This window comes from Acipenser ruthenus, chromosome 4 (genome assembly GCF_902713425.1).
Source record: "Acipenser ruthenus chromosome 4, fAciRut3.2 maternal haplotype, whole genome shotgun sequence".
Lineage (NCBI taxonomy): Eukaryota > Metazoa > Chordata > Actinopteri > Acipenseriformes > Acipenseridae > Acipenser > Acipenser ruthenus.
In genome coordinates this window covers 80471023-80543111 of record NC_081192.1, presented here as the reverse complement: position 1 = coordinate 80543111, position 72089 = coordinate 80471023, and the positions used below count along the sequence as shown (strand labels likewise).

The 72089-nt window shown below is 36.5% G+C and overlaps 1 protein-coding gene across 1 annotated transcript; it reads left to right on the top strand.

Annotated features, from left to right (window-relative positions):
- Nucleotides 1–17380: 17380 nt before the first annotated feature.
- Nucleotides 17381–58727, top strand: LOC117400227 (septin-7; the record flags this gene model as incomplete). Its single annotated transcript, XM_033999839.3, has 13 exons — nt 17381–17489; nt 31062–31168; nt 36813–36913; nt 37631–37765; nt 45066–45183; nt 45725–45817; nt 46311–46407; nt 51234–51285; nt 52238–52363; nt 53370–53390; nt 56210–56345; nt 56448–56593; nt 57760–58727. Coding segments are annotated over 13 exons (1281 nt in total), but the record flags the coding sequence as incomplete, so codon positions are not given.
- Nucleotides 58728–72089: the final 13362 nt, after the last annotated feature.

The window sequence follows — 72089 nt, the reverse complement described above, 5'->3', positions numbered from 1 at the left end:
AAAGCTACAAGTGAGAGATCCAAAAACGTACTTGTTTTGTATCAATATCATTATTGTTTGTGTTTGTCTTACTTTGGCCAATGTGCCCTTTTCTTTTTTGTGTTTTGTTTAAATTTTGTTTAATTAATAAAAAATACTGTGCGCCGTATTTTTTTCATTCCCCTGGTCTGATGACACCCAAACACACCCCTGCAGCCATCTCTGCCACACTTATGTGTTTTGTTGGAAACCTTATAGTCTGTTCAGCATCACAAGGCAATTCTAGCTATAACAATATGCATACCAAATAAGGATGACTAAAGGCATCTTTTTATATGTTTTCATCACCCATAATAGCAGGTCTTCAGAATGTCTGCTTTAGTGTTTGTATGAGATATGTGGACAGTATTCAGTCCCTACAGTTAGCTGCGGTTATCAATTGAAAAAATACTTTATTTGAATTCTAAATACAAAATGCCCACCTGCTTGCAGTAACAGTATGTTCTCCCGGATCTCTTGAGGACTTGGCTCTTCCGATATGTGCTGCTGCTGAATTCTTCCAGAAGCGTTTGCACTGGATAAAACTTCTAATGGAGGACCGATCAGATACAAATTCTCTGTAGGAAAAGTCCATAAAAACAAGTCTCACATTTTTATCATGCTATTTTGGAAGTACCTTCTGGGTAATCTGGGTTTCAGCTGAGTTTTCTTTTAGGGAGAGAAATTCTCCTTCCAAATTCAAATTACCCAATTAAAATTAAAATACTGGAGGGTATATTTAAATGTTTCTGTCCTCATTCCAATTTAGCCTTGCATGACTACTGATATTGTGCAGCTTTCTTAAACTGGGTTTCCACAAAGTTTTTAGGCCGTGTTGATGAACTGCAAGTGCAGCCTGCCTCATTTAGCCACCAAAAAATATAATACAAAAAGCGAAGGAAAGAAAACAAGGGAAACAAAACCCAGAAGTAGCATTATACAAATACAAAAAACAAAACAAACAAATGCAAACATCCTATATGAAAGCTCCCTATACTATCCATGTATGAGTTGCTAAACATTTGACTACATATATATTTATTATAAACCTTTTATAATTGTACGTACATATATATATATATATATATATATAGTTAGAGCCAAAAGAGCAGCCAGCGGTACACTGTTTACCCTGGCTGCAAGGAGTTTGACTGCAGTCTACAAAGAAAGATTATTGTGTTAAAACAATTACAAGAAGAATTCTACAGTGCTTTGAAAAAAAAAATATCTAATTTAAAAATGATTAAAAAAAGACCCTCTATTGTCCCTGGTCACAAGCCTTTTATATTTGTTTTAGCTGAGCAAGTGAGATCTTGTTTTACTGTATTAGCACTGGCCAACAAGGCATTGGAAAGGGTCCTTCAGACTGAAAGCCTACCTTGTGAGCTCCAGATGCAACAATCCATTCTCCAGTATGAGTTTTAGAACCAAGTTTAACAAGTGTAGTCTCATAATTAAATTAAAACATGTTTTCTCTCATTCTCAATACTATTTTAAAGTAGAACCTGATATAATTGCCTAGTACAGTAATAATTATCACTGAAGATATGGGTATGGGTTGTGGGTTTAGATGTATAAATGCATGAATGTTAAAGTTATATATCTGAGGATATGTTTGTATTATAAGATTCGAAGATATGTTTGTATTATAAGATTTGAAGATATGCATGTATTATAAGATTGTATGTATGCTATTAAGAATTTTTTATAGAAATATTTAAATAAAAAAAAAAAACCTCACCATCAAAGTTAACATTAAAATTGTACAGTAGGAAATCTTGCCTATTATTGCTTGGGAACGGGAGAATACATATTTCCCATGTCAGCCCCTGATTTCTTACATGAAAAATGTACTGTGGTGCACCCTTAAAGTCCACACTAGGCTCAGCACCTCTACAATAGATTTAAGTAAATGCTTAAATAGATAAAGTATTCCCATGTTCATCAGTATGCATCAGCATTTTCATTATATAGGATCAACAATAAGATGCAATGAAAACTACAGATTTAGAGGGAATATATCAGAAAAGTAAATTGGATGGGACAATATGTATTCCAGTGTTTAACCCTTGTAGTAAATGTGCACTTCAGTTTTGCAGTTTTAAGATTCTTTTCCATTCTTACACTATGCGTTTACCATAGTTTACCATGGTTTGCCATCATTGATACTTTGTACTTTGATATTTTGTAACAACTATAAGAGAAGGGACTGCTAAGAAATAAATGATAATACAGTAACAGTATGAGCACAATACTGTAACACCAGAATATTCCACATGGGGGCACACAGGCGTGAGAAGAGTATGCATAGGGAACTGGGAGTTATTTGGTGCTTGTATTTTTTATTTATTTTGTATCATATTTTTGTTCTATTAAATACTTTCCTTTTATTAAGACACCCCCTCACCATATCATTTTTAAATGCCTTGTAAATACAGAAACCCTCTCACCACGACTTAATGATTTCAGAGGGCAATCTCGAGACGAACCTAACTAATTCTGAGCTACGAACAGACCTAACCCCAAAATGATCATTTGTGTGGCCGCCAAAAAACCTCGCGAGACGTCTTAGATGTTCTGATTCACCAAACGTTCTTACTCAAATTCCACTGCGTAACTACGTGAAAGAGTTCTGAGGCTACCCTATAAAAATTTCGTACTTGTGTTGCAGAATCGAGGGGCTGCCGTAAATCCGAGAAAGGAAGGGGAAAATCGTCAATGAAAGATTGTCTATTGAGGCGGTTGGGAACGTCAACATCATGGGTGAGTCTATTTCGTGATTATATTGTCTTTTAATGTACACAAATGTTGTTTCAACACTACCCATTCAAGGGCCGTGGGAGTATGAAACGTATTAGAATGTAATACACACACACACACACACACGCACAACCTATTTTACCAGTACTGTATAGCTCGAGCAAGGCATTTCCTGTTCTTTTTGTATAGGCGCTGCTGAAAAACAATACAGTTTTGCAACCGAAAGGTCATAATGCTTTAAAAAAAAACAAAAAAAAACGGTTGTTTATGTACCCCCGGTTTGTATTTTTTTATGACAAGCTACGTAGTTTTTTGTATCTAAAATACTGAGTGTGTGTGTGTGTGTGTGTGTGTGTGTGTGTGTGTTTATATATATATATATATATATATATATATATATATATATATATATATATATATATATATGTGTGTGTGTTTGTTTGTGTGTAGGCGTATGCTCACTTGTGTCAAACAATCATACGTTAATGCTTCCTTGATACTGTAGTCAGGGGATTGTCAGTTATTGGTACAATACATAAATAAACCTAAAGAAACGTGGATATGTATATTATTTATGTTTTTGTTACCCTTTGAGGCTTGATATATACTTAATTTGAGGTAAACGCATGAATTAAAACTGGAAACTGCAAAAAAAAAGTTTCGCTGACATTTTTTGTTGTTGAACAATTCAGAATACAGACATCACGCCACGAGATACTTAACTGAGACGTGCCTTTTAATAAGCCAATCTTAATTATGTAGTATTTGTTTTATTTTCATATTTAAAACATCGATGTTGCCTATATCCCAAATCCTATTTAAATTTAAACGTACGTGAATCACTACAGAGATTAATAATTTAAAATGGTCACAATAGTTCTGTAAATACAATAAAAAATATATGTGAAGTAACCCACTAGTTTCACTATTGATTAAGTCGTGTGTGTTGGGAGGAGGGGATAGTGTGAAACCATGGCAGGATGGCACTGTAAAATAATCTCAGTTTAATCAATTATATGTGTATATATTTTCCCATTACCAACTGAGAAGGAATAGCCAGTGATGCTGTGGAACTATTTATTTAATTCTTGCTGCATTCAGCTTTTGTACAAAATAATTGTTTTAGTTGCATAAAGTATATCAATAGGTACTGTAAACTACTTATTATCCTTGTTCACACTGGCATAGAAGCAGGTTGTGTTATTATGGCTTTCTTAACCAGCTGATCTAAGAGCATCTTGCCTGTATATGAAGCTGTTTGCAAATGTAATGTGCAAGGACATCAAAAATGACTCTGAATATGATGGAACAAAAAAAGTTATATTTCTTTCAGGCTAGATACCACCCCTGCCTCTTTACCTGTTGGAGGGGGGCTAAGTAACAAAAAAAGGAAGCTATGCTCAGAAAAAAAGTACTTCGATAAAATAATGCATACATGTTTTAAAGTATTAAAGACAATGTGGAAGAAAGAGTTCAATAGGTGCATTTTCTAGCTACTTGAAACTAACATCAATCCAGAAACTTTCTACAGGATTTCTGTATGCCACTTTAAGTGCATTGTGACCATCCTCGGGAAGCTTTGGTTCCACACAACTATTCACTACAGTTTGCTTTTGGGCCCAGTGATAATAATAATAATAATAATAATAATAATAATAATAATAATAATAATAATAATAATAATAATAAAATAATAATAAAAAAAAAAAAAAAATTAATTAAATAATAAATAAATAAATAAATAAATAAATAAATAAATAAATAAATAAATGTTCTCTGATGGAAACCCCAGGGAGCATACTTCTAAGCTTAAATGTGGAATGATACCAAGTTTCAGCTCTCTTGATGAAATGAAGGAAGTAGCCTTCATCCATGTGCCAGGAATGATGCAGACATTGGGAGCTTGAATTGAATTGCAGATTTATCGAAACGCGCTGCCAGTTTCAAACAAAAAAATGTACCAGTACAGCAGTATTTGAGTTTGAGCAGGGTTTCTTTGGTACAGAAATTGGATTTTTTGGTTAAGACAGAGTTCAAATACTATTACCAGTATACAGGAAATTCAACCACTTCTATCAATTTCAAGTGCCATTATGTTCAGTAGTTTGCTTATTCAAATGCAGTAGTCAAAGCAGATTAGGTTACTTAGGGCTGGTTTCACAGAACTATATAAGCAGTACCTCATGTTACTTTAGGTAAAGTAATCGAAGATTACTATTAATCGGCATCTGTGAAACCAGCCGTTGAAGTTCAACATTTTAGAAGCTCAGTTACTGAATAAGAAAGTAAGCAGATTGAAGGTCTAATGTCTGTTCCTAAAAAAATTACATTTGATGCAAGTTAGTTACTGATAAATTAACTAAAGATATGCTATACAGTCAAATGTTTACATACCCCAATGGAAACAAATAATAATAGGAAAAGTCTTTTGTAGCAAAAGCTTCTTTTGTGGATAAGGAAAAAGTTACAAGAAATAGATGTCTACAATTATTTATTTCAGCAGTTGTTTTACAAAACTCCAACAATGCTAATTAAAATGTATTCATACCATTTGATGCTATGATATTATTGTCTACAAGGTGCTAGAAATTTCAATATGATAATGCAGAACCTAGTTCTAGAAAATGCTGGATTGTAGGTGAACATTCTTAGAGAGTATAAAAGGGTTAGGCATAGGATGATTGCTGTCATTACCAATAAATCAATATGGGAAAAAGAAAAGAGCTATCTGAAGACATTAGGCAGAAAAGTATTTATTGTCATAAAGCTGGAGAAGGATACAAGAATATTTCCAAGCATTTGAGTATCCCAATTTCAACTATGTTTGTAATATCAAGTACAAGTCTCAGTGGTCGCAGGGCAAGGAAAAAGCACTGTTAGGAAAACATCACAAGGACGACCGCTTAAAGTTTGCAAAACATGATGGCAATGAGTTCTGGTCAAAGGTTTTGTGGAGCGATGAAACAAAAATCGAGCTATTTGGTCACGCTGATAGTTGTTACGTTTGGAGAAAGTCTGGTGAGGCGTACAAAGAAAAGAACACCATACCTACTGTCAAGAGTGGAGGTGGTAATATGCTTCTATGGGGCTGTTTTTCCTCTAATGGCACAGGAAATTTAGTTCCAATACATTGTAAAATAGATTCCGTAGCATACCAAGAGATATTGGCCAATCATCTGAAACCCTCCGTTACAAAACTTTAAAGCACAACTGGACATTCCAACACATCAAAATCTATTTCAGAATGGTTAAAGAAGAATAAAATCAAGGTGCTGGAATGGCCTAGTCAAAGTCCCGATCTAAATCTGATTGAGAATCTTTGGTATGAGTTGAAGAAGGCTGTGCACAAGAGAAGTCCTCGGAATTTGAATGAACTGGAACAATTTTGCGTTGAAGAATGGTCGAAAATCACTAAAGAAGCATGCCAAAAGCTCACTGACTAATCGTTTAAAAGAGGCTATTATTGCTAAAGGTGCCTCAACTAGCTATTAATTTCATTTTCTTCGTCAGTATGAATAAGTTTGAATTGTGGTTTTTGGAGAATTGCAAAAAAATTGCAGAAATTAAAATTGCTGAAATCCACAAAAGTAAAACTTTTAGTACAAAAGATTTTTTTTTTTATTTGTTTTTGAGAAATTTCTAGAAATTATAAATCTCCATTGGGGTATGTAAACTTTTGACTACAACTGTACATTTTATATTATGCTTTTGAAAGCTATCAAAGAGGTGAATGCTATAAAAAAAACTATTTTTGGTATTGTAATTATCAGTCTTGGCAGATACTGGGACAGTCAGTAGATTTATGAACATAGTTCTTGCATCTATCTGTTCAAGAATCATGTAACAGTGTTTTGGACCTTAGAGAAGGATGCCATCTCACTTATGATAAGAAGAATGTAGTCCTACTGTAGCTGTTGTCCCAAGTTTCCTAGATACTTTCTTTGGCAAGGTTCAGACTTGTACATAGGTTACACATTGTGGATGTGTACCGCGTCAGATTATGTAAGCAGTAATACTGTACAAAATGGCTGAGTGAGTACAGTATAATTTTTTTTTTAGCTCAGTGTCACTTGTGTGAATACGTCGCAACATTTCACAGGAAAACTGAACTGCTCCATGTCACTGAAATTGTGTCTCATGTTACAGAAGATACAGGACATTTAACATTAAAATAAGTACAAGTAATCCATCTAACTGCTGGTTGCTTGCCTATCTATTATACTGTTCAAACATATAAATAGTTGTATACATTTTTTGTTTTAAATTAATGAATGTCTCATTTACAACAAAGTCAAAGTCATTTTTGCCATTGTTTATTCATAGCGTTCAAAAGGGTCAGACCTTTAAGTTCTTACTTCAAGTTCATTGTAACTTTTCACCTCACAGTTGTTTAATAATGTAGCCAGCAACTAAGTCACTGTATGACACTAGGAGCTACTGCATTGGTTTCTACTTTTCATCTATGAATGAGCCCTCTAATTTGACAACCTTATAAAGGAACTCTCTGAGATAATGTCTGATGTGTTTTTTTTTGTGTGTGTGATTTAAATTTTTGTTGTTGCATTACTGTGGAAAGTTGACACGCAACATGTGATCTGTTGCAGGTTATATCAGGAAAGAAATCCTGCAAAGAGGTTTAGCAGACTGTCTGTCTGAATACCCCAGCTTCTATTTGTTCAGGTGCTGTAGAAACAGGAGATTTGAGAAAGCACAGGGTAACCGCAAGTCGGAAAGAGGAAGTAGCAGCAGTTTGTTTTCAGAACCTAAAATCTAAAATGACGCAAGTGAGCATCCTGTCTGCACGAGGTTAAAACTAGTAGGCTAATTCAATTAACTGTGAAATCTATATTGCAAGGGGTAATCTAGGTTATGAAGTACAAAATATTGGCGTATTCTAAGCCCCTTCAATCTTTTTTTCTTTCACTGTAAAGCAGGATCTTTTTTTCTTCCAGTAGTAGAGTACATGAGGGCTGTAGTATTTTCTGGGGGTGTGAAAGTGTGTTGCTCTGATACTTCAAGCCTGCATATCTAGACAACGACACACCGCAGCACTTCCGTCAGTTTGCCCACTAACAGAAAAACAAGTTCTATACACATTATGATTAGTCTGATCTTTTAAATGGCGATTTACCATATAAGCAGCTATAATTGTCAGTTTGCTTTTTGCTTCATGTAAAACTCCCTTTCCATACAATATAATTGGCAGCTCTTTGTTAAAGTGATGTTGCTGTTAATCAACAATAATTATTCTGCCTATACTCCTTTTTACTTTATTTCCATACCGTATTTGATGCTTGGCTGACGACTAGGGTTGCTACTTTTCGATATTAATCGGTAAAGCTGGTTAAACGTCGAATTCCCCAAAAAATGAGTTTGACTGCAATAAATTTATATACGATAAACATTGGTAAAACCACTCTTTTTATTTTCTTACCAAAAATAATCCTTAAGAAATCATCTCTAGTTTGTGTAGTTTTTATAATTGCTGTCTGTCCCGTCTCCATTCCGCTCTGAATGCCTGTGGGTCACTGTTAGTCATCTCAGTGGTCCGTTAGTACTGTAGTTTCACCCTGTTCTGACAGATCTCGTTGACTGAAGCAGTGCTAGAATATTCTCATTTGCCAGCTACAGTGCCTGTCATTCAAAGCTTTGAAATTAGCGGGTTAAGGTGTGCGCAAGCTTTTGCTTTAGGTATACGGTGACAGTTACTAGATTGATTTGAAAATGGGGCGCAAGAGAAAAACACTTAATGAATATTGTGCACAATACCCTGACTGATGGCTGAAGTCTCCGCGGCAGGACAAAGCGGGCCTGTCTGCCCTGCCTTCCAGTGACTCTGAGTCCAGCTGTGCTGAAGCAGAAGAGAGGGAGCTCAGACTCCGAATAATAAGTACAAGTTAGTTCTGTTCAGCTATCTAATGTTTTGTCTGTGCATATTATTTTTACTCGTAAATGTGTGCTATAAAGGTCTGTGTAATAAATGTTGCATTTACTACTGTTTATTTGAGACATTTTTTAAATGTATAAATCAGCTGTGACCAAACGTTATTTCAATTAGAATGTTGGTAACTGGTTTTGTTGCATGTTGAGTATGATAAAGGGGTTTCGCTAAAAGAGATGTTTTCAATGGCATAAAGGTCGATTTCACCCATTCTCTGCTTGAATTGAAAAATAAAGATCGAAAAAAAAAACCTGGTAAATTCTTTCTAAAATAAACATAGATTATTAATTAAAATCGAATAGTAGCAATTCTACTGAAGACGTAGGAAGGAGTCTAATGTGAAAAAAATATTAGTCGCGTTCAAACGTCTGAACGTAACTAATATCAGGATTAGTTTTTTCCAGGTTAGGATTGTCTGTTGCCATGGTAACACAGAATATATAAACATCATGCTTACTGGGACTAGTATCGAATGTGTCTTTGTTTACATTCCAATCCAGTGGTGTACTTCTGAAATTCAGGACGGAGCTGCACTTCGGTAGTTCAAACAATGCTGCCACCGATACGTGTTTTATACAACTTATTTACAACTTTAAAATGTCTGAAATAATTTCAGATTTCTATCTGTATAATCTTGTATACAAATACTGTACACTTTGCAATCAAGCAATCTGTGGTAAATACTGTCTGTATACACATCACGCTGACCCATTTTGAAGATACCAAAAAGCCCCCTGAAAGAAAACAGATGGATGAAGACCAATTACAGGTGCACTCCACTTATAATGGACTCCCAAGGCAGTGGTGGAGGAACAGAAAGATGGGCCCAGGTGCAGGTTTTTCATGGGCCCCCTTCAATTTACACTTTTGTACTCCACTTCTGTGTTTTGGAGGCATATATTTAAAATTTAAAATACACTATTGGAAATCACAAAATAAATCAGATTGTATGTGGCGTAAAGTCACAAATGGGATTCAAGCTGTCTTCACTCATGCTCTCCTATGGTGTACAGTTGGCTGTGTTGCACCTGTGTGAAGTATTTTAATTTCGCATCGAGTCCTGAGACCCTGTCAGAACTGCAGAAAGGAGAACACGCCGGGCCCCATAGAATGAATGAATGAATGAATGAATGAGTGAGTGAATAAACAGATTATTAAATGAATAATCACTGAGGTGGATGGCCCTGAAAATGAATACATAGCTCATATAATTATTTAAACTTCTGAGTTTGCCTGCTGGGGCCCTGTGACAGATGCGAGTGGTGTAGTGTATCCAAAAGACAGTCCAGACAGTAAATTATTACCAAAAACGTCCGTGTTTTTAATAAACAAACAAAAAGAGCCGCCCCTTTACCAGCGATGGTATCGGGGGGGTACACGGCGAGTATTCAAACTCTAAACAAAAAAACAACAATTGTAATTCCACGTCCTGGTGCATGGAAGTGTGCTCTTCAGTGTCAGGTCCGTGGTGCGTGCTGATGTTGTGTGGTGAGGGAAGTGCTCAGTGCGGTGTGGACTGGCTCCGTGGCTGCAGCCCCTTGCTCTCACTCCTCCTCTGTAACAACAAACAAACGAACGTGTAATACAAAACAACAAAAACGCAGCTCCGGCCGTCTGTGTACTTTTCAGCGCAAAGCCCCGTACTCGCGTAGCTGCTTCCCCTTTGTACCCAGACACTCCCCCCTGCAAACAACCCGTCGCCATGGTTTCTCCAATAGAGGGCCGTCCCGCAGCTGCTTGCAATGGAGTCATTCTGGGCACCTGCAACTACGCGCCCCTCCTAATATGGTCACCTTCCGATTTCCACCTACCATCAAGGCAGTCCATCTAGGAGGCAGCATACCAACGACCTTACACTGTGTCCTTTCTGATCGGGAGGGAGATTTACAACATTGATCCTTTCTCTCTCTATCACAGGCCCCCTAAGTGCGTGGGCCCCTGTGCAACTGCACTGGCTGCACTGGCTATTCCTCCACCACTGTCCCAAGGGGCAATGGAAATCAGTACTTTATAAATTAAGTCTGTAGTAAACACAATTCGAAATGCTGTATGTTACTGCGAACATAAGTACCTTAAATATAAACAATACAAGAAAACTTAACTGCCAAAGAACAGGAGTTTATTATTTATACTAAACAAGCCCCTGTAATAAGTAGTACCAATTAATAAATTTATATTTTCACCAAAATGTAACTAAAATTGTATACGTTATATGAAACCATACAAAGGTTTTGCTTTTTTTTAACACAATATTTTAATTTATTTATTTATGTATGTATGTATGTATGTATGTATGTTAAAGTTAAGTACTTTTCATTATGTATTCTACTTGGAGATACAGGTATAAAAACGTGTTGTTCTATGACCCGAGGGACCTTACTGTACTTCCCTGAAAGTTTTGTTGAAAAATATTGATGGGCAAAATTAGAAAACATTGTGTTGCCCGAGTGATTGCAATGACATAATACACATTTATTCTCAGGGTCTTTATAAACAGTAATGAACACTACTTTCGATTTTTTATTTTAGCAAAAAGATAAATATATATAAATATAAAAAAAAATAATTCCATTGTTATCAGTAATAAAGAAAAAAAACATACCTTATACATTTAGTTCATGAAATAGTATATATGCTTGTATCCACTATCAGGAAGTGAACGTCCCTATCCATTGGTATGTGTTTCAAGCCTGTACTGCTAAGTATGTGGCCCTGTAAGTCAACAAAACAAAGTTTCAATGAAAAGTGGAGAATTGATCACAACGGACAAACTCAGGAATGGCTCGTTTTCGACAATACCAACCAGAACATCTACTGCTCGGAATGCCGGTTGTATTCAGTAGAGAAAAACAAAAAAAATCAATTTGTAGCACGAACAAGTAACTGAAAGTTGCAGTGTCAAAGAGCATGAATTGTCAAAGTGCCATCAACATTGCATGGGGATTTCCGTAGCGAAGGCAGCACATAGCTTCTACACAAGCAGAGAAGGCTTCAGCTTTGCTCAAAGCGGCAAATTTTGAAAAGCTGCAAATAATGTTTAGGGCTGTCCTTGCAATTCGAAAGAATGGGAGACCTTTCTCAGTTTCTTGCCTGGATGTGTTCTGTACAATTCTGTTGTGTAAAGAGTTTTTAAGTCATAATTTAGTACATTAAACGCAATTATACTATGCCTAGCGACGTTGAGTTTGTACCTGTCCCACCAAAAAATTAAAACAGCGTCCATTCTGCAAAAGAGGTAATATGAAATGTATTCTGTGTTGGAAAGGGGGATTCGATATTTATATCCTATTGTCATTTTATTCTAACCGGTGAAGTTTTAATTTTAATACAGCGACTGCTATTTTAAACATGTTGTATTATAAAGTGACACAGTCCAATGCATTCTGTTGTTGTTGTTGTTATTATTAGGATTCCCAGCCAGAATGGTTGGTTGGGAAGCCTATTGTTATTGTTAGGATTTTTAGGCTTCCAAGCTGGCTTGGGAAGTTTTCTTCTTCTCCTTCTTCTCCTTCTCCTCCTCCTCCTCCTCCTCCTCCAACTTTAAACTGCTCCTGTTTGCACGCGGTGTAACCAGTCAATATGAAACTTGGTAGGTATCATCCTGTGTAGATTATAGTTCAGATGCAAAAAAAATCGCAATCCTGCGTCAACCAAGATGGTGGCCTGATGCATTTTTGAAAATGTTCTTCTTGGGAACCAGTGAACTGATTGATCTGAAACTTTGCATATGTCATCAGAAACCAAACCTGCTTCAATTTTGCAAAGCAAAAGTTGCTGCGATAAAGTTTACTCTCAAAATGGCTGCCACCAAATTCGCCAAAACGCGCAGCAAACAACAACTGCTTCTGCTCGAAAACCATTTAACCAACTTACTCCCAACTTGGTAGGCATCATCCTGGTGACAATAGAATTCAAGTATGGCAAAGTATGGCAAAATGTTGTTTTGTTAAACAAGATGGCTGCCGGACCTACATTTTCAAATTAAATTTAAAACTGCTTCAGTTTAAAAACGGTTTACTTGATTAACTCCAAACCTGGTTTTATAGATAGTGTTGTCGTGGAAGAGGAGCTTGGATATGTTGCTTGTTTTTGCAGTTTCTTTTGTTCCCTTTTTAATATATTAAATGCACATTGCAACACATGTTAAAACTGCATCTTTAGTGAACCATCGACAAACATTATACTGGGCTGGTAAAATGTCTGTGAGGCTGGTCAGTTTTTTCATCCAGTAGCCCTGATGGCTAGTGCACCACGTGGGCGAAACGTTGTGCCATGGTAAATCAGTTAATAATAAATACACTTGTAAAGAGATATTCTACATATTCAAGTATGGAGATGCCAAATAAAATGATCAACCAGAGAATGCGTCGCTGTGGAAAGTTCATTTGCAGGAAAGGGAAGGCTACCTCTAATGTACTGTTTGGGAAAAAATGACGATATAGTTGAATTCACTGAAGATAATCAGGGTATTTTTACTAAAGTCTGTCACCCTGTTAACAAGAGCTAAATATAACGCTTGTCTGTGTCCTGTAATTAAAGCTTTTTTAAAACCCTCTATGCCACGTGTTTCATAATTTAGGGTAAGCAAGTTCAACTGGATTTCATATAACAAGTTGTCCGCTGGTGAAGCAAATGTTTAATCAGTGCATTTTTAAATGCTAAAAATAGTATTCTTTCAGAAATTTAGATTCTCACAGAGAATTGGATATTATTATTACACGCCACTGGTTCTAATTCGTGGAAATCTTGAAATCCATGCTCACCATGAGAAAATACAGCCTTAGTGATACAACAGCACAAATAAGCAATGTCTTTGAAGGGAAAGTTCAAGATAGATTTTTCTGAGTCAGACTGAAGATTTACCCATTGCTGGAGTGTAATAATGATAGTGGTTAAATGAGTTGTTCGGTCTGCAGTGTTTGCTAACCGCTGTAACCTGTACAAACAACGCCGCTTTGAAAAGAAAAAAAAAAAACTTGAAGTAGAAACTTCAGGCAATGGAGAGTGCTCTGCATCACAGTGATGAACAGCTGGATGTACATAATGTTATATGTTTACATTTGAGAGACTTTATATAGTTTCACAGTTCTTAATTTACAGTTAAAATGATTTACAGTTTTGTTATGGTGCATTGCTGGACACTCTTATGTTTTCTCTCCTGCTCATTTCATTACGCAGGGAGCTGCTTCTTAAACCATGTCATGCATAACTACTTGTTCTTTTTTTTCTGGTGTAAGGATTTGAGCAAAACTAATAATTATCTACCTATTTTTGTGTGTTTGTAACACAATTACAAAACAGCAAAAGTCTATATAAATTAGCAATGTATGTAAGACCTGGAAGGAGTCAGAATGTGTATTACACCGTTGCATTTTAAAGTATTGCAATTTTAAGCATAGAATCAGATCTCCTTATACCATATATGATCATAGAATATGTGATTATGTGTAATGTGGTATACATTATGTGTGTCCTTTTTTTTATTTTTTTTTATTTTTACTAAGCTGTAAATTAAAGTGAAACATCGAAAAAAAAAAAATTGCAACTGCTAAAGAAATGGCCAGAAAACCCTCTGCTTTTTGATATTTTTTTGTCAAATGCCTAAATGATCCAAACACAGTGGAATGCAAATTCTACAAGTGTCTCTTAACATATGAAGGCACAATCAATTTATGCAGTACTTGATGTAAGTTCACATTAATATTATTATTGTCTGGGACAAATTGTTGTGGACCCATTTCTTACCTGAACATTAGGTAAATCCTAGAACACTTTGCTGCCGCTTTAGACGGCTCTTCTTCCTTCTTTCTTTGTAAACGTTTTTGAATTAACATGGTGCTCACAGATGGAAAAATCACACAGTGACACAGGCAGTGAACATGTGTGATTGAAAATTTTTTGAGGTGTGGTCATATTGAGCTCAGTCTAACAATGTCCCTCCCTCTGTTTGCACGTCATTAACCAATGATACAGTACGTCTTTCTCGTGGCTTAATGCTGGGAGGTGCACAATAAAAAGAATGGCAACAATAATACATTATCATGAGTCGTTTTCTCGCAGGATGAGATTAGACAGAATTCAATTGAATTGTGACAGAACGGGCCAGCTGACGCTGAGCAAGTTTGTGAATGGGTTGTAGATCAGATGTGCTGGTCTGGATGGACACCGGCGGCAATGATGTTGCAGGCATATAGGCAACTTTTGCTGTAAGATTTTATTTTTTTTTTTTCAATTTGAGAGTTATTGCGGCAATTGCTGCCAGTGCCGTCGGTTATTTCGCATCCTGTATATACTGATGCACAAAAGAAACGCAACACTCAGGGCTAAAGGATTTTAAAAACAGATATCAAACAAAGAAAATATGAACAAAAATAGAGATAAAAGAATCATGATACGTTTTCAGTATGAAACGTGACACACTTTCAAAAGGAAAACATTACAAAGTTAGTATTGGGTATGACCTCCCTGAGCAGGAACACAATCCTGGCAGCGCTGACGCATAGACCTGGTCAGCCTCTGGATAGACTGCTGTGAAGAGCCGCCAGTGAATGTTTTACTTTTTAAACGCTGCAATAACTGTTCTGATTGTGAAACTAACTGATGATCGATCACCAGTACTGTTTGAGATTCTGGGATCAATAAGCTACTAACAACCAAACGAGCAAGATGGTCCGAATGGCCTCCTGTCGTTTGTAAACTTTATGTTCTTATGTATTGGCATAAGAAAATACCTTTTTTTTAAAAACACAAACTCAGCTTCCAATTACTTAGTGTACTGATAATGTAAACAACACCAAGCTACAGAAAGAGAGTCCCAAACTTTAAACGTGGTACTGTTGTTTTATAAGTAAGACCTCAACTTTATTATGAATATGTTGTGTTATGTTTTAAGCAACAAATTACTCGTTCTGTGAAGTCTGGGGATGGTAGGCAGTATTTAGCTTCTGGACAACATTCCATTGTTCTCAAACACTAGCCAACAGTTGTGAAACAAACCGAGGTCCTCGATCAGTAGCCTGTCTCAAAGGAAAGTTCCACCCATTTTGTATAATGATCAACAATTACAAGTTGAGTGTTGTTCATAGAGCTTGCAGGCAGTGGTCCGACTAGATCTACCCCTGTCGGTTCCCAAGTCTTGCTAGTTTTAATATGTTGAAGTTTCTGTACCAGTTGCTGATTTTCGGGCTTAAAAGCTTGACAAATTTTGCACTGCTGGAGATAGGCATGCACATCTTTCCAGACACCCGGCCAATAGGCAATATCTTATTTAGTATTTTATATGTGCCAAGGTGTCCGCTAAGGGGATTATCATAAGTCTGAAGAACAGCTTTTCTTAACTGTTGGGGAATATAGATCTGGTACCAGGTTCCATACCCTGCGATAGACTTTATCCTCAAGTATAATAAACGAAACCGCAGGCTCAGATTTCATTTCAGACTCTTTCATCTCAGTGAGAAGTTTTTGAAAAATCATCTGATATTCTGGATCCTTTACCTGGGCTTCCCAGATATCCATATCGGAAAAAGGAAAAAGTTGAAAACTCTCAGACTTTCTGTTATTGCTGGATTGCACACCCAAAACAACACCTCCTGCAGGAGATAAAGGTGCACGCGACAGAGCATCTGGGACGTTAATCAATTTGCCCTTTCTATATTCTAGAGTAAAATTAAATTCCTGTCATTTTAAAGCCCACCGAATCAGTCGAGTATTTGTCTTAGTCGTATTGAAAACCCACAAGAGAGAAGAATGGTCTGTTACTACAGTTAAGGGTTTGCCTTCCAAGTAGTAACACCAGTGCTCTAAAGCCCACACTACTGCTAAACATTCCAACTCTGTGGTGGTGCCATTCCTTTCCAGGGCTGTGAGAGCTCTGCTCATCATTCACATTTCAGGGGCATTTCATATTCCTTCCTGTTTTCATGGGTACAGTTTCACTTGACTAATTGTTGTGTTTTTTTCCCCCCCATGTTGATGTTTCTCCTGCATTGCTGCTGCTTCACCTGCCTCCACTGGCTACTACAACAATGTTCTTGGAATTCCTCTCTCTTGGGCACTTCGTCATTGTTTACAATATTGGAATGATGTCAATTCAAAGTAGCTGTAAGTATTGAACCATTAAACTAAGCAATCCCTTGTTGATATTGTTAAATTAATGTTACCCCAAAAATATATAACTGTTAAGGTGGTAAATGGAATCTTGCTTATTAACAGGGACTCATTTATTGAAGCGCTAACCCATTTCTTTCCACACCTGGTGAATGCATCTGTTTGGCTACAAAATAAGTTAATGGATGGTGTCTGTTATAAGTGGGTAAAACAGCACATTGTGAGGAAAGATGAATGACCATAAAACTAATGTTTTGTAAGGCAATAGTTGTGCTGAATATGTAACCATGTATATTTGTTTGTATTAATGCTTACACATATTTGTCAAGTCAACATTTAGCTATGCTTTATGCGTGTGATAAGGTGACTGCAGCATCTGTCCTGTGCCAGTCAGCTGTATGAGAAACACATTAGAAAGTTTTGCCTTGTGAGAAAGAAAGCTAAGGTAAAAAAAAACAAAACTAAAACATATTCCATAATGACTTGCTGTTAGGTGATAATGATTTATTTATTTTTTGTTTAGATTGTTTAATTGTACCTTTTTATTTTTCTTTGTGTAAGCAACAGAAAAACCTTGAGGGATATGTGGGTTTTGCAAATCTTCCAAATCAAGTATACAGAAAGTCTGTGAAAAGGGGGTTTGAGTTCACACTGATGGTAGTAGGTAAGTTGTGCTTTCTTTCATCTTTTTTTGGTATTGACAAACTACCAATACAGTATGTGAGCAGTCCTCAGGAAGCAACAGAGTTGGTAATTCTTTGGTATTCAGTAACATTTGAACCTGGGCCTCATAAGATTTTGTATATAGCTGCAACAATTTGATTAGTTTGTTTTATTTAACACATCTAGTAGTTTGCATTTGTTGTGCTGTGTTGTATCCTTGATACATGTGTCCCAGTTTCATTTTTGAAGCTTTTGATTAATATTGCTTTCTTCTTCACCTCTTACTATTGTATACTATCTATTTACTATTGTAACCAGTCTGCTGCTTCATTTACAATCTTCTCTCTGCTCTTTGAAGAAAGCATATTCATGTACACAGATTAAACAAATTCATTCCAGTTACTCTTACCTGATATGTATGGCCATCATTTACTAGGTAATTAAAAAATAAAAGTATAATTGGTATACACAATATGATAAACACTTTTTTTTTCTTGAATTCTACAATATGTCTAAAGAATTCTGAAATGTCATTTTCAAATTGCTAAGAAAAGAAAGCTTTTAAATCTAATTCATTCATTCAGCCAGCACTGAGAGCCAACCAGCTGAGAATTGTACAATGTTACCTGAGCGGGAATTTTCATTACCACTTCCTTCTAATTTCCCCTCAACCCATGGACTTTTAATGAATGAAATTACCACTCTTAAATAATGTGTTGATTTATTTCATTCTTCCATTTTATTGTATTATTTTTTATTTTGTTCATTTCAAACTTTAAAATACATTTTTTATATGCATTCCAAGGCTTATATTTTTCCAATGCTTTGAGTATACTGTTGGCAACTAGTGCAGGGCTGCTAAATTGAGTTTCTTTAAATAAGCTTTATGGTTTATACAGCTGCATACAATTTTCCTGGTCAGCTTTTCGTTTACCAGAACTCTTCTCATGCTTGTTCTAAGCACAAAGCTGGTATGCTTCATGGTTGTCCTTTCAACGTAGGCCTATGTGCTTTGACCCACTTTAAATGTATGCTAGCTGAACAACATGTTGGTTGCCTATACTAACTTGTATTTAGGTTTCTTAATGCATTCTCAAAAGAGCTTTTGAGCACAAAGATTTAGATTGCACAGTCATATTTAGAAATCGGACACATCAAGTTTGGTGTGTGAAGGATTATGTATCATTGTGGCAAAGTGCCCCGCCCCTGTGTGCATTTGTGTGTTCTGTGTTGTATATATGCGTGCGTATGTTAATGTTGGTGTATAGATTGGTACACGGGATATAAACGGGTCTGTGTTTCACGTGTGTTTAAATTGTATATTTGTATTTAGGCATGGGATTGCACATCACGCACGTGCATTTAAAATATAATATGCGAGCACAGGGTTTCACGTAATGAATTCACGTGCTGGGATTCAAGTGAGTAATTAATTAGTAATTGATTCCCAGCACAACAGTATATATAGAGACACGTAGCATGCAGTCGGGGTTGGTGTTCGGTGAGTGGAGAACGGGATTGGAGCGGAGGTAAATGTTAATGAAAAGAGCAAGAATTAGTAGTTGTTTTCACTCACCGTGTTTGTTTGTTTGTCTCTCCGTGCACCGTTTGTTAAGTGTTAGTTCGTTTTGTTTGTCTGTTTATTTTGGCGTCAAGTGCCGTGTCCTGTTTTGTATTCCGTTGCTTAAACCTTTTATTTTGTTATTAAACGCTGAGTGCAGCCATTGCACTCAGCTCATCACAACCACTGTCTGTGTTTGAATTCCTGTCTGGTCTGACGCAACCCACTCTGGCCGTCTTTGTGACAATCATCTATCGTATATGCTCGATAAAGGGCCCAGTCTATACTGTCGCCCGTATTCATATTACCACCCAGTTTTACTGGCAAAAGGTTGATAAGTTTGAGTTTGAAATCCCACACATACAAAAGTGTCTGTTGTAAGTGAAAATAGTAGCGGGGACTATGTTTTAGATGTAGAATATGAAAGTGGCATAATAATAAAAATGCAAAAAACAAAGTAATGTGAACTGGGAACGGAGAGTAAAGTTATTGATCGTTTTGCCAAACCTAAAACAGATGGAAGACCTAAATATCATTGCCAGCGATCGGTTTTCGAGAAGTTCTCAAAATGTAAGTGGGCTGTAAGCTTGTTTTGAAGAATGGTTAAAGCCAGGAAAGAAATGCAAAAGCAGAGTTTAAATCTAACATACGTAGGACTACTGATTTTGCCATTCTGGGGAATAGCAAATTCCCTTTTTCAAAAATAACGATTTCTGTTTCTTCAGTTTTTCCCCACTTTCCCCCAAACACATAGCATTTGAACATAAATATAATGTGAGTTAAAATAAGTAAATTAGTAAATATTACTACAATTCTTTTTTTTTTTTTTTTTTTTTTTTATTAGTGAAGATTTTCAATCAGACTTGTTGCTGTATTAGTAAGTAAAGCACCTGAAGACACTTGCATGTCATAATGTTTATGAACATAATTTTGCTCATTGCTGGCATTAAAATAAGCAGGAAAACTGTTATGAGAATTATTTAGTCTCCCACTAACACTATAGTTCAGTCTACAAATAACGGTGTTTTGAAAGGATCTGTTTAGCTTATTATTGGCATTACAATAACAATAACAAAATATGAAAGAGTTTAGTAACAGTCCAGCAATGTCAAGTGAGTAATCCTATTTACAGTACTCCACAAATGAAGTTTAGCGTTTTACTGGCATTACAATAACCAGGATAAAATATAAAACACTTTGATAAAAAAAAGGCGTGTTGACTGACTCAATGCAGTACAGGTTCACTGCAGTGTGTCACCCGATTTGTAATTTAAATAGCACCCCTTTTAATCTAAATGCATAATGAATCCACCCAATTGTTTCTTTGCTAATTGTGACTTGTTTGTAAAATTTAACAAGAGGTGTGTCTCCAGACAGAATGTCTCTTGTGAAACAAAGGAGTGTAGTGTAGTGACTACATCCTTTACACAGTAAAGCGATCAATTTCCTTTAAGGAATGTACAGCTAGAAAAATAGCTTTGAGCTTGTTTCTTCACCGTTAGATAATATAATTTAAGAAATGGTCAAGTAACATTGCTAATCTATATAAGAACATAAGAAAGTTTACAAACGACAGAAGGCCATTCGGCCAATCTTGCTCGTTTGGTTGTTAGTAGCTTATTGATCCCAGAATCTCATCAAGCAGCTTCTTGAAGGATCCTAGGGTGTCAGCTTCAACAACATTACTGGGGAGTTGGTTCCAGATCCTCACAATTCTCTGTGTAAAAGAGTGGCTCCTATTTTCTGTTCTGCATGCCCCTTTATCTAATCTCCATTTGTGACCCCTGGTCCTTGTTTCTTTTTTTCAGGTCAAAAAAGTCCCCTGGGTCGACATTGTCAATACCTTTTAGAATTTTGAATGCTTGAATCGGATCACAGCGAAGTCTTCTTTGTTCAAGACTGAATAGATTCAATTCTTTTAGCCTGTCTGTATACAACATGCCTTTTAAACCCGGGATAATTCTGGTTGCTTTTCTTTGCACTCTTTCTAGAGCAGCAATATCCTTTTTGTAACGAGGTGACCAGAACTGAACACAATATTCTAGGTGAGGTCTTACTAGTGCATTGTAAAGCTTTAACATTACTTCCCTTGATTTAAATTCAACACTTCTCACAATATATCCGAGCATCTTGTTGGCTTTTTTTATAGCTTCCCCACATTGTCTAGATGAAGACATTTCTGAATCAACATAAACTCCTAGGTCTTTTTCATAGATTCCTTCTTCAATTTCAGTATCTCCCATATAATATTTATAATGCACATTTTTTTTTGCCTGCGTGCAATACTTTACACTTTTCTCTATTAAATATCATTTGCCATGTGTCTGCCCAGTTCTGAATGCTGTCTAGATCATTTTGAATGACCTTTGCTGCTGCAACAGTGTTTGCCACTCCTCCTATTTTTGTGTCGTCTGCAAATTTAACAAGTTTGCTTACTATACCAGAATCTAAATCATTAATGTAGATTAGGAATAGCAGAGGACCTAATACTGATCCCTGTGGTACTCCACTGGTTACCTCGCTCCATTTTGAGGTTTCTCCTCTAATCAGTACTTTCTGTTTTCTACATGTTAACCACTCCCTAATCCATGTACATGCATTTCCTTGAATCCCTACTGCGTTCAGTTTGAGAATGAATCTTTTATGCGGGACTTTGTCAAAAGCTTTCTGGAAATCTAAATAAACCATGTCGTATGCTTTGCAATTATCCATTGTCGATGTTGCGTCCTCAAAACAATCAAGCAGGTTAGTTAGACATGATCTCCCTTTCCTAAAACCATGCCGACTGTCTCCCAGGATACTGTTACCATATAGGTAATTTTCCATTTCGGATCTTAGTATAGTTTCCATAAGTTTACATATAATAGAAGTCAGGCTTATTGGTCTGTAGTTACCTGGTTCGGTTTTGTCTCCCTTTTTTGTGGATCGGTATTACGTTTACAATTTTCCAGTCTGTCGGTACAACCCCTGTGTCAAGAGACTGTTGCATGATCTTGGTTAGCAGTTTGTAAATAACTTCTTTAATTTCTTTGAGTACTATTGGGAGGATCTCATCCGGCCCAGGGGATTTGTTTATTTTAAGAGCTCCTAGTCCCTTAAATAAAGTTATTTAAAACTGGATAGGAACAGGTCGACATGTTGTCTGTATCCTCCTTTGTAAAAAAAAACCTGTGAAAAGTAATCATTTAATATATTTGCTTTTTTTTTTTCTTTGTCTATGATTTTGCTATTTGTGTCTCTTAGACATTTAACCTCCTCTTTTGAATGTTCTCTTGCTGTTAATATTGGAAAAACATTTTGGAATTGGTTTTAGCCCCCTTAGCAATGTTCATTTCTATCTCTCTCTTGGCCTTTCTAACTTCCTTTTTGACTTGCGTTTGCAGTTCCAAGTACTCTTTCTGTGTACTTTTCTGTGGATGTTTTCTCTATTTTACTCCAATCTACTTCATAGTTTGCTTTTCTAAAATTGTAAACCTTAGCTTTAGTCATTACGTTTTGGGTTTTAAAAATCACTTCAAATGTAGCTTTATTAAATGCAGGTAGAGTGGAAATAAATGAACTAAACAATAATAAAACAGTGTTCGAAAATTATATTGCCCGACATGCCCAGGGCATGTACAAATTTCTGTGGAGCATGTAAAAAAATTGCTTGCATACCCGAGTCGGGCACCTATAATTTTTCAATGCCCTAAAACAAAAGCAAGCGATTACTTTTAATACAGATTTAAAAGTTGTTTTTTTTTTTTTCACAGTACAACAGGTTGAAAAGGCACTGCATATCAGCAGGACACTCAGTACAGCATCTCCAGCCCCACCCCACCCCCTGTTCACTGTATTTTTCACATACCTCTTCATAGTCGTGCATACCGATAAATCATCACCAAACTCCTCAATAATGCGATCCAAGTCATTATTACTATAACATCTTAAAAAGCTCTGCAAATGTCTGTGATATTCTTTGAGCGCTGGATGCAGAACAGCTATCTTGTTTGTTTATGCCGTGTTATCTGTGGTGCTGGGGCTATGTGTATTGCCCCTTTTTTTTCGACTTCTCTTGGCTCTTATCGGTCTCACTCGGCCATTGAATGGTTTTCTCTGCTTTTTCCTGAGAAAAAACGACTAGAGACCTGTCTCTTACGTCTTTTTGATGATGTCAGACAGGGTCCGACATCGGACCGGAAAGGGAAAATTGTAATGTCGGACCTGGTCTGACATAGGACCGCAAAGGGTTAATGATCCTTTCTTTTTACTCCACCAAATGTTGTGTTGCACACTTAAAATATTTGAACTCAAAGTTTGTGTTGAAAGAGTCGTTCTTTTTATTTCTGACACTAAAACAGTAAGGAGAAATACAAGTAAATACTGCACTCTTATTACTGCGTCTTCCAATGAATGCTATTACAATGTGCGCGTGTATTTTACTTTCACTTTCATATGTGTTGTCTTTTTCAAGTAATACAAAAACAGTAACAGTATTTGTACATCTCTATTGATAACCAATTTAATTTCCAATCAATACTCTGCAAACATAGTAAACCAGGTATATTTTTTTGAATGTATAGTTAGAAAAATGTTTGTTTGTTTGCCAGATATCCATGATGTAATTAAGAAGTAGAGATGGTATAACAATGCTAATTACAGCTTTAAAGGAAGTAGAGAGGACAGAAATAAACGTCAAAAAACGTTATATAGCTTACTAAAGTAGGTTATTTTGAAAAAAAAGTGCAAAATTTCATTTTATACAACACTCCATTCACTTACCTAAATAAACAGATTACCGCAGCCTTGTTTCTTAACAGTAAAACAAACATGGTCATGCAAACCCTTACATGCTTCTTTCTCTTGCTGTTTAAATCTGAATTGATTTAGTATGTGCTTCTCACAATGATATCACTTATTTTAATTATAAAACTTTAAGGTCTACAGAAAATATATATTTATATTAATCTGATTAAATAAACTCTGGTGTGTATCCACTTTCTGTCATGCAGATCAGTACTGCTGGTTCAATCTGACCAAATCCCACTAAATTCACTTCTGTAGGCTATAATTAGGGCTTGAATTTTTGGGGGTTTATTTTTTGTTTAGTTCGGGAGGAGGGGAGTCAGTTTTTATTATTTGGCAAAGTCTTATTTTCGGTTATTAAAAATAAACACTACTCAAACACACCTTTTGTTGTGTGTGTGTGTTTTTTTTTTTTTTTTTTTTTTGCTTTGCTTTGCTTTGTTTTTTTCAGCCGAACCCAATCACAAGTCACTCTAACAAGTGTATTCTATTACGTAGGTCCACAAAAATTAATGATTGGTCAGTATCAATGTCTTTGCATGCACTGCCCGCCTTCTAAAAGCCTTTTTCTTTATGTAGAAAGAGCGTAGTGAATAATTGACATTATTTAAAATATATTGCCAAAATTTAAAAATACAAACAAAATTTTCTAATTAGGTCTTCAGGGGTGTTTTTTTTCTGGTTATTATCAGTTAAAACTGAACACTTCAAGCCCTAGCTATAAGTCACAAAAAAAAGCTCCACAAAAAATTACCAACTTTTCACATGGTAGACTTCCTTTTTCAGTCTTGTTAAATCTGAAAGAAATCAAAATGGGCTTATGTTGATTTGTTTAAGAATGGTACTTTCTTGGTACTGTTCAAGTATTTACACATCTGATCTCTTTCTAAACCTCTTGCCAGAAGCCAAGCCTTCAAAAATGATGATAATGAAAGATTGCATAGTTCTAAATATTTGAAGTGATTATTCGTCACCCTCCCTCAACCAGCTAATCCAATTTAGTATCTTCCTGACAAGCAGCATCTTGTAATGTTGCATCAGTGAAAATAAATTCAGTCTATTCATGCTGACTTGAGAGGCTGGATAAGCCTGCTAAACAACTTTATTTTTAAATAAAGAAATAATGCAAGGCATTTATCGTACCGTACCACAATCTGATTTGAGGTCATAGTGTCCAGTGTGGCAGACTAGGGGGAAGAGGAGAGAAATGTAGTCCATGAGGGGGATAAAGGACTACTCCCCACGTTCTAACTACACCTTTTCACTCCCGTTTCTCACTACATCGGACGGTTAAGCTGTTTTCCGATCACAAAATACTTTTTACATGTTATTTCACAAAAGGTTTAAATAGTACCTTGTTCTTTTACCAACAGCCTCTTGCCTTCACACAGACTGCCCTGAATAAAAATTTTTTGCTGTTAAATACCTGTCTGCTAATCACAGGCAGGTGGCATTCATTATTAACTATTGGCGCCAGGTGTACCTCATCCTGGCTCCCTCCCATGGCATTCTGGGGGATGTATTGTTACTTGATTAATAGAAGCTAGACTAGTATTTTGAACACGGCAATAAAAGAAATGATTTGCCACATTGATGGATATTTTTCATAAATACACTGGTTAAGTAAGTAAAGTTATGCCGGACGCCCACAGAGTGGCCGGTGTGAAAGTCTCTGTGAATGTTACGCTGGACACTGACGCTTTGATGTAATGCGCTAGTTGTGAGAGGACTTTGAAGTGATCATGTATGAAAAAAAAACAATTAGGTTCAGATTTTAAAGTCGGTGCAATAAGTAATAAACAAAAATACAGTAATTGCAGACATCATTGTGTATTAAAAATGCAGTTAACAGTTTTGTTTGTGTTGAGTGACACCCAGCCAACAAGCAAGCAAGTGAGAAAGCCTGTCTTTCTCTGGTGGTGAGAACAAACAAAGGCTTGGCATTTCAAATGTAAAAGTAGAGTGTCATTATTGTAAACATCGTTACATACTAGTGTGTATAAAAACATGTAAGTAAGCAGTTTTCTACATTTTTGTAGTTTTACTTTACAGAAAAAAATACATTCAATCTGCAGTATAACAATAAATGCGTTTCAAAGTGGTTAACAGTGTGCAGGTGATCAATAAACAGACAGACAATGATAATCCAGATGCAATGGTGTTTTATTTTGTAATCCAATTGCCTGATGGCGAACAGCAGTAAATAACAGTGTTAACAGGCAACACAGCAGCGTGTATTGCTCTGTTTTAATCCACGGTTTGGTCCCAAAATAATAAAAATGTTCTTTTTCACCCAGACGTAACACAGACACAAACACGTCCAAAGTGGGTGCTCTAGTGCTCGTAGTGAAATTATAGTTCTTTAGTGCTACAAAGTGCAGTGATGTTGTCCGGGTTTACAGCTGGCCTTTGGCGACAGCTCTGGATCGTGTCAGCCGTCTAAATAACAAACGACACGACAAAACACTCACGGTTCACAATACAGTTCTCCTTTTGGTCTAGCATGAACCATAGCGAAGGAACAGATCACATCACTACGTCCCCTTAAATACCATCAATCATGACCCCTTGGTTAACAAGTGCAACCGCTCCTCCAATCCGCAGCTGCCACATCGTTTCCCTTCCTGGTCGATGATTTGGTGTACTGTAGCTCCGCCCCCTTTCTAGATGGCAGACTTCTGCCTAACCCTGGTAATAAACTGTCGGGCCATCCAGTCCAGGGTACTCTGTTCCCTTTACACAGCGTCCTCACAGGTCGGGAGGGAGATCTAACACCAAGAATCATTCGATCTCTGTCACAGTAAGTAAATGTGGATATTGACAAAAATAATTAATTCAGCTGTAATAAGTTCTTTGAGCCTATTTGTAGTGTCTACTGCCACAATATAGGGATTATTTTGCAGTTGTGGAAGGATACATTCAATAAAAAATACTTTTATAGTTTTAAAATCTTATTGTTTTTTGTTTCTTTTTACAAAATAAGCAGAGTAATTTTATAAACATAACCCACAACAGGATCTGTGGTAAGACATGGAAAAACTTCTCGTAACAAGTGTCCATGCAAAGTTCAATCTAATTTGCGCAAATTTGTTCCTTATCCCAACTAATCGGAGGCCAAAACTCATGCAAAAGTAGGCCACAATGGCAAAGATCGGGACACCTCCAAGCACTTGAATGCCCATACCAAGTTTAATCAAACTGAATGAGTGATTCTCAAAATATACTGTAGTTAAAACAAACATACAAGCATAACCCCTGTATCCCTGTCACCGTGGAGAAGTGTAAATTGAAATGTTACTGAAGCTAATGAGGTAGCAAAATGAATTTTAAAAACACCCTGTGACGGGGTGCCCACCCCTTATGTATATGTTTTCATGTGTAATTATTATTATTATTATTATTATTAGTAGTAGTATTATTATTAGTGTTATTGTTGTGTGTCTGTGCGCGCGGGCGGACAGTTCCCGTCTGCCATTATTATGTCTCATCTGAGACCGGTGAAAAGCCAGTCTTATAAAGTATAGCTGGCGTGGATGGGGTTAAATCCCCAACCAGATTAAAGAGCATGGGAATGTGGATGGAATCTTAAGGTCATTCTTTAATGGGTAATTAAGGCTCCAGCCACAAAATATAAAAGACCCGCTCAGAGCGGAGGAGAGCGTAGAGGGCGTAAGAGAAAGGCAACAGTATTGAGAGAGAGAGAGAATGCTACCATTGAAAGGTACTCATTTGACTAACGGCCTTATTAGATGTGTTTATTTTGCTTTGGCCAATGTGCCCTTGTTTTGTGTTTTTGTTTAAATCCTTTTGTTTTATAATTTAATAAATTAATGCAGATGTATACATTTTAGCAATATAACAATAATCTAATACATTTTAGCAATATAACAATAAGATATAGATAGGAAAAAAATTATCTTTATTATTATTATTTATTTATTTCTTAGCAGACGCCCTTATCCAGGGCGACTTACAATCGTAAGCAAATACATTTCAAGTGTTACAATACAAGTAATACAATAAGAGCAAGAAATACAATAATACAATAATGATCTTATTTATTTTTTTTATTTTTTTTTGGGGGGGGGGGGGGGGGGGCTTTCTAAGCTGATACATAAGAGTGAATCAGTACAAAGGCTTAGACCAAACTAAATTTATTTTTGTTGATGTGTTAACTCCTTTGAAATGCAGCTCTATTTGTGCTATGTGAAGATCTCCCCAGCAAGTACATCAGAGATGGAGTGTCTCTGTCAAATGAATGTCTGTGCCAGCTTGGTACAGTGTCATAGTGGTGCCATTGTACTTTCAAGGGTCAGTGTAGCTAAATGCAGAAAATACTGGGGTGAAAAACTTATCAGAGATAAATAGAGAGCCCAAACCATTTTCTGATACAAACACACAATACTTTTATTTGTGAGATTTAAGGAATTGTCTCCTGTTATCTGATATTCAGTCTGGTAAATTAGGGTGTGCTAATGTCAGAGTAGATTCAGATATTTTGTTCAGCATGTATTGAATCTTAAATGGTCAGCATTGTTTTTCATAATCCATATTCATAGAAAAAGTGCCATGTTATTGCTTTTTAATAGACCTGCAAGTTGTGTGACAGCCAATCCGTTACACTTGATTTAGTGTTAATATTCCTCTGTTGATCTGTCAAATCAGCAGCTTTTAGAAGTAATTTGAGCCTACCAACTGTGCAATCAAATCGTTCTAGGAGACCATACTACAAAGATGTTGGAGTGATGTAGCTTTCTGAGGATTTTGCAACAGTTAATAAGAATGTGCAAGTAAGAATATTAAATATTGTTGTTCACAATAAAATGTGATGGATATCTTTTCAATAAACATGACTAAAATACATATATTGAACTTTTTAGTCTGATACAGTGTTGCACTGAGAGGATTACGTTTTCCCAGCTTGACTTTTTATGAACTATTAAATGTTTTGAATTGTGGTTAACCTTTAACCTACATCTAACTGGTACAGCAACAAAGCATTTAATGAACATTTTACTATTGTCGTCCCTTTTGTGCTGTTAGTGATTTGGGTGATAAACGGAATGCTCTCATACACTTATGCTTGCTATTTCTTAATTTGAAGATGTATTCATTTCAGGATGCCATTTGTTTTTGCTGCTTTCCATGAATGCTTACAAGAATGCATAGAATGTTGGTGCATGAGAACTTTAAGTTGACCCCCCCCACCCCTCCCCCTTTACATGAAGTGGCATCAGAATTTTAGAGAATAGTTTTGTACGTTCAGATATTCGCTCATAATTTAAATATTCTTTCAGATATTCATTCGTTTTTCAAAAAGTAATAAAAGCCATTATGTTGATCTGAACGCAGGCAGAGACAGCAGAGCGGCAGGGGGCGTGGCCGTGACCCCTATGTGTGTGTGTCTTTATTTTACAAGCAAGACCTTACAATTTGTAACACGTTAAAATAGAAAAATATCCCAAGAGTAAAGAATAAATTGTGTAGGACTTACTTTACCCCAGTGAATTAATTACAAAGGATGCCAAATAACGATTCAAATTAAACGTTGTTTTGTTTATTCCCGAAATAAATAGTACATAAAGTTGACAATGCATTTTATTTATTTTCTTTTTTCATTCCTTGCCATTGCCGTGTCTTCACAGTAAACTGTGGCCATAGACACATTTTCATGAAGTAATAACATGATGTAGCTGAACAAGCAAAAGAAAACTGAAATTTAATTTTAAACACTTCAAATAAAACAAATGTGGAAATGGCGTAAAGTGTGAAGGGGGAAAAAAACTTGTTTATTACATTCTACATAAGTCACAACAAAATATGTATAATATGTACAGTCTATATAAAAATCACTACACTACAATAACAAGTGAGGTATTTCAGTCCCTTGAGATTCTGTCTCGCTGTAACGCGGCACAACGCAATTTTTATATGTTCTGTAATTTTGTTATATAAATATCTCCAGAGTAACACCTTCTGTAGGTTTTTAGTAGAAGGAGATGGAAAAAGTGATAGTCAAGGGAGACTGGAAGAGGAAGGAATGTGGAGATCAGATTTAGAGAGGTTAAGTTTGAGGTGGTGAGAATGCATCCAAGTTGAGATTGCTGAGAGACATTCTGAGATGCGGGAGGAGATGTGGGCAACATCATTATAAAGGTGATAGGAGAAGCCAAAAGAAGAGATGAGAGTACCTAGCAAGTGGGTGTAAAGCGGGAACAGAGGGGGTCCCAGGACAGGTTCTTGAGGTACACCGATACATTGCATTCTTGTATCTATTTACAATATGCGATTGGGCTGAATTATTAAAGTTTCTACAGAAACTTGCGTTTGCATAAATTGACTTATTTCGGTGCACACTTAATAACACTTTAATTTTTAGTATGCTGCTTATTTCTTCACATTTAATACACTGTAGTATAAGTAGGGTCCCCCCAAGCTAGTGTATTTGTAAATCTTTTATTTTTTTAATGTTGTAAATGAAATTGAACCTCAGAATGCCAGACACACTGCATCCTTTGGTAACAGATGGTTGTCTACTGTCCAGTGTTTAGAAACTGGATTTTGGAGGCATTTCCGGCTTCTGCCCCCTGGCTATGGGGATTTGGAGATAATGCTTTGCAGGTGTTTGTGTTAGAATCAGAAAACTGAGGGAGGGGACATTTTCTCTTGAGAGGTGAAAGAACAGTTAGTCTGTACAGACATCAAATCTACTGATCATTCTTTAAGACTTTCTGCAAACGTTGTAATTGTGTGGTGGATGTGTGACCACCGATTTCACCTGTGACCCAGTCAAACAAGGCTAATTGATGTAACGAGAATGAAAAGGGGAAGCATGAACATGTGAACTGCTCCTTTTTTTGTTAATTTCATTCCATTCCAGTACAAGACAAGGGTTCAATAAATAAATAAATAAATACATAAAATATTTTGTACAGATAAATTTACAACTGTAAATAATTAATGGATCTGAAAAACAAAGTAACTCGGAATGATCCACATTGGATTTGAACGAGATGATATCAGATCTCGTTGAGATCAGATCATAAAACTGTACTGTTGGTGTTTAAATGTATTCAAGACTGCTTTCATTATTTCAAATGGATTGTTTTCTCCCATATGTGGACACCAGAACAGTGTGATCAAGCATTCATTTAATATACTATCTCTACAATCGGGAAGGAGAATGTGTGAATAAAATGTGTTAAAACTAATTTGTTTGTTTTTAAGGTGAATCTGGGCTTGGAAAGTCAACATTGATCAACTCCTTGTTTCTGACGGACTTGTACTCAACAGAATATCCTGGTCCCTCACACAGAATCAAAAAGACTGTACAGGTAAATGCAACTTAACTTCAAGCCGCAATAAGCGGCCCAAAGAGCACTGAGGAAATATGTATTGATCTTGTTAGTTCACCTATACCTAATTGTCATTCAGTTTGATTTGCCTTTTGAAACTATATATATATATATATATATATATATATATATATATATATATATATATATATATATATATAAAATTCTCTCTCTCTCTCTCTCCTCGCTCTCTCTCTCTCTCTCTATATATATATATATATATATATATATATATATATATATATATATATATATATAATCTATTGCTGACTGCATTGTTGACTGTCATATTTGGTCTTGGTAATTTTTTTTTTGTTTTAATATCTGTCAGCCAGTATTTTGCTGTTGCAAGATGGAAATATGGCGTCTGTTAAACAGCTGCAAATGTTCCCATTTGTAGCATGTTTCTTTATAACAATCTGTACTGTTGATAGGAAATTTACATTTGGACAGGCTCCATAACAAACTCTCAATAGTGCATTTAGCAAAGGATTTCATTGCAATTTTTCATACAGAAGCTGCCACGATGAATGTCAAATGTATAGGAGACAGTAAGCAGTGTTCAGCAGTACAGGACTGTACAATAATACTCTGCCTTTTATGTTGTATCTAAAGTTACTAAAGCAACTCTGATGTCATTGCCATGAATCCATCTGGTTTTGCACTAAAACAGACCTTCCAGGGGAACATCTGTTGTGGTGCTATATTTAATATGCTTTCTGAATTAGATATTTATCAATGTTTTAATTTAACAAGATATTCTGCACCCAATACACTTTTTTAAATTTCTAGTTACATAATCCAGAATGGTTACATTGCACAAAGCAAGGCATCAAGGAATATCTTTTTTCAGTTTCATCTCCTACAGGTGAAAGCATCTCCTAAAATGGGATCTCTGTGGCACCTTTTAAAACAGAGTTGAAGTTTTGTTTTATATCAAAACATTTCATACCTTTCTTGAAAGGAGGTCCAAGTGATCCATCTGTCGCAGTTTACTAGATTTTAGCCTGATATCCATGTTGGCATGATTTACAAGTCACATCCTGCGCAGAGGTGGAAAAACATAAGGGGTTCCCAGTTGTGCAGCTCTCTGTCTCAATAAGTCCAGCAGGTCTTGCCAGACAAATTATGCAAAGGACTGCTGAATGCTGACAGCACAGGATTGTGGAGTTGATTGATTCTTTGCCCAGTATTAACAGTGTTGTATGCTCTACCTAATGGCAGGGTATTGCTGTCTGTCCAGTAGTACAGTAAGTGTGCGCTACGTGTGTCATTCAACACTGTTACTGTCTACTTCTAGCACTGGTTAGTTCTGTGCTTAATGGAATGACCATTGTTTATGTTAATTGGTATATTCTGATGGCTGGTATAAATGTAGTAATTGTAGTAATGTAGTAATTACTTACATTTTATAGTAGTTGTCCACTTTACAGTAGACAGCCCTAAAAAGTAAAAATGTGATTTCTAAGATTTAGAATACCTTGTGGTTAAATGGCTAGTGCTTTTTACAAGGACTGTAAAAAGTACATTATTCCCTTCAAAGGTATTCATTTTTTTTTTCAGTGGCTTTACATGTACCTTCATAGATCACTGCTGTAAGTGATAATGTTAGATGAGAATATACATAAATCTCCTGTATTGAGCAATGTTTTCAAATGTGTAATTACCTTTTGGTTTCTATCAGATTTGTGGAGGTGTAATCCTGCCTGGGGTGTGATCTTACATTAGTAATTTGTGTAAGAATATTTTTCCGTGATTTCGACACTTGCACGAGTCATCAAAGATATCTAGTCCTATTTTCAGTTTTGGGAGTTTTCTAGCACGGATGTCTAGGTTATATATTGGGCTAAAGACTGTTGCAAGGTTTTCTTTGTAGGTATTGTGATGAAAAGCGTTAGGACAGATTGACATCATTTCAGCCAATTTAAAATTAGTGGCAAATATGGAGAAGTGCCAAAGTTCTATTATCGCACTGTAAGATATAATACATAAAAGCTATACATAGTACATTTTGACTATACATATGCAAAAAAAAAGCCATGTATTCCTGTTTTAATTATTATTAGTGTAGCGTGCACGGGGGTAGAGGTCAGGGCTGCAACAGTTGCGATGGTGACCAAATGTTTGTGAGTACTCTTGTGTGAAAACGTAGCTTAAAATGAACAGTCCCATTGAAGAAATTTAGAACAAGAACAGCGAAAAATAAAAATACACTTAAGGTTTGTGTGTTGGACACGCGCCATTAACAAAATGCTGTGAAAATGAAGAAAATAATTTTAATGAAGGGCTTTAATGCAGCAAAAAGCTCAATAATTAAACAAAAAAGAAAGTGAAAAGGTAACCGTATCAAGCTGAAAACAGTGTTCTTTGTGAACTCCAGTCAATTTATATTTTGCCAGTCAAACGAGAGTCAGCATGAACAGATTTATTTAGTCTGTTGCATCTTCTTAGCAGCCACAACTATCCCATATATATTAGATGCGGTTACATTGTTTACCATCAGGAGTTTAAGGATGATTTAATTGTGCAGCAGGTTCCCTAGTTAGATAATTAGCTGATAATATCTCGTCAGCCAAAGAAGCATGCACGGTAATTTAGGATGTTACCATAACGAAAAACAGTACGTAGCTGAGTTTTGGACTAAAGCAGGGTCAGATGTTACAAGGAAAACAAAGTTTATTTCTCAAACTGACCATGTTAAGATGAAAGCAGAACACATAGACATAATTGGGAATGAATAAGTGTACTGTTGGGGGGGGGGGAAAAAAAAAAAAAAACATTGAGGGAATTAAAAATGAAATGCACTGCATAGTCACTAAATTTAGCTCTCAGATTGTGCTAATGAAAATATCTAAAATGTATTGAAATAATAGAAATAACTCAAACTTGTTTTCACTGAAAAATAAATGGTAGCATGTAATCATAAGAGCTGTCTGTGTTACATGGTGTAAGATCAGGACTTCACTAACACTGAGCATGGGAGCTGCAACATGCTATTTCCCATACACAATTAAGGTGTGGTCACCAATTCCATACACATTTTCAGCCAGTCTTGCATTGCAGGAGCCTTGATGCTCAAAGTTTTTCTTCTTGTTGCTCTTGCCTTCCTGTGAGCAGTGCTGAAATACAGCTCCTTCATTGCACTAATGGAGTACATTGTCAGACACTATAAGCAGACCACTGCTAGTCTAGCACATGCTTGAACCATGCAAAACTGTAACACAATGCACCATTTCTACCCCTTTTTTCAAACACTTCCCACTGGGAAACCTCCCTCCCGCACACTCCCCTCTCGGTGCTACGCATCTCGATGAGATGGATCCCCCCTACTACCTTGGAAGTGTCACGTACTTTAAAACTAATTGAAAACCCTGGTTATACTGTGCTTGGAATATGTATCCTATATCTTTTAAATGAATGCATGTTTGCATTTCAAGAGTTAGGGTTCCCACATGTTCATTTTGTTTATGTAGGGGATACAGGAAGTGAAAATTAGAGAGAAATGTGAGAGACTTTTAAACTAGACTAAAACAGCTAGGTGCACTGTCCCTTTTGCTCTGTACACCTCCTAATAGTGTCTACTCTCCCAATAAAGGCTTTTGAATCCACTTATTGTGTATCAACAATTAATACACAAGCCTTACACAATCTTCTCAAAGCCAAAGGTATTAGTTGTCAGAAGAATAGCTAATTGTTTCTGTTGGGATTGGGTAAGTTTAGCAGTAGTTGTTTGGTAATGGAGCATAAAATATCACATACCAGGCTGAACTGTCTTGAACACTGCAAGTCAGGACAGTTTAAAATATGATGTTCCATGCACAATTATTCTCGAGGTAAAAATACAGTTCCCACAGGAGTAAGTTATCAAGGAGGTTATGAGCAATTGCTTCTCCTGGGTGCTTTTAACAAAAATGAGTTTTAGTTCTCCGGTAGCTAGTTCCACCACAGAGGGGCTAGGGAAGAGAAGTGTTTTTTTTGTTTTCCCTGATAGACAAATCACCTTATTGTACTTAATCTTTTCAGCTTTAGACTGGTGTCAGCCCAATTTTAGGTCATTCATCATTAAAAGTAACTGTCCAAACCTATTGCATTATGTCAGATTAATTATTTCATGCTAGACAAAGCTGGGGAATATACCAGGAAGTGTTTTTTGTGTGTTGTGTACATTTTTTGTAACATGCTTTTTTTTAGTCTACTAGTCACTTTATTTATATATATATATTTTTTTTTTTTAAACACAAATTTACTTTTGCATGTTATTTAAATATAATTCTGTAGCATAGTGTGTTTTCTTTAAACGGTCAATGTGAATTGCCAGCTAAATCACAAGTCTCTTTGTTTCCATTGTTGGGGAATGTAATCCTGCAGACAGAGATATAGTGTAGGTATGAGTATATACCTATTACACACATTAGAGAACTGCTTATGTAATGGTGATGAAACGTTGTCAGTACATTAACAGTATAATACTGTCTGTATGTATGTCATACTTTCATTCTTGCAGTACATACAGTGTGCACACATAGGTCATCTAGTTGTTCATGTTACTGATCACTCATTTTGCTGCCATGGCAGGGCATGTCTAATATAGTTGTTTTATGCTGAATGATAGGTACAGAAATGTTTGATTTCTCGTTATCTTCACTTGAAACTATGCCTTCCAACATACTTTTTGATGTTAAGCTCTGGAACAATCTTTTAAATCACCCTCGTAAACCCCTACACTTTGGTACTTGGTATGCTTTATCTTGTTATGAAAAAGCTACTTATGTTAACATGCTTATGTTATTAATTCCTGTCATGCTTGCACAGTGTCTTTTGGCCTGCATATTTGTAGCACGGCTGTATCTATGAAAAAGTAATCGCACCTGCAGCATGTTTACCAAGCATGACACCATTTTCTTACAGCAGCTTTTTCATGATTCCAGTTGCACAACACCTAGTTTTTGTACTTGGTGTTTCAATACCTACATGTAATGTGCAAATGTCTGTGACTTCTTCATATTAATATGACAAATTGGTTGTTTATTATATTTTGTACATGTTGAGTGTCTGTGTAAAATACAATATTTATTTTTGTAGTTTTATATTTGTGTTTGTGAATTTTTAAAGGCATTTACTGTTAATAATAATAATACGGTTTTGTTTAAGAATAAATAAAATATTTTAAAAATACTTGCAGTAGCACTTCAAAACAATATGTATTCAATGAACGCATTAAATAATATAAACCAGTTTAATTTTGTTATAATTTAACAGTGTTTATGTATTGGGGTGCATTTGTACCCTGTTTCACATTCTGTGTGAGCCCAATTATTGCCGCTGTTGAAGGGTTAATAAACCAGATACTTTTATACCAGCAATAGCTACATTGCACACTTGGCTTGTAAAAACAAATATAGCATTTAAAAGATTCAAGTACGTATGTGTTTAAATATGTAAACATGGTTGGCCCATGTCGGGGCCAGCCACACATCCTGTGCTGCAACACGGATGCAAGTGTAATCCTGGGTTTAGATGTATATAACAAACATCTCTGTTCTATAGGCTATATGTTTGTTTTTTAAAAGGTGATTTTATATGGATATATTTCTTTAGCGCCGTTTTATTTTGTTTTTTTCAGGTGGAACAGTCCAAAGTTTTAATAAAAGAAGGCGGGGTCCAGTTACTACTTACAATAGTAGATACACCTGGATTTGGAGATGCTGTGGACAACAGTAACTGGTAAGGATTTTGTTTCTTTTAAATCTAGGATGCACCTGGAAACAATATGTTACATCTCAATGAGTGTTTGTTTTTTTTTTGTTTTGTTTTTTTGTGGTATATTTTAAATATAATTAATATAACCTTTTAATGTAATTTAGTAAATGGCAGAAATGATGATCGCAGTTTTTTTTATAAACTTGCCACACTGTCAAAGCCTCAGAAAACAGGTAGTGACTTAAAATTAGTGGAGTTACATAAACTCTGAATGCTAATTGTGTTGGTGACATTGATCTCTGATCTAATGACTGTTCTATTACTTTTTAAACTTATCTTAATATTTAGTACACAGCTCAGTTAAGTTCCGGTAATAACATTTTACCGGTGTTGTCCAGTACAAATTGTATTAACTGTTTTATTGCCATATTGGTTTAACCTCCAGTCGTATGAATGATGCAGAACTTTTTCATGTACATTAAATACATTTTACTACAGTACATGTTAACAAACCATTCAATCAGATACTGTGTGAGATACCCCTTTCATTATGCCTCAGGAGGCTTTGTTTTTTGTTGACAAAATTCTGTTTTAACGTTTTTTTGTATCTGGACAAATGAACACATTTCTTATTTTATTACTTAATGTGCTTAATTTGTATCATCTGTTGATGTCATTATGAAGGTGTTCTGTCCTCTAAAATGCCAATCTGACTGTTAATTTCTTGGGACTCTCCTGCAGCTGGCAGCCTGTCATCGATCACATTGATAGTAAGTTTGAGGATTACCTGAATGCAGAGTCTCGTGTTAACAGACGTCAGATGCCAGATAACAGAGTGCATTGCTGTTTATACTTCATTGCACCTTCAGGTCATGGGTCAGTATGTTTGTCTGTTTCCTATTGTAAATTATTGTGCAGTAAACGTAACAAAATCCCATAAAGTTGAAACCTGTTTCTAACTCATTGACAGAGTTCAGTTTTGGTGTTTTATCATTTTATCCTGTATTTCACGTTTTAACACATTTAAAAAAAAAAAAAAAAAAAATTTATATCAATCTAGAGAGAGAGAGAGATAAAATCATATTCAAATCTAGATACATGATAAGATATAGCTTTTCCAGACTCCACTTGCAACAGGTGAACAAAGATGCCTTTGTCCATAGAGTAGTTCATATCTAGCAAAGGCTTGATGGGTACAACATATAATCCTTTTTTTGTTTTAATTACTTATTTAAATAACTGGTTCTATTCTTACTAAAGTAATTCCCATTGTTTTCATAATCAATTGCAATGATCAATAAACCTGTTAACAGTGGAAGACTATTTGTAGAAGATAACAAAAAATCACATAGGGCTTGGCTGCCTGCCTATGAAAATTGTTTGAGTTTATTTCATTTGCTGAGTTATTCATTCAGTGTGTCGGTTCTCTGTAATCATTATAAATGGGAACAGTCATATTTATTGAAGCTCACCGTCATACAGAATGGTTTTATTTGTTTTTGACATTATACATTTCACCTTAATCACTATCCCAAGAGTTAGCGTTGTAGGTTTATATTTAACATATGGCATTGAATAAAGTCGTCCCAGAGAGGGAGTAATCATTGGGCTGTCAGTGTAATGTAGCTGCCACCCAACTGCTTCTTGTAACCCTTTCTCTTGAGCAGTAAATTAGGTTGCCACTGTTGATAAATGACCTCATCCTTCATCTTCTGTAAAACCTGCATTTAATAACCACAAATCTCTCCCAGAGCCTGGTTTTTCATCTTTCATATGCATATTTAATTTAACATCTACATTTTGTCTATTGTTATCCAGCCCCCCCACCCCACCCCTAGTAGCATTTAGTTCTCAGAGCCATCCAGTTGGCAGCATGTGTTTTTTTTTTGTTTGTTTGTTTTGTTTTTTTTTGTTTGTGTTTGTTTGTTTTCTACCATTGACCTGTAAGATTATATAGGTAGTTTAACAGATTGTGGAAATAGATGAAAGCTGGTTATCTTGACACGTTTACTGTCTTACTGTATTGTGAGACATTTAAAGATTACAAGGCTTATTTATAGTGGTGATCTGAAGAAAAGACATTTAAACTATACCCACAATTAATTCAGTGACTTGAGTGAGAGATTCATACTGTGGTATTACTTCTCCAAAAGAAATACCACCCAGTAAGGTTTTTTTTAAGTTTAATGATTTATTTTTTAAAGAGATAACTTTGACAAACAATCAGTGAGGACAATGGATGTGTTTCTCCTGACTGTTTTCGTAAACTTCGGTACTTAATACATTAGTCTTTTGATGAATCTCTTGTTGGTAGTTTTATCCCCACACTGATTTTTGAAATTTAAAGTAAGAATGTCCATATAAAGATGATAGGGAGATATTGTGGGTCACATATTTACACTCTACCCTAAAACCATACTGAACAAAGGCAGGACAGACACCTTTTTAGTAGTACATATTCTTTCATTTCTTACCTCGTCTGATGAACTCCACACAGAGTGAACTGCTGGTCTCCATTTTGTTTGGGTCAGGAGAACAAACAGATCTCTAACCCAGAGATCATTGCAATATAGTTATTTTGGTATTTGGTGTCAAAGTAGGTATCCTTCCCCATAAAATCCCCCTCCAAATAAGATTTGTTGTCCAAATTTTGGTACTCCGTTTGTGTTTGTGTTTTTTTTGTTTTGTAAGTTTAAAAAAATAATAATTATGTATAATTTTTCTTCCTTTTCACTGGCTTTCAGCTATTTATTTTGTTCTTCTTTTTCGTAAACTTCTTATTAGTGTGTTCAGCCCTCTGTTTTGTACTTTGTGTGTGTGGCAGGGACAGAGTTAATGTCTCTGCCAGCAATCACAAGTGTGGCCACTCTTTAGTTAGTGTGAATTGGTGCTAATGGGGGAGTGGCCACCTGCATAAAAACAGCCAGAAATCCTCTGTCTGAGAGGAGTAGGTGAGTGTTTGGTGATCAGTGATCAGTGTTGCTAGGATAGATATATGTATGTTCAGTGAAGGTGAATGCCCAGCCTGACATTGTGTTTGTGTTTTGTTAAACCTTTATTTTGGCCCCTGTGCCCTTTTGTTTGGGTCCCACGACCCTCCGGTCTAGAGCCCTAACCACTACTCCACACTGCTGCCCTCCTGCTGATGATACTAATGCTGATGCTGTTTTGAGGAGGATTTCATCCTCTCTCAATATAAATATCCAGACCAGTACAAAGGAGGATGATTTCCTGAGCATCATCAATGCAAGGGACAAAAAAGCCTTTGAAGGGTTCCCCTTCTACAAGGCTGTCTGGAAATCCATTGAGTCTATATGGGAGAGATCTGCCTCTGCTACCGCATGCTTCCCAAGGGCAAATAAATTATACAGAATGCCAACCAGCCAAAAAGACCATCTGTTCAAACTACCTAAGTTAGATACCATCCTAGCTACACCAACGGCAGCTACATCCTCCAGACCCTCCACATCAGATCATGCAGACAAGAAGGTGGACACCTTCCTGAAAAGGGGCTACACAGCATCAACATGTGGTATGTGCATTAGTAATTACCAGGTGTACGCTGTACAGTACCAACACAAGCTATGGGGCTGTGACGCTATTGATACCTACGCCAGGACTGTGGCAAGTGTGGTGGCTGCTCGAAGGTGTATCCAAATGAAAACATTGGCACCAACTCCAGATACACAGTCCAGGATACTGGAGTTACCTTTTCAGGGTGACTTGCTGTTCGGCACCGGAGTCAGACTCTTTGTCCCAGATGAAGATGATTTGGTCCTGTTCAACAGGGATGAGAGGTGCACCATTCAATAGGGGACTGGTTGATTTCCATAGATTTAAAGGATGCCTACCTCCATCTCCCTATATACAACAACTACGGGAGGTATCTCCGTTTCACCATCCAGTTCTGAGTGCTTCCTTTTTGGGATTTTCATAGCCCCCAGGGTGTTCACCAAGGTGATGGCAGAGGTAGCAGCACATCTTAGAGGTATGGGCATCCACATCTATCCCTATCTAGACGATTGGTTGCTGAGAGTTCCCTCCAAGGAAAAAGCCTTAGAACACCGGGACAATCCTCTTGTTTTTTCTGGGGGCCCAGTTCAATACACTAACAGGAAGAGTGTACCTCACGGAGGAGAGGGTGACCAGAATGCTTTAACTGGCAAGTCACTTCAAAATAGGAGCCAGACCAAAAGCACTGCTATTCCAGCAGTTTAGGCCACATGGTAGCATCAGTTTCCCTTGTAAGGGACACATTATTACACATGAGGCATACTCAAAGATGTCTCCTTTTTTCATGGAACCCCTCCCTTCCAGATTCCCTTCACATCAAGGTCACCCCAGGAGCTGCAACAGAAAGCAGTTGGTGGTGACTTTCACACAGGGTGACTATGGGGCTACCACTATCTCCAAGTCCCCCTACACTTTGTCTTCACACAGACGCCTCACAAATAGGGTGGGGAGCACACTTGGCAGAGGCTCAGATTCAGGGAACTTAGGACAAGTGGCACCAATACAAAGACATCTCCACATAAATCATCTGGAGCTCCTGGAAATTTTTTTAGCACCAAGACATTTCAGCCCAGTTTTAAGAGGAAGGGAGATTAAAGTTTTTACTTACACCACATCAACCACCAAGGGGGATACAAAGTCTTGGGAGCTTTGCCTCCTATCCATGAAGATCTGGAATTTGTGCCAAGCACAGGACATTGCAATCCAGGCAACCTATTTACCCGGATCCAAAAACAACATTGCAGGTTCACTCAGCAGAGACATGACACCCCACGAGTGGCAGATCTGCCCAAAGCACACTGGGTATTCAATACAGTAGGTCATCCACAAGTAGACCTATTTGTGACACAGAAAACACTCAAAAGCCACTTTTCTGCTCCCGTTTTTATCTCAAAGCAGCCATAGCAACATATGGTCTGTCCATTTCATGGTCAAGAGGCCTAATGTATGCATACCCACCCCTGCCACTAATTCCATCAATACTCAGGAAGATAAGAAGAGACAAGGCCAGCCTCATCTTGATAGCACCTTACTGGCCCAAAAGGTTTTGGTTTTCAGAAATGTGTCTGCTGGTGCAATTCACAGCTGTCTCTTTTTATCCTGAGTTTTTTTTTTCCTACCTCAGTCACCTTTCATAAGGGTCTCTTACTTTCCTCCATCAATGTTCATATTGCTGTGATTTCCTGCATTCTACCTGGCTGGGAAGGCCACCCAGTATGTTCTCATCCTATGATATCTAGATTTATTAGGGGGATTAACCATCTATTTAAATGAAAAAAAAAAATCAGAAAAAAAGGCACTTTTTACAGAACGTTTAAAAGGGACAAAGAACAAAGTACACAGAAAGAGTACTTGAAACTACAAGTGCAAGTCAAAAAGGAAGTTAGAAAGGCCAAGAGAGAGATAGAAATGAACATTGCCAAGGGGGCTAAACCCAATTCCAAAAAGTTTTTCCAATAATGATAATATTATTACAGCAAAAGAATATTCAAGGAGGAAGTAAAATGTCTAAGAGATACAAATGGCAACATCATAAATGAAAAGAAAAAAATAACAAATAGGAGGATACTGACAACATGCTCCACATGTCCACCTGTTCCTATCCAGTTTTTAACAACTGTAGCATAACAAAGGCAGAAGCGTTAAAGGGACTAGGAGCTCTTAAAATAAACATATCCCTTGGGCCAGATGAGATCCTCCCAATAGTACTCAAAGAAATGAAAGAAGTTATTTACAAACCGCTAACTAAGATCATGCAACAGTGTCTTGAGACGGGTTGTGCAGACAGACTGGAGAATTGCAAAGTAATAACGATCCACAAAAAGGGAGACAAAACCGAACCAGGTAACTACAGATCAATAAGCCTGACTTCTATTATATGGAAACTTATGGAAACTATAATGAGATCCAGAATGGAAAATTGCCTAGTCTCAAACTGAACGCAGTAGGGATTCAAGGAAATGCATGCACATGGATTAGGGAGTGGTTAACATGTAGAAAACAAAGTACTCATTAGAGGAGAAACCTCATAATGGAGCAAGGTAACCAGTGGAGTACCACAGGGATCAGTATTAGGCCCTCTGCTCTTCCTAATCTACATGACTTAGATTCTGGTATAGTAAGCAAAGTTGTTAAATTTGCAAACACCGGCATATGCAAACACTGTTGCAGCAGCAGCAAAGGTCATTCAAAATGATCTAGACAGCATTCAGAACTGGGCAGACACATGGCAAATTACATTTAATATAGAAAAGTGTAAGGCAGGCAATAAAAATGTACATTATAAATACCATATGGGAGATACTGAAATTGAAGAAGGAATCTATGAAAAAGACCTAGGAGTTTATGTTGACTCAGAAATGTCTTCATCTAGACAATGTGCGGAAGCTATAAAAAAGACCAACAAAATGCTCAGATATATAGTGAAAAGTGTTGAATTTAAATCAAGGGAAGTAATGTTAAAACTATACAATTCATTAGTAAGACCTCTAGAATATTGTGTTCAGTTCTGGTCACCTCACTACAAAAAGGATATTGCTGCTCTAGAAAGAGTGCAAAGAAGAGCGACCAGAATTATTCCTGGTTTGAAAAGCATGTCATATGCAGACAGGCTAAAATAATTGAATCTGTTCAGTCTTGAACAAAGAAGACTACACGGCGATCTGATTCAAGCATTCTAAATTCTAAAAGGTATTGACAATGTCGACCCTGGGAACTTTTTCGACCTGAAAAAAGAAAGTCACAAATGGAGATTAGATAAATAGGCATTCAGAACAGAAAATAGGAGACATTTTTTTTTACACAGAGAATTGTGGGAGTCTGGAACCAACTCCCCAGCTCCCCAGTAATATTGTTGAAGCTGACACCCTGGGATCCTTCAAGAAGCTTCTTGATGAGATTCTCGGATCAATAAGCTACTAACAACCAAATGAGCAAGATGGGCAGAATGCCCTCCTCTCGTTTGTAACCTTTCTTATGTTCTTAAGACCCCCAAGAAAGCACTTTGATCCACAATGGAACCTCAGCCTAATACTTAGGAAACTCATGGGACCACCATTTGAACCCATGGCCACATGTGAACAAAAATTTCTTACATGGGGAAAAACATCAGCAAGGAGAGTAGTGAACTTCAAGCCCTGGTCATCGATACACAATATTTCTAGTCTTTTAAGGATAGGATCATCTGCAGACCTAACCCTCAGTTTTTACTAAAGGTGGTAACTGAGTTTCATTTAGAACAAGTGGTAACGTTTCTGGATTTTCACCTAAAACCTCACAAATCTAAGGAAGAAGCCAGACTTCACCTGACTGATGTCTGGAGAGCTTTACATTTTTACATTTGCAGGACCTGTGATATTGGACCATCAGAGCAATTATTTATCTCTTTAACTCGCAAACCCTGGTCAAACCAGTTTTTAAACAAACCATTACTGGATTACTTACTGCATTTTATTCTTCTACAATCTTGATAACAAATCAGCCCCAGGATCTGACAAAGCCCACTCTGTGTGGGAAATGGCTACTGCCTGGGCAAAACTAAAATCTGTCCCGATACAGGACAACTGCAATGCTGCGACTTGGGCTTCCTTCGAGACTTTTATTAAACGTTATAATTTAGATGTGTCTTGCTCTCAACCTACTTTTGATCACTTAAAAGCTGTGTGGCATCCTCTACTAATATTTAACCTTCCATCCTCTTGTGTACATGCTTCGTTATAGTTAACGCTGTGTGGAGTTCATCAGACGAGGTAAGACGACGAAGATTACATGTAATATGGTTTCTTCGTAGGATGATGAACTCCACACACCTATATCCCACCCTCCTTTCCCTCTTCTTTTTTTACTGTCTTATTTTTTTAAATATGGACAACAATGCTTATTTGAAGGGGGGGTTTATGGGGGAAGGATACCTACTTTGGTGCCAAAAAGGACTATATTGCACTGATCCCTAGGATAGAGATCTGTTTGTTCTCCTGATCCAAGCTAAATGGAGACCAGTTCACTCTGTGTTGAGTTCATCATCCAAAGAAGAAACCATATTACAGGTACTCTTCTTCGTCTTAATAGATGGTCAAAAAATATAGGGAAGAAAGGGCACAATCGCCCATCAGGTTACTATACTTCATTTACAAAAGGTAAATAAATATGTTTTTGTCTCTTGCAGGCTAAAACCCTTGGATATTGAATTCATGAAACGATTACATGAAAAAGTTAATATTATCCCACTCATTGCCAAAGCTGATACACTCACGCCAGAAGAATGCCAACAGTTTAAGAAGCAGGTGAGTATGGAGTGGCATATGGTAAAACAACCAATATTCCTACCTCCACAAAAACATGAATAACTTCAATAAATAGCTTGTGACCATTGTAAAATTAGACTGGACTTGCCTGTAAGTTGCCTGTGAACTGACTTTGTATAGTGACCATCTAGAAATGTTGGAAATTTATGAGCATGCAAGCAGTAAATTCCTTCAAACAAGTTCTAATCTGCAATGTATAGCAATTTGGGGGGAAAGGGTCTGAATTCCTGACATTATCTTCAGGCTGGAAGTGGAGGAATATGTCAGACTGAATTTATATTATTTTTTTTTTTAATTACTTTTTTAGTTACAATGTTTTCGCTTGTATAATACTGTCAGCAACTGACTTTGCCACTGATGGAATGTGTAAATAGTATTTTTTTGTATGTGGAGAAAATAGCCATGTTTTATTACTACAGTATTTAAAGTAATTAAAGTTTTTCACAAGACATTTTATTTTTTCCCAATAAAAAGATCTAGAAGCACTTTTTTTTTTTTAATTTAATTTTTTTTTTTTCAGATAATGAAAGAGATCCAGGAACATAAAATCAAAATGTATGAGTTTCCAGAGATGGATGATGAAGAGGAAAATAAGTTAGTTAAAAAGATCACGGTACTTTTGCATGTTTGTTTTTTTTACAATAAAATTCTTAATAAATAAACATGCTGATTTTCGAGGTTACTATGGAGAAAGGCAGCAAACCAGGGAAAGTGAACAACATTATTGATTTACATTATGTAATTCACAACCATAATAGAGTTCTGAAGTACATTTATTTAGCATATAATCATTAAATCAATGTATACGGCCATAGGCAATGGCTCTACTGCTGAATTTAAATACATAATCAGAAGGTGTAATTGAGGGAATACACAGCTTGAGTGGGTTGAGGTTGTTGTCTACCAAATGTCAATCAAAAAGCATCTGTCAAGAAGTATATTAAAAACTGTTAAGTAAAATGCTTGCCTTTTTTTCCCTCTAGTGTACAGAATAATGACCTATGTGAGGCATGCACCTTCATGTCATGTTTTAAAAAATAAATTGATACATGTATTAATTAATGTATATATGACTGGGCAAAAAATATCAATTCACTTTTCTCTAGGATCGTTTACCGCTGGCAGTAGTGGGCAGCAATACTGTCATAGAAGTCAGTGGCAAACGAGTCAGAGGAAGGCAGTACCCCTGGGGAGTTGCAGAAGGTAACCTAATGACATTCCTTTTCTAAATATTGTACATTTCATGTGTTATTTGGGGAATTTTCTTAGTCCAAAAGGACCGATGAAATACATTGTATTTCCTTAATACGTAATCCCTATCATCCTGTACTGCTATATGAATTAGGCCACTGTCGTTTTTCATATTTTCCATTATTATTATTTTCTGTTATTATGGGACTTGCATGGTTTTAAGCATGGTTTGGTATTTTTCAAACAACCAAAAATAATATAATTCCATTAGTTACCATAGTTCCCTTATCCGTAATAGTAATAAAACAGTAGCACATGTTTTACATTTTAGGTAAGTCATTGTGTTAGAATGAATAAATAAATGATGCATTAGTCCATAAGGCAGAGATATTTTTTTCAGGATTTTAAAGTATTATTAAAGAAGTTGGTGTGAAAAGGTTAAGGAAGCAACAGAAAAATATATTTCTGCACAGTTATCTTTTCTTTCCCCACAAAGTAAAAAAAACCCAAAAAAACAAAAGCCACTTCACAAGTCCCACTGCCCAACTCCCCCCCCCCCGGGAAGTACTTCAGAGGAAGTGTCTCTGAAGTTATGTCTGACAGGAAGCCAGGCTTGGCATGGATATAAAACCAGCTGCACTGAAAGAGAAATTGGTTATGAAAAGAAAAATGGCTGGTCCCAAAAGCCTTCAATTCAAACACATTGAATTGTGCAAATATGTTGAAAGACTTTTGTGAAGTATACATTACATTTTTAACTGGCTTGTATTCTAATTGGATTAATGCCCATTTATGCAACTGCGTGGTTTGAGGGAGCACTCTGATTGGCTAGTGACAAATCTTTGGTGGACGACCAGCTGCCACCGCATGACATAAACATAACAACATATCACTCCGCACTACCATTATAAAAACATATAAAAAAAATAGTGTAATAATAATCTATTTAAAACTATGCTTTCACCTTGCCTCTATTGCTGTCCTATGTAGTTGTAAGTTTAACATTTTGCTGATGCATACCATTGTTACCTGTTTTTTCCAAAATGTTTATAAATAAAATATTGAAATTACATGTCACAACCACAGAGCAACAGAATTTATAATACAAAGTGTTTCATAGTAAGTGGATATAAGTTAATTTCACATTATATATATATTTTTTTTTTACAGAAGTGTTTTTACTAGTACAAATGCAAAGTGTTGTTTTTGTGTGACTATGTTGTAAAACAAATGTATAAATTGCTCTCAAGCACAGTAGGTTGTTCTTTATATTCATTTTCTGAAGTAAATGCAACAAGTGAACAATACCTGTTCATTTTTGTCATAAATACAACAAGTAAACAATATCCTTTTTTTAATGTATAATTAATTATAAAACATTTTAAATGTAGGCCCTATGTCTTGTTCTAGTAGTACTTACAATAGTTTACCTGCACTGTCTATTATTATATCGGTATCTGCCAAGAAAATCTTTATCGGTGCACCCCTATTTATTTGTTTGTTTGTTTTTAGGGCAGCTGGCTCTTTGCGCTAATATATATATATATATATATATATATATATATCTATATATATGTGTGTGTGTGTGTGTGTATGTATGTGTGTATATATATATATATATATATATATATATATATATATATATATATATATATATATATATATATATATATATATATATATATAAATAATTTTAAACAGTTTTGACAAGTTTTTTTTTTAATTAAGGTATGCTAAGGCTAGACAACGTCGGTAAAAGCACTCGGTATTTCGTAATTTTGTTAACAAAAATAATCATTTAGAATTTAGAAATCATCTCTAGTTTGTGTAGTTTTTATACTTCCTGTCCGTCCCGTCTCCGTTCCACTCTGAATGGCTAGGGGTTGCTGTCAGTCATCTCAGTGGTCCGTTAGTATTGTAGTTTCACTGTCACTGTCATTTCACCGTGTTGTTACAGACCTGCACCGACTGAGCACTTTCATTTGCCAGCTACACTGCCTGTCATTCAAAGTGCCTACTTTGATATTAGCGGGTTAAGGTATAGGTAAGCTTTTGCTATAAGTATACGGTGACAGTTACTAGTTTGATTTGAAAATGGGGCACAAGAGGAAAACACTTAATATACCATGACCATTGGCTGTAGTTTATGCGGCAGGATGAAGTGGGCCCATCTGCCTTGCCTTCCAGTGACTGAGCTGAAGCAGGAGGGGAGGGGGGGTGGAGCACAGACTCCTAATAATAAGTGCAAGTTAGTTCTGTTCAACTATCCAATGTTTTGATCTGTGCATATTAGTTTTTACTTATAAATTTATCCTATAAAAGTCTGTGTAATACTTTTTATATGCTGCATTTTCTATGGTTTATTTGAGGCAGTTTTTTAATTTGTGTAGGATCTTTCTTTACAAGGTATAGCCCCGCTGTGACCAATATTTAAATTATAATGTTGTTCTATTACAATGTTGGTAACCACCTTTTAAACATAAAGGTCAATTTCATCCATTCTCTGCTTGAATTGAAAAATAAAGATCGAAAAAAACAGTAAATTCTTTCCAAAATAAACCTAGATATTAATCGTCAATTTGGCAAAAAAATAAAAATCGAATAGTAGCAAGCCTAATAATAATATATAAAGCATTATGGTTACATTACGCACCTCAGGCAGTCTAAGGCACCCATTTACACTAATGCATACAATATAACAACATCTCTAAAGCTAATAATCCTATCCTATAGCACCATGCTTCAATGTAGGTGAGATCAAATATAAAACAGAACAAAGAAAGGACAGTTTTCCAAATCAGAGGCTCTGAATACAACACCAGCAGCTGGGTTTGTAGAGAGCTATTCAAAAGATGGGCCAGATAGGCTTGTGTTACCAAGCGGCTGATAACTAGAGCCCTGTGTTTTTCGCAAATAAAAAACAGCATGAAATAAAACTAAATGCAACATCTAAAACTAATTAAACGATAGAGCCCGTATGCATTGAGAGGGCTCTATCGCTATTAGAAAACAATTAATTTCTTTATTTTCTCTTTTAAAAATAAATAAATAAATAAAATTTAAAACCTATAGTCATAGGCGCCGCGTATAAGAGGCTTGAGAAGGCTAAGCCTCCCTAAAATAAATTGCCCAAACCCTCACAAGAAATTGTTCTGAGCAACAAAAAATTATTTGAGAAGATCGATGTTTTTTATTTTTTATTTTATTTTTATTTTTTTCCCCCACAAGCGCACAAAGCAGGTCTAACAAACCATATTTCTTGTTTTTCTGCTGCGCAACCGCCAGACTACGGGGCACATCCTGCACTCCACGCGGAGCGCTTTTACTGGATGTGCCACTCGAATCCAGTATATTAATAAACTTACTTTAGTGCATTTTGATCTTCTTTGTCACAGCTTAACCAGTGGTTTGATACTGAATGGTGATGAACACATTGGAGTAAATGACACTCTTGCAACACAGTATAGCATATTCCTTACTTGATGAAAGGTTGATGCCTGCTGTTCATAATCTTGCTGCTCCCTCTTGTGTTTAACTGCTGTAACTGTTACAGTTTTTTTTGTGGCATAGTAATTAGTTTTTTTCATAGGTTTATTCTTTTCTGTAGAGATGCATTTGAAAAATTTTGCTTTTGTGGGAAACATATTGTAATTTGGATCGAGGCCAGACACCATCATTTTTCCAATTGAGTGGAAATGGTTTTAACAGATTTTTCCATGGATTAAAAAAAAAGTCACCATGGAATCAACTTATCCAGCCAATATCTGTCTAAGAACCTTCTGTGGAAAGATCTTGTAGTACTGTGCCTCGTTGCCTTTATGGTTACTAAGCATAGTGGTCTCCTGAAAACAACATGGATAATATATAGTTAGTAAATTGAAAGATTATTTTCATGTGTGCACCCTTGACATTTCATTTTAATGCAGTTCTTCAAATGATGTGGTACAGCATGCATAACATGGTTCCTTGTAATATTACATCAGGTTGTATAGAAAGAGTGACCTTGCCTTCAACCACTGGATTTTCAAATGCCTTAGTCAATCACCCTTGATAAAAGTCTGTGTACTAGAAATGTGCTAATCACAGGTTGTGCTCATTCTTTGTGAGTCTGAATTCAATTTGTTTTAGTTGAGTAATTTTAGCATGCTCAAGACACAAGAGCTCGGAACAAAAAAAACAGCAGCTGTCTGACCTGGCATGTGAAATAGAATTATACAAATAGAAATGGATTCTGACAGAGATTTAGATGAAGCTGGTTAAACTCTGGTAGTCTAGTTAGAGTAAAATTAATTTAAATGAAACCTAAGTAGATTCCAGCTGATTTTTACCCATGCAGAAGTTCAAGGAGATAGAAAAACACCTAATAAAAAAGCAATGCAATTCAGATAAACAAAAAACAAACTATACAAATATGTATTTCTTTAATAAATGCATTGTAGAGCACTTTTCCATGTTACTTGTTTTTCCATATATAAGGCAAAGTTAAGTACAGTTTAACTGTGCAAAAATAGCTACTGTAGCATTTTATTATTGACAGACCTATGGGCCTTGTTTTATAGAATACAATTAGACCCCTCAAGTCTAAACAGTTATGTCACAACTATTTTTAGGTGTACCTTGAGAACTGCTGATCTGTTTGTGATGAAATTTGGTATGGACATTTCTTAGAACAAGAATATATAGTGGGGTTTGAGGTCAGGCATCTATCTGATTATGGACTTGAGTGTATTTTGTGTGTTTATTTGAATTAATTCCAGGTAACTAAGACATCATAAAGTAAATGATGCTCACCCCAGTGCAAAGGATTGAATTTTTTTTTTTTCCTTTTTACTTTGCAGTTGAAAACAGTGAGCACTGTGACTTCACAATTCTACGAAACATGCTGATCAGGTAAGAAAAAATATTATTTTACAGAGACTTCGCAAATGCACTGTAATACAGTTAAATCATTTTATTGTAATTGTCTGCTTGGACTGAGGTGCTGAGCTAGCTGATCAGTATTGCTGATCAGGTTTTAAAGAATTATCATTAACCCACGTCTGGACTGTGTCAGCCTTTTGATCCAATCTTGTACCTTGCAGGAGATTGGGATATGGTGGAGGTGCTTTTTTTGTCATTAATTTTTTTAATACATATTTCTAGAGAACCCAATTATACAATTGTAATTAAACTAATAATGATTTTGATGGTTCCTGATAGTATTAAAAACTTTGTATATATTTCAGGCGCCTGTCCTTCTATATGCTTATGAATGTCACACTTACGTTTTTAGATGTGTTTGCCAAACTGCTTACCAGATTTCACGGAAGAAACTTGGGGTAGACACAAGTTGTAATGGGTAGCGTAATTGAGTTCATGAGTTTTGGCCTCATTACAAGAATCTATTCCACATTCTGTAAATATGTCAGCGACCTACATTTTCATAGTATTGACATTGTCCCGTCTATTCAAGGCTATAAATGCTTGTCTGGTTTTCATAAAAACTATACACATTCATTTTTTTAAATGGAATGTGCATACTGTGTAGGACATGGTGGTCTTTTTTTCACGAACTTATGACTCCAATTTTGTATTTACAGCTCTGGTAGAATATGTGTATGTTAATGACATGCTTGTTTGCACTGCCAATTAAGATTGAATCCTGCCATAGGCCATATACAAATGTGTAGGATGAAGTCATAGAGACAAAGAACCTACATTACTGGGTTGCTCATTGTGGTTTGGCAAATAAATCGCTGGCATACCATAGTCTATTTATTCCTTAATTTAACCATATTAAAGTATTTCTAATGTGGTGATCATGATTGCACTTGATCATTGGAAAATGCTGTTTGTCCCACAGAACCCACATGCAGGATCTGAAAGACGTTACCAACAACGTTCACTATGAGAACTACAGGAGCAGAAAGCTGGCAGCTGTCACATACAATGGTGTGGATAACAACAGAAACAAAGGACAGCTCACCAAGTAAGTTTGTGTGTTGCACATGTTTTCTTTTAATTGGTTTAAGAGAAAACTCTGCACTGTGCTGTGTGGGTTTTGTTTTTCTTTCACAGGATAGTAAAGTTGGAGAGGTTTTTTTGTAATGCCAATATAGCCTCTTTTTAATACATACCTGTGTAAATTGTATTAAGGTACAGAACATATGTTACAGAAACTGATCCTAATACAGGCAATTTTTTAGGATTGAAAAATTCTGCTTGTGAATTTCACACATTGACAGGAAAAAAATTTACACCAGACACAATTAGTTACAATAGTTTTCATAACTTTTGGACACATAGGGCAATTTAATTTAAAAAATGTTAGCTCTATTTAGATTTCCAGTATTAAGATTATTGCATGTGGACACAAGCTTTTTGCCACTAGTTACATCAACTAGCATCAATAAATCCGTGTTTTGAAAACTACATTGCCGACAATAAAATATTGTTCTGCTATTTTTATATTTTCCATGTATTTTCTTAACTTAATTGCACATTGTATTTGTCTGACACCATACATGTAATTCATATTTTAATTACCCTTTGTGTGTTTGGACTTTAACTGAACTGTTGAAGTCAATAAAATACAGGAGTTGGAGCGATAGTGGCATGCTGCTGAATAGGTTAGCAGGCATGTTCATAAACATGAAAGCTTTAACACCGCCACTGCTCTGCAAATCACTAAACTAATTGAAATAAGCTAACCCTCCACAATGGAGCGTGGAGTCACTACTAATTTGCTGTGTGCCCACAAAAAGTGGATTTTAATTCCATTAATAGGCATTTAGAAGCCCTTTGTATTGTATGTAGAACTGAATTTAATGCAAGTCATGTATTTATCAAAATCTTTAGATTTTAATATATATATATATATATATATATTATATATATATATATATAATATAATATAATTTTTTTTATTTATTTTTTTGCTTGTTGGTGCATGGTTTCTTTTCAGCATGCTAAGTTTGTGTGTTTTTGTTTTTTAGATATGACACAGTTGAAGGCATGTAAGTGGTCATTTTTAAGTTTTTCCAAAACTTGAGAGATGATTTTATCCTTCAGGTTTACGCATCAAGTATACATGCAGGTGGGATCCTTGTTTTTCCCTGTGCTGTTGGAACTTTATCCTTTTGCTCTTCTTTCCATGTTTTTTTTCTCAAATATCAGCATTTAAAAGTAGGCAATACCATTCAGATACACACAAGACAATGCATCCAGCTAACTTGTTGTGCTGTGACAAAAATAATGTTTTCACAATCCAGTATTAATATTTGATTATTTAAAAATAAACCCTGTACCACACCAGATCTAACAAAACAAACGAAGGAAACAAGCGGTACAGTAGAATGTATTGTATTTATTGCAGATGTTGCTGGTTGAGTGCAAGAATATGACTACAAAACATGAAGAACCATGGGATGATTGATTCATATTTCGATATTAAAACTGTAAATGCTCAAAACCTATTTTTGTTAGTTTTAGATGTTCTTGCCCTCAGCCAGTGATGTCCATTAATATATTTAAATGTAAATGGTGGCAGGGCAGGCTTTCATTGTTTTTATAATGCTTGTGGTGAACAACATTTCCTTGTTACTACCTCACTTGCACAAATTTACTACAAAGTATTACAGTGCCATACCATATTAAAATGAGCAGTCTTCAAACAGAGGTAACATTTATTATACAAACTGCGGCACAACATAAGCACAAAACCTGAGCAGAAACAAACGCATCAGTATGTAGTACCTTGGCCTTTTGCATATTGCAGGGACTGAACCCTGTATTACATTCCGGTCCAGAGTTTGCGATAGTTAGATGAGTTTTGTCTGCAGTTAGCAGCCGAGTTTTCCGCAACTTTCTATTGAAGTGTTCCCAGACATGTTCAACAGGGTTCATATCTCTGCTAATCTGCGTTTCACTTCGCCCATGGTCAGAATGCCCAGTTACGCCGCCTCATGTAAAAGGTGAAATATCACGCACACCTACTTTCCGAGGCATAATGTATATTCCTTCTCAGCTCCATAGTGCAGGCGGCTGATAGTTATACTGGGGTGGGGAGGTATTGTGGGTATTTCGGATGATACCATTATTTTTGGGAGTGCTCATTTTCATATGGCAGGACACTGAATATGGAAAGTAGTGAATTAGTACTTGTACAGTACATTTACACTCTACAAAAGTGTATTGGTCATGTACATTTAAAGGAAATTAATGATAAAATACATTGGAAATATATTGATTTCATTTTAGGATCTTGGCCAAATACCCTAAGTTAGTACAAATCTTAATTTTTTTCATTTAAAAAAAAAAAAAAAAAGCTTTTTGCATTCACTGCTCCAATTTGCTAAGTAAATGCAGCTTTTTTCAGAATAATTGCCTGTAAGAAATGTAAAGTGTATAGGTATTAATTAAATGGAATAAAAACATGTCAATTAGTCAACACAAAACAAAGCGATCCCTCGGGTGCCCTTGTTTACACAATTATTAAATACATTCTGACAGTGTGATTTATTTAATATTGGCTGACAAATATTTCTTATCAGCACAACCCTAATATTAACCAGCGCTTATAACCATGTTAACATTTTACCAGTACTGTGCCTTGGACACCATTGTGAGTTGTGAAACCCAATGGGTTTTTCTTCCTGGAAAATAAGAAAATATACAAACCAAAAATAAAACCCTCTTGAGATAAGATCTTAACACTAGGTACTCTACACTGGGATGTACAGTACTTGAAACACGTCACTTACCTAAGATCGCTGTCTATCCAAAAACATTCAAGGGCTTTTTTTAGAAGTATTTTTTTCTCCATATACCCATTTTAAAATTATTCTTTTAACTCTTTGATCAAACTCTACCAGCTACTAAAATAAATGCTTATAGTTTAGGTCATGTTACACAATACTGTAATTGCTCTTTCATTACAATTTGGCTTGTAGTATTCAGATGCCTAATTTTGTAACTAACCAAACTCGTGTGGTTTACATTTCATTTTGCTTGTCATATTCTGCTTTATAAATATATATAGGGCCAAAAATAAAATAAGAAATTGGTTTCCAGGTCTATTGGGGGGGGGGGGAAAATGGGTAAGGTAGGTAGGAAAAATATATATTTTTTGCAAGTGCTGTAAGGAGAAATGTAATCAACGCTTATTACAGTTTTGGCGTAATGGACACCTGTATGTCTGACCACATACATACAGTCAGTTTAATAATAACCGTGGGGTTGAGGTACTGGAAACTAAGTATATTTTATCTTTGCCCCAATGACTTGTGCCTGCAAAGTAGCTTAGGCATTTTGGTAGGATATGTGCTGAATGCTTAAATAAAGCAAGGCTTTATGTACAATACTAATTTAATATAATCTGAAGTGCAACTCTTTGGATAGCTGGGACATCCATGACAAGAGTTATAACTGAGCCACTGAAAAATATTTGTTCTCTTCTTTCCCTTCTTCAAGCTTGCTTAAAAGCTATGGTATGATTTTTGTCTCTCAAATGTCTAACTTGGAGTGATCTACTGCCCAGGAGACCTGGATGTTGGTATTGCTACAATGCTTGTGTGTTTTTCACATGGTACAGTATATGTAATTTTATTAAAAAAAAAAAAAACATTCCCAAAGAGATTTCTGAATGTCATCATTTAACTGGGCATCCTGTTAAATAGACTTTCTGCAGTTGCCTATTTTGAAAGATTAAAATCACATCATTGCCCATCTTCTTTTCCTTCAGGGTAGTGCTGATGTACACACTCAGTGTTAAGTAAGGCCTGTGTCTGGCAATGTGGCTACTTCTTATTTATATTTTGTTATTGGATATCTGCAGAAGCCCTCTGGCCCAGATGGAGGAGGAGAGGCGAGAACACGTGACTAAGATGAAAAAGATGGAGATGGAAATGGAGCAGGTCTTTGATATGAAAGTCAAGGAGAAGATTCAGAAACTGAAAGACTCTGAGGCAGAGGTACAGACTTACAAAACATTGTTAGTAACATCTGGCTCTTAGATGACTTCTAATACTTATACAAGCAACTCATTGTGTGTCTACCCACCCCTCCCTCCCCAGCTTCAGCGACGCCATGAGCAGATGAAGAAGAACTTGGAAGCCCAGCACAAAGAATTGGAGGAGAAGCGCCGCCAGTACGAGGATGAGAAAGTGAACTGGGAGGCACAGCAGCGCATATTGGAGCAGCAGAAGTTAGATTCTTCCAGGTAAACACTATTACCGTTTTCACACACAATGCCCTTATACTCATAAAGCTATAATTCAATATTCATGTTACTATATATAGATATAGCTATAGCGCTCTATATAAAAACTGGGTGTATGTAACAGGTTTACCTTAGTACAAGTAGCAGAAAAGCTCCTGCAGACAGACTAAAAAGGATGTTCCACTGCAGGAAACTTGATATACCCTCAATTTTGTACTTTTGTCAGGATTAAAATCCCCTAAACTAAACCCAATTCTGTACGGAAAGTGTGACCCCGATATACACACGGTGGCTACATCTTTTCATAGTACTCGCAGTAATGTCTTCAGATAATGTAAGTGCTCACAATGCCATCTTAGTCACAAGACTCCCATGCTTGAGATGTGTCAGCATCTTCCTTTTATAGTGAGAGACTCCACTGGGACATGCCTACCAGCTCATCAGAAATTCACAGCAGACCAGTCCTGACTGCCATTTCCCGTAATCAGTCACAGCAGGCAGCATGTTTCAGGCAGAGCATCTGGCTCTTTTTTATTATAAACTACAAAAAAGCGAAAGAAAAATTAACCAAAACACATAAACGCACGTATTCCCATGTGCAGGATCTCAACCCTGCAGAAGGGCCGTATTTTGGCAATTGTATCGTAACCTATGGCAAATCAAATGTAGTTTTGGGTCTCACTTAAATAACAGGAGATCTCAGTGGTGGAAACCACCTAAATACTAAAGTACTGTGTGCATTTTTTAAACGATTCAGTCTTTGTTTTACCAACACATTCAAGTATACACTAAGAACACAACCATAAACACCAGAGGAAGAAGCGTTTTGAAGTAAGACAGTACATGTGTGCAATGCAGATACTACATCACAGTGCTTTCGTTGGATTGTACTGCAGACTACTATTTTAGTTTTATTTTGTTTTTTACTCCCAAACTAATTAATTCTGTATCGAAACTAACTCTGAAGGTAGAATTAGTTAATTCGGGAGATAGGTGAACTCACTGCCCAAGTTCCCTTTTTTTCTTTTTTCTGTTTTATGTAGATAATAATTTCTGGCCTTGTATTTTATGATTCTTGTGACACAGAAGCTTAGCCAACCATCAGTGTGCTTCACATGCAGAGGAAACATGCTTTATTTTGTTTGTTTTCTTTACTTTTAATGTAGGACCTTGGAAAAGAACAAAAAGAAGGGGAAGATCTTTTAAAGCATTTAAGGACCACCAATCTATGATGTACTAGTTGTCAGTTTGCCAGCCTGGACAACAGTGTTTATTTTGGTTTCTTCAGCCAACCAATGTAACCATTATATCCAGAATGTTGGATGCATCAGCATGCCAAACAGCCAGTCCAGTACTGTCTAATATGAACTGTATTTTATTTTGGTAGTATATTGCTAATGTATCGTTTTTGGATGAAATGCTGAATTCTAAGTTTTTTTTCTTCTGTTTCTTTTTGTTTGGTTTTAAACTGATGTCTACCCTTTTTATGCAGATGAGATCTTTTACTATTGTACAATCTTGTTCTGGTGGTTGATTGTTTACAGAAAAAAATACTTGTTCTTCCATTATGTCAAAAACTTCAGAAGGTGTTTTTGAAGAAATGCCATAAATGTTTTCTTTTGTCTATGCTTTAAATATAACACATAAACCTCATACTGTGTAGCATATAACATAAAATAGCCTAATCTAACAAGACCTATGAAGAAGATATGTCTTTCACTTTTAAACCTTGAATATAAATATGCATAAGTTAAAGCCCAAGAGGAATCTCCGACTTTGTTTGTTTTTCTTTATATAACATTTCTTTGGGGGGGCGGGGTCTGTAATTGTATGCCTTTAACATTTACAGTTGCCCTCCATATATTGGACCTGCAAAATATTGTTTTATATGTTAAGAAATTATAGAAATTCTACTTTTTACATTTTTTACCTGTAAAAATCACTGCTTTAGGTAGCAAAAAGGTTAATAATTAACATCTGCACATTTGTCTGCCTCTCATTACATGCATTGGGTACCCTGACTTCTAAACGTATGGCATTTTCAAATTGAACTATATTCATGTACTGCTTCTCTGTATTTTTTTTGTTTGTATTGTACAAAGTCACATAATAAACAAAGTTGTGATGATGTAAATGGATTGCATCTTTGTAAAATGAAACCTTATTTTAACTTCAATTTTCATGTGAGAAAAATAATAGCTTCATTCATGAAGCTATAGTGTGTGGACATTATAAAAAGTGACTACAGTCCTGAAATGCATAGTTCACCCCCCCACCCCCCCCACCCCCCAATGAAGGCATCACATTTTAATTAAATGTGGCACTAGGAGGATAAAGTATTATTCTGTAGTTGTCATCACTAGTGTTGCTAGGTAACGCAGTTGTTGTGTTCATCAATAATTTAATCTACTACACCTTGTATACAGTATTTAGGAAGTAGCTGCAAATACTTCCAGTACACTTACATTCCACATTCACATGAAATCTGCATTCAGATTTATGTTGAGAAGGTAGCCCACTTTATATATTGTAGAGCAAAATCTAATCATCGCTTTGACCTGTGATCTTAAAATGGGTTCCAGATTGAGGTCATGTGACCTAATGGTTTCAAGAAGATGAAGAACCAGTGCTTTGGGGATTTATGTAAATAATTTCACAGAGCTGATCATTTTTGAAAACTTGTAGAATATCATTGAAAATAAATTAGACGGTAGCCACTAAGCAAAGATAACATGATAAGGAGATTGAAGATTAAAATAAAATGTAGGTACCTGTGCAGCTTAAATATTTTTAAAGAGCTACACCAACCCCTCTACTACTGCAGCCAGTGTGATTGTCGTTTTGGATAGAATGCACTATGCTATATTAAATGTAAAACTTGATATCAACCAAAAAAAAACTAAAGATTTGTAAGCAAAATGTATGTATCAGTTTTACTTAAACAATTTGATCCGATATACCATTCCAACTGTACAATATGCCCCTTGAGTCTACAAAAAAAAAAAAACTAAATTTCTAGGTAGTTGGGTAACATCATGTAGACATTGAGTTGGTTCCAAAAGCTTTTAACCTTGTGTACATTATAATGTACATTGGTTAATACTGTAATAAAATTTAAGAGTTGATTTCTTTGGGTCTCAATTAGGGAAAAGTAAAAATAAACATAAATCATTCGGGTTACAGGAGGGTATTGCTCTAGTAAGGAGACGCATACAGTGCCCTCCGAAAGAAGTATTGGGACAGTGAGGTCTAACCTGTTATTTTTGCTTTACAGTCAAGCAATTTGTATTTGTGATCATGAGATTAATATGAATAATAAGTACAATGCATGTTTTATTTTTGGATAATTCCATGCATACATTTGATCATATTAGAACAAAAACATACTTTGTGTTCAACCCACTTATTATAAGTATTGGGACACATTCACTTTAAGTAACTTTCAGGGTGTAAAAGTCAGTATTTGGTTGCATATCCCTTTGAGGCAATAACTGCATGAAGTCTGCGACACATTGAGCTCACCAAACTCTTTGTGTAATCATTTGAGATGCTTTGCCAAGCCTTTGCTGCAGCCATTTTGAGTTCTTGTCTATCCTTGGGGTGTTCTGACTTCAATTTTTTCTTCAGCATGTAAAATGCATGCTCAATTGGATTCAAATCTGGAGATTGACTTGGCAGGTCTAAGATTTTCCACTTTTTTCTCCTGATGAACTCCTTGGTTGCATTGGCCGTATGTTTTGGGTCATTGTCATGCTGCATGGCGAAGCGCCACCCAATAAGTATGGATGTATTTTCTTCTACATAAGCACAAAAAATGTTTCTGTAAACTTCAGAATTAATTCTGCTGCTGCCATCATTAGTTACATCATCAATAAAGACGAGTGAGTCAGTTCCAGAGGCGGCCATGCATGCCCAGGCCATGACATTACCTCCACCATGCTTCACAGATGAAGTGGTGTTCTTTGGAGCACCTGCAGTTCCTTTCTTTCTCCACACTTTAACCTTTCCATCACTTTGGTAAAGGTTAAAACTTTGTTCCAAAACTCTCCTGGCTCATATTTGTATTTCCGAGCAAGTTCTAATCTGGCTTTTCTGTTCTTGGTGCTGTTGAGAGTTTTACATCTTGCGGTGTATCCTTTGTACTTCTGCTGTCTCGGTCTTCTGCGAACTGTGGATTCTGATACCTTCACTGGAGGTTGTTTGTGATTTCACTGACTGTTGTTTTAGGGTTTTCCTTGACAGCTCTGATAACTTTTCTGTCATCAACTGCAGATGTTGTTCTTGGCTGACTGGTAATTATACCTGTGGTTTCTTCCTTCTTCAGTATATTCCAAATTGTTGATTTTGGTATGCCCAATTTCTGTGCTATGGTTCTGATTGAGTTTTTCTTTCAGCTTCAAAATTGCCTGCTTTTCTTTAACAGAATGTTCTATGATTTTCATATAGATTTTCGACTACGGACTCCAAACACTGATGTCAAAGCGAGACAGGTTGATAGGATGTTCACAGCTCTTTTATGAGTGCCTAATTACCCAACAAGAGACATCTGTCAGCCAATTGTCCCAATACTTTTGCTCCTTCAAAATGAAGAGGTTCAACACTATCAATTTGTTTAATTGACCCTAGAGGGTAGAACTGAATTGACTTTATTAAAAATAAAACACTTAGGAGTTGTGCTTCTGTCATGTTTTTTTTTTTTTTTTCTTCCAGGAGAAATGATTAGAGTTCATAGTGAAAATCCCAGTTTAGACTTCACTGTCCCAATACTTTTGGAAGGCACTGTAGTTTGAATTGAACATTGTATTGCTACAAAATATAATTGATGCAGTTGGCCAGCAGACAGTGCTATATTTTAAGTTTAGAAATTAATTTCTTGATATACCTGTAAATCATTTTTTGAAGACTGCAGAACATCAAAGGTTGGCATTAATATACAATTTTGGTAATTGTATGCTTTCATTACTGTTAAGCATTACTTTAGTTGTATTTTATCCTGTGCTGTCTGTTTCAGTCTTGTTTGACTGACAGGAGGGTGTTGCTATTGTAAGAAATAAATGCTATCACACAACTGCAACACAAATAGTGTTATTTTATACAAGGTCATTTCAATTTGTTGTGTTCTTGAATTAAAATCACTCCAGTTCCATGTAGTGGTATAATTCTACAATTAAGTTTTATTTTTTTATTTTTTATTTTTTTATCCTATTTATAAACAATGTTAAAGATCATTTATAGGTTAGTCTTGAAACTAAGCTATAATGCCTACATACAATACATTTTGGTATAATAAGTTTGACCCTTGTGGGGATCCATACATTTCATACCCATGATGACTATTTACCAAAAAGAAAGTTTTATGTTGCTTACAAATTTCTTTAAAATTAAAATCTCTCCATTTTGAATTTTTTTTTTTTTTTTTTTCATTTAAGAAAATATGAACATAAGAAAGTTTACAGACAAGAGGAGGCCATTCGGCCCATCTTGCTCGTTTGGTGGTTAGTAGCTTATTGATCCCAGAATCTCATCAAGCAGCTTCTTGAAGGATCCCAGGGTGTCGGCTTCAACAACATTACTGGGGAGTTGGTTCCAGACCCTCACAATTCTCTGTGTAAAATAGTGCCTCCTATTTTCTGTTCTGAATGCCCCTTTATCTAATCTCAATTTGTGACCCCTGGTTTTTCAGGTCGATTGCTCATGCTTTTGGGTGAATAATGCTTCAAACGGCTTATTCATTGACAGAAAGTTCTCGTTTGTCAGTTCCCATGAAAAACGTCCTCAATGACAGAAGACAATTAGATCTAATTAAACATTAGTAAGTGGTAATATTTATACATGTGTAATACAGAGGTCACCCAGTTGTATTTCTTTATTTAGAGTTTCTATTCCCTATCTTTTTTAACCCTTTATATAAAGTTGATTGTGTATGCAAGTGTGAGATGCATGGATACCATGTGTAGGTCATGTGAATCTAAAACAAATATGTATAATTGAAGTCTAATGTATGAAAACACACTGAAAATAGCTATCCAAAATTACCATGGTTTCTAAAAAAAGTATACTATGTAGCCGGATGTAGCAGATTTAAATAAACCATTTCTTTGTCTGTTTTCATAAGATTTATAAACACCGTAAGACATGACAGTTAAAACAAAACCTTGTAAAGGAGGGGGAGGGATCAAAGCTTAAATAATGGTTTGTTAAAGTTATTTCTTACTAGTTATTTTCTAATAATAACAAACGCTTTAAAAAAATGTGTTTGTATGTTTTGGAAATGTTTTGTCCATATTGGTGCATTTTGATACCATGACAAAACCTTTTGTATGTTTTTACAATTGCCAATACCATGACACAGAACATAGAAATACAAGAAACCACTTTATAGTTGAGACAGCCAGTGACTGGATCCCTCTGGTGGCTGATAAGAGTAACTACCAGCTCTCTGAAGAGTAATGCCATTTTGATGTGTTTTCTTTTTTGTTTCCCTTACTGTTTTACCATATGTTTGATGCTGAGTTCTGCTTTTCAGTATTAGTGTTAAGTATTTATTTTAGTTATACATAAAAAATATTTAACCTTGAAAAAACCAATTGAGATGAATGGTCTTGTATATAAGGGTGTCCCAGGGATGGTTAAATAATCATGTTATTGTTTCAGACTGAGCTTCAATAATTATTATTATTATTATTATTATTTTTTACAAAGATGCAAAATTACAGAAGCAGCTTAGATTCAAAGGCCTGTAGATGCTTTGTATACATAGTTTGAGGGATGTCCAAAACTGTAATAAATCCTAACATTCATAGCCAATTGTAAAGTAGCAGCATATGTAAATTCTTAGACTTTGACTAAATTTGAATACTGTAAGGTTTCAGTAAAAAATAAAAAGTATATGCATGTGGCAGTGCATGAATATGGACAGCAGGTGGGGTGTAGAGTTGAACTGTATGGGTTTTATTTTCTGTCTCACCCCATGCCAAGGTATGCCATTAACCCTTCGTCAGCGGCAAGCCGTGCAAGTGCACCCCAGCAAGTTTTAAAATGAATATATCTCATGACTTTGAAGATCGCATGTAATAACACTTTAATCACATACCTTTCATTTTGATACCAAGAACTTGTTGGGGTGCATCTGTGCCCTATTCTGCCTTCTAAGGGTGGATAAAGAGATATGTCTTTCATATTCACAATAATAAAGTATGAGAATCAGGGGGGAGCGAGGAGACGTAGGAAAAGGGAAAGATATGTATATTTGATAAAATAATTTATATATATATACAGACGTGCTCAAATTTGTTGGTACCCCTCCACAAAAAACGAAGAATGCACAATTTTCTCTGAAATAACTTGAAACTGACAAAAGTAATTGGCATCCACCAATGTTTATTCCATATTTAATAGAAATCAAACTTTGCATTTGATTTTTTATTGAACATAATATTGTAAATAATAAAACAAATGAAAATGGCATGGACAAAAATGATGGGACCCTTAACCTAATATTTTGTTGCACAACCTTTAGAGGCAATCACTGCAATCAAACGTTTTCTGTAGCTCTCAATGAGACTTCTGCACCTGTTAACAGGTAGTTTGGCCCACTCTTCCTGAGCAAACTGCTCCATTTGTCTCAGGTTTGATGGGTGCCTTCTCCAGACTGCAAGTTTCAGCTCTTTCCATAGATGTTCGATAGGATTCAGATCAGGACTCATAGAAGGCCACTTCAGAACAGTCCAATGTTTTGTTCTTATCCATTCTTGGGTGCTTTTAGCTGTGTGTTTTGGGTCATTATCCTGTTGGAGGACCCATGACCTGCGACTGAGACAGAGCTTTCTGACACTGGGCAGTATGTTTCGCTCCAGAATGCCTTGATAGTCTTGAGATTTCATTGTGCCCTATATATATATTCAAATTACAAATTGCAATTTCAGATTGAAACATGTGCTTACATTTGTAAATATGTTTTAAACACTGTATGTGGTAGGAGACCAAGACAAATACTAAGGGCAGGGGAGGGAGGTGGCGTGGCAACTGAAACCCTTGTAAAAAAAGGGGGGCTATCCTTTTTTTTTCACGTACAAAGTAGGGGGATAGTGACAAATTGATTTTTTTTTTTATTTCAAAGGACAAGATAGAGGGATGAGTGGTGACTGTCTGTCTGCTGGGGACCAGGTAAGAGAGGAAAGGGTACAGTATCTGTGTTTTAATATACTCGGGTAATGCTCCTTCATATTGAGGCACGCATTACTGACAATTCTTCGTTATTGACAAGTTATTTTTTCATCATATATATTTATGTATATTTATTTATTTTGTCTTGTATATAATAGCGAGCAAGTGGCACTTACTACAAAATACCCCAATTGTTTCTACTAACTTGGCTTGTGTTTTTAACGCATTTGATCTGCTTTTATTGTGCCTAAAAAACACAAGCTAAGTTAGTAGAAACAATTGGGATAACCTTGGCCCCCCTCGGTTCTACAGTTGTGCCTATTTGCTTTATGCTGGGCAAGGTTGCCCCAATGGTTTCTTGAAACTTGGCTTGTGTTTTTGATATCTCTACTTTAAATGGCTGGGCACTTTTGATAACTTGGCGTTTTTTCACATTTCCAATGTGTTTTTGTTTCAGATGTCACTTATTTTTTCACTTTGTAACACGCACACACATATTACGGGAATAGCAAAATTGTTCAACCTGTATTGAGGTAATGTATTGGCATTTGGAGAGGGTAAATGTATATATATAGTAGCGATCTTGGTTCCCGCAGGCAGGTGTATCACACAGGGCGAGGCAATACACACACAGGCGGAGGGCGGGCGCGAACCCGGGACCTCTCGCACTGAAGCATAGCGCCGATACCGCTGTACAAAAGAGTCGGCTTCTTTGCAAGGAGAGTATATCGGGCTTATGTCTTTGTGTGTGATTACGTCACCTACCAGCCCTACTGCTGCCTTCCCCCGTGCACGCTACAATATATACCAAGTATCAAAAGAAACTTATCACTATTAGAACACATTTATTTTCATATATAAATGATGGACATTGACTAAATGTTTTTGGTTTCTTTTTAATCACTCCATCATTCATCCTTGACCATGACACATTTGAGTGACTATGACTGAAGCATATGCACTTAATCACCTAATTAGTGAGACAGTTGTTTGGACACTGGATATGGAGTGATTTCAGCTGTTGAATTGCAAGCTTGACTAAAAGCAATAAAGAAAATCACAGAAAAAAAACAATATGCCACGTCTGTCAAGAGAGCAGCGCCTTCGTGCAATCGGCATTTTGGAGACTGGACTAGGGCAGCGTACTATGGCTCACTGTCTTGGGTGCTCACAGCCAGCAATTTCAAACCTGGCGAGACGGTATAACCAGACACACTCTGTCAATGACAGGCCACGAACTGGGAGACCAAGAGTCACAACACCTGCCCAAGATCGACAGATCATTTTGCAGCATCTTCGTGATGTCAATTGTTAATCAGCACAATAAAAAGTCACTGCACCTGCTCTAAAACAAAGTTTGTCATTTTTAGATCACATCTAGTGAATTTTATCCAAATATAAGTGATAAGTTTCTTTTTATGCTCAAATATAAGTGCTAAGTTTCTTTTGATGCTCAGTATATATATATATATATATATATACAGTGCCGTGGAAAAGTATTTGCCCCCTGTCTGATTTTCTGTTATCAGATCTTCAACCAAAACCTAATATTAGATAAAAGGGACCCTGAGTGAACAAATAACACAAAAATGTGATACATATTTCATTTATTTATTAAAGAAAGTTATGCAACACCCAATGCCCCAGTGTGAAAAAATAATCGCCCCCTTAGACTCAATTACTGGTTATGCCACCTTTAGCAGCAATAACTGCAACCAAACGCTTCCTGTAGTTATTGATTAGTCTCTCACAGCGCTGTGGAGGAATTTTGGCCCACTCCTCCATGCAGAACTGCTTCAACTCAGTGACATTTGTGCTCGTTTCAGGTCCTGCCAAAACATCTCAATGGGGTTTAGGTTTGGACTTTGACTAGGCCATTCCAAAACTTTAAATTTCTTGTTCTTCAACCATTCTGATGTAGACTTGTGTGTTTTGGATCATTGGCTTGCTGCATGACCCAGCTGCGCTTCAGCTTCAGCTCACGGACGGATGACCTGACATTCTCCTGTAGAATTCTCTGATACAGAGCAGAATTCATGGTTCCTTCAATGATGGAAAGGCGTCCAGGTCCTGATGCAGCAAAGCATCCCCAAATCATGACACTACCACCACCATGCTTGACCGTTGGTATGAGGTTCTTACTGTGGAATGCAGTGTTTGGTTTTCGCCAGACATAACGGGGCCCATGTCGGCCAGAAAGTTCCACTTTTGACTCATCTGTCCATAGAACATTGTTCCAGAACTCTTGAGGATCATCCAGGTGCTTTTTGGCAAACTTGAGACGAGCATTCATGTTCTTCTTAGTGAGCAATGGTTTCCGCCTTGCTACTCTGCCATGAATCCCATTTTTGCCCAATGTCTTTCTGATGGTGGAGTCATGAACACTGACCTTAGCAGAGGCGAGAGAGGCCTGCAGATCCCTGGATGTTGTTCTAGGGTTCTTTGTGACTTCCTGGACGATTTTACACCTTGCTCTTGGAGAGATTTTGGCAGGACAGCCACTCCTGGGAAGATTCACTACTGTCCCACTTTCTCCATTTGGACAATATGGCTCTGACTGTGGTTCGGTGGAGCCCCAGAGCCTTAAAATTGGCTTTGTAACCATTTTCAGACTGATAGGCATCAACAACTTTTTTCCGGAGGTCTTCAGGAATTTATTTTGTTCGTGGCATGATGTGCCTCTAGAACCTGTGTGCTGACAACTTCACTCTGATGGTAAGGGCCAAAGTTAGTCAGATTTATATTGGGCAGGGCTGGCCCAAATCAGGCGTGGTTGTTAACCAAAGTACTCAAACAGCTGACCCTAATTATCCCTTTAATTGGGTTGAGTTAACTAGGGGGGGGGGGCAATAACTTGAAGATTAGACCTGAAGATTACATGTTTGATTACCAAACAAATGAAAGAAGCACCAAACTTTGGTGTTATTTTTTCTCTCAGACTCCCTCTATATACTACTACAACCCACAAAGAAATCTGACCAAATACAATGTGAAAGATGTGCAAAACTGCAGAAAATCAGACGGGGCAAATACATTTTCACGGCACTGTATATATATATATATATATATATATATATATATATATATATATATATATATATACTGATGCACAATTAAAACGCCAGTCTAAGTTTGACATCAATAGCTCATTGGGCACATACATAATGTTATTTGCATTTTAAAAAGTGAGCAGATAGGTTTGTTGATTGTTTGAGTAGTATTGTTCCTTGGGATAACAAAATACTGAGCTCAAGTCATGTGATTTCATAAAAATGCCAGGTGCTCAGTGTTTGTTGTTTGAGTTGAGTTAAAATTGCCAAACATGAGTTGATTAAGAATCTGTATAAATAGCCATTTAAAAAAACATGATTTTAATTAACGCAAGAACAGTGAAAGCAATCAGCTCCAGGGCAGCCACCAATCCCAGACCTCCATGCCAGTCCTGGACAACAGTCCCTCCTGGGTCCGGGCTTCCTGGGACCGCTGCCGCCCTCCACACAGCGGGGCAGAGGCTAGCTAGCACAGCCCCAAGAGCAACCTCGGAACCCGGCTGCTGTTTGGCGAGGGCTGGGTGCTGCAGCCATGGCGTGTAGCACTCTCTCTAGGGTGGCGATGCTAGGTGCTCTCTCTGGGGTTCGAGTGGTGTGGGGCTCTCTCTCTCTCTGGGGCTCTGGCGGTGCGGGTCTCTCGATCTGGGGCTCTGGTGACGCTGGGCTCCCTCTCTGGGGCTCTGGAAGCATGGGGCTCTCTCTAGGACTCAGGCAGCACTAGGTACTCTCTCTCTCTGGTAGCGCAGGATAGTCTCTTCCGGGCGGTGGGAGGTACTCTTTCACTGGTGTCGCTGTGCAGTCTCTCACTGGCGGCGGCGCGGCGTGCTTTCACTGGCAGTGTTGGCACCAACTGGATGCGAGCGGTGATCGGGAGCCAGTGGAGTGAGTGGAGCAGTGGTGAGGAAGGGTCGGATTCTTCGTATGTTGCTTAGGAAGAATCGGCAAGTGCGTGCCAGAGTGGAGATGTGCTGGGAATAAGGCATCCATGGCATGATTCTCACATTCGCATTCTGCAAGAAAGCTGTTGTGACACGAGCAACATGTAGACGTGCGTTGTCTTGCTGGAATGTTGTCACATTAGGATGGTTTTGCAAGAAGGGCACCAAGTGAGGCCTTAGGACTTGTCAACATATCGCTGTGCAGAGCTGTTGCCATCCATCACTACCAGCGGAGTTCTGTAGTGACTAGACACTCCTGCCCAGACCATCAGACTTGGACCTCCCCACCGAATAATTTCATAGTATATAAAAAGCGAAAGCCCCAAAAAAAAAAAACGATTTACATATAACTCAAAAATAGCTAAAAATAAGCACTGAAAAATGAAATTAATATTAACCTAAAAACAGAAGCCCTAATTATATGGTTATCTTTCTGAGCTTGCACAAAGCTTGCTTTTTTAACTTCTTAAAGAGCAACCTCTTAACTAAAAAGTTTACACAGAGCTGGTACACAAGAGTAAAATAATTAACCTGTCCTCCTGCAATAATCTTTCCCCTAGTGGATATAAGAATACATCTGTAAGAAATACTACATATTACAAATGTGGTGTTACATCCATCGGGTGCAAGGGGGACAGGTTAATGGTTACACTCTGGTGTATCAGGTGTACATACAGAGAATACATGTTTGACAGCTCTATAGCGACCACAGCAGTGCTTTTAACTTTTTTTTTTTTTTTAAGTCACCACGTGATGACTGTAACAGATGATATACAAAGTGATTCTAAACAACAAGAAAAATACAATTGTTAAAAGAACTGTGATATTTCTTACCTGTACCAAGTTGGTCTTTAAGATGTTTATGAAACTTAACTAGTTTCCAAAAAATAAATACAGTATAAAAGGAAATCTTAAAACAGTTAAACCAAGCCAATTAATAAATATTTCAGACTTACAAATAAATATTCCATGCACAATGGAAGGCCCCGGGGCATCTTGTGCTAGACTATGCTTATGAGCCTTTTTATTTATTTGTATTTATCTCTTTAGAAACTGAGGCACCTTGGAGAAGCAGGTACTTGTCTTGAGTAGCCACTGATATTAATTCCCTTTGGTGACCAGATTTTTTCAAGTTTCATAATAAACTATTTTTCTGTGCTTTATTTCTGTTTGCTTTTGGAACAAACTTCTATTCTGGTTGGGTTTAACCTGAACTGCCCTTATTAATTACTAAAAATAATAGACCTGTACCCTTTAAATGCATATTACAGAAAAAAAAAACTGCCATTAAACCTCTCTGATTGACTCTGTACACCCCTTTATACTGCACCCCCCTCACTGAGTTGACAGTGCTGAGAAGAGCAAATGCACAACTGCTACACTGTCCTGAAATCCAAATCACTGCCAGAATGACAGGGTTGTGGCACTCAGGTGGTCAGGCTTCTGTGTGCCCATGTGTACAGAGTTACATTATGCTCTCTCTGGCTTGTTGACCTTTACTCCACAGATAAGTTACCATGTTACATTTTCAGTTGGCCATGCTTTTCCATGGTTGCATTTACTACAGTTAGCTATAGTTTTCTGTTCTTTACCATGCTATTCCTTCACTATTAACCACCATGGTATACCTCAGTAAACTCTTATTAGAAACATGTGACAAAATCAGACCACGTAAGTTTCAGTTTTTGTTCAAGCAGAAGATGGCTCAGTAATTTCAGGTGCCCACATGCCATGTTAGTCTGAAGCACCACACACTTCCAAGCCTGTAGTGTGGGGAGAAGCTAATAAATCATGTTTAGTTTGTTCTTTCCCTCTGCGCTGGGGTTTTCACAGGTGATTAACTACTCTTTTCCACTCTGCACCCATCAACTCAATGCTGTCACTAAGATAGAAATCATATAAAAAGGATCTGAATGTTCCTGTTTTAACATAGTTTTACATCAATTAATCAAACAGACACTTGGCACACAGGTTTTCAAGTAATTCTATCAACACGAGAACCTTGAGTGTGTGTACTGTTGATCCAAGTGATATCTTTAAGGTCTCTAAGTGGTATGCAGTTATACTCACGCTCAAAGAATTGTATTTCTCGGCAAAATTGTAAAGTTAATTTCCAGTCCCCAGAGTTGTTTGAACATGTTAACATGAAGGAGGCAGAGATCAAATATTCTGTGCAGCTGCTTTAATGATTACCAGTTTTACGTGGGGATTGGTGCATATTAATAGAAAACATCTGCAAACCAGTAAAATCTGTACCTCTATTACTTCTGGAATTGCATGTGGAACTGAGTTCAAACCAGTTAGTTACCTCACCCAAGTAAGCATCTTAACCACTGTGCAAAACAGTCAAGGGTGAATTGCACAGGTAATTAACTATATACAGTCAGCACTCACAAATTTGGACTTCAGTGACAGTTAAAAGAGTGTAAAGCATATTTGATTATTTCATTTTGGCCCGTTCCAATCCTTGTCCGTAAAAAATATACAATGTCAAATACATAGCTGACAGGACTGTGTTTCAAAATAAACAGGCTTCCATTTAGATGTACTGTAGTTGGGTACAGTACTATATTTTCAACATAAGTATTTTCATTCAGAATGATATGATTCTGAACATGTCACTTGTCAAAAGACATGACTGTAGACACGTGGACTGTACGTTCTTTTAAACCAGGTATGTATTCATTTGTAGCAGTATGTAAAATTCCACATTACGACCCAATAGCAAAATGAAATAAAAATATTACCCATGCACAGAATTGCGTAAAACATAAAAGGCAATGCAGTTTATCAAAAGATTCAGAAAAAAAACAATACATCATCCAGAATTGAAACAATATTCAAAATGTGCTGCTCAATAAGGCTCTAATTTCACAGTGCACTTGTAAATGAAAATGCACAAAAGCAAGGCCACAGATTTTAAAAAATAATAATACATCCTGTTTGTTTATTTGTTGCTGCATTTTCGTCAGGTAAAACTCGCTGAAGCTCTGTGTAACCAACAGAGTATCTCTGCTGCCCGGAGCATGGCACGGACACACTGTCCCGACACACAGCCACATGCAATGGACTGATTTGTGCATACAAAAAAAAATTAAATTAAAAAAATTAATAATAAAACATGGGCTGTGACGGATAATCAAATACATTTTAACATTGAAGAGATGGGCTTTTTATCAGAAAACTGGTGATGGGCAAGTGCATTTATTTATTACATATATAATGGGGATTGATTTGTTTCTTAATACAAGGATGTTAAAACGCAACTGATGTATCTGGGTATCGTATAGCCAAGTGCTGACTGTACCATATTATCTCATCGCACCAGCAGGGATCAGTGTT